We start from the raw sequence: 59,337 nt of genomic DNA on the forward strand, positions 1-59,337 counted from the left end.
AGAAATCTATGTGGACGTTCAATGACTTGGCAAGAGACAGTCAATGCCCAGCAAGCAGCAGAGAGAACTCCACGAGTAGAGTCAGTGCTCTAGCAGCGGTAGAGAGAGAGAGAAGTACGATAGAACCAGTACCAAGACACCAGGTGTTCGCCTTTAAGCCGAGGTGGACAATCAACGCCGTCATGCTAACAACGGACTGGCCAAGCAAGAGCAAAGGTCAGAGAGGAAGACGCTGAGGCGTGTCCCTCCAGTGGTGCTCTGCTGTCCTTTCTCCCTATACCAACACACACACACACACACACACACACACACACACACACACACACACACACACACACACAAACCAACATTTCGGTTACAGTGAAGTGACGTCTTGATAATCACATTACAGCTGATGAATTTGGTTTGCTGTTTGTGGAATGTTTAGTTTACTTGCAAAAATTTATATATTTTTTTATGGACAATGAGGTCAGACGTAAACATACATCCTGATATCATTTATTTTCTAAAGTTTTCAAACGGAGAAAACCTAACCTCACCTAGATCAGCGTCAGGCCAAAAGAAGATAAGTCGTTCCATATAAATACAGGCTAAAGGAGCAGAAAGACAATTGCCCATGCTCATGCCAAATATTTGCTTGTAGAACTTCCCATTTGCTCTAAACACATTGTCAGTTACGCATAACTCTATCAATTTGAGGAAAGTATCATGTTCAATAGTTAAATCTAACAGTTGTAATTTATCTTTAAGAAATGAAAGTACTGTAGGTCTTTCACAGGTACTCTAGTGAACAGTGAATTTACATCAAAACTTATTAATTCACATGGTTCATTGTGTTTCTTGAGTTTATCAATTAAATCACTGCTATTGTGTATATGTGAATTAGATATTTGGCCTGTAAGAGGGGATAGCATCTTTACCAGCCACTTGGATAATTTGTAAGTAACAGAACCCACAGAACTCCTCTAACCTGTATTTATATGGAGTTTTTTTAGTCTAGATTACTACCCAATATAGTGGACTATATTCCTCCATGGTATAGATATGTAGATGATGTTCTTTGTCTTTGGCCTAGAAACAGTGACCCATTGGAATTTGTAGACAAGCTTAATGATATTGTCCCAAGTATCACATTCAAAATTGAAAGAGAAATAAATGGATCCCTTCCATTCCTTGATATGCTTATCATGAGAAATGACCAAAACTACAAATTTAAGGTATACAGAAAGCCCACACAGGTAGACAGTTTCATACACTTTTTATCGAATCACCTGGAGTCTACCAAAATGTCAGTTTTTCTGCTATGTTCTTAAGATGTCTGCGTATTTGTGACTCTGAATTTATTGACGATGAATTGAAACACATTCGTTCCATTGCACAGAAACTCGGGTACCCTTCTGTGTTTGTTGATCCACGTTTTCATTGTAGATCTACATGATATATATATATATATATATATATATATATATATATATATATATATATATATATATATATATATAGTGATTTACTTTATATATATATATATATATATATATATATATATATATATATATATATATATATATATATATATATTTATGCGTGTGTGTTTACTTTTTTTCTATTTCTTATTCATTCTCTTTCCCTCTCATCTTTTTTTTGTCTCTTTCTCTATCCCTTTCTCCTCTAGTCTATATCTGTTGTTCTCAAATACTGAATTCATAAAACCAGAGTAAAGTCATACACAGCCATACAGACACTATCCCTTAGTAAACATTTTATCAGGTTAAACCCAAGGCGGAGACCCACAACAAACACAGGATAAGCTTAGCCCTCTTTCCTTCCCCTTGGCAACTACGTGTATCCATTCGTTATTATCTCTCCTCCCTCCGGCTATCTGTAAGCCGGATGAGGTAGAAGAGAGAGAGGGTGTGAAGTGAGGTAGGAGGAAGAGACGAGGTTTCAAGAATGAATCTTTCTCCAGGTTAGACGTATGCACAAATTAGAAATATATAGAATTAACTCATCACAGGAATTAGGGTGTGTGTGTGTGTGTTTTGTATATGGTATTAATACTATAAAATCCCTTCACTGATCTACGTATAAAATCATGTGTCTGAATACGTGAAACTGATTAACGTCAAATTTTTACATGTTAAACGTGTCTTCCACCCAGTCATGTTTCCTTAAAAATTACCCAAACTCTCAAATCCAATAGTATTTCAACGATTACCTTTTCAATGTGTGAATTAATTATATCATAATCTTGAAAAACTGTGGGAGATTTTGTTTAATAAGTACTGAAAGTTATTTCCTAAATATTTAGTAAATATTATTATTATTATTATTATTATTATTATTATTATTATTATTATTATTATTATTATTATTATAATTATAATTATTAATATTATTATTATTATAATTATAATAATTATTATTATTATTATTATTATATAAATTTATACTGTATTCATTTATGTCTGCATAATCTCTAGTTTACAGTATGTCTACATATATATGTACCCAGAAACTTCTTTCCTCTATACATTTAATGTGTGGCAAAACCTGTTGTGACGAGTAGAGTCCTCTGGGTAAATATGCATTATGTACTGTACAGTGATATTTTACTACACATTTTACGTATTGTGTGAATAAAACAAAAAGGAAGCGAGTTGTACACAAATGAAAGACTATTTTTGCTTCGCTTTTCAAATTTTTCAAAAACATGTAAATTCGGATATGTTCTTAGGTTAATGATGCAAATTATATGTATGAGTTATAAATGCCTTGAGCTGAGGACGACGGCGAGGGAGAGAAAGTGTTATCATTCCTCTATTTTCTTAATGGTCTCGAGAACGTTGGATACAATCACTCAATGGGGAAGTTATCTATGACTCTACACAGGAATTATTATGTATTAACAAAGTGAACAATTGTAAAGCATAACATTTCGGTAAATTATAACTTCCATGTATGTACTAATTTTTACTTCACTCCTTGATAGCTACAGTATATATGTGTAATGTTCGGGTTTATCTTTGCCACCAGATAGCCGAGATAGATAGATAGATAGATAGATTCACGACGGTTTTCAACTTCTGTCTCACAGGTAGCGGCCACAAGGACTGTGACGAGAATGGCACGTGGTTCACTCATCCCGACACCAACAACTTCTGGTCCAACTACACAACCTGCATTGACGTCTCCAACCTCGAGGTACTGATCACCCGTCTCCTTGACTGTTGATAGAGAAGTAGATTAATTAATATTAGTGAATATCATGAACTGTAAAATGAATGTTAAAATTATATACACAAATACGCGTCTATCCAGCGTGTGTCTATAATGGTTTTTAAATTAACAATGATCACCTTCCTTACAGCTTCATCAGGGAGTCAACACTATCTACATCGCCGGGTATTCCATGTCCCTCGTTGCTCTTTGTATCTCCCTCTTCATCTTCTTCTTCTTCAAGTAAGTCATTCTTCCCCTACCTGAGTTGTATTTGCTAACACGTGACGAATATTGTAAAGTATTAGATATTAGAATATTCTCTTCAGTAATAACACGATTCCGGGATAATGCTGTTTGATGTACAGCCGAAATTACATTCTTTGTTTATTACAACTGATGGTCCACCATAATTTCACGTCAGTTCCCTTCATTGAGCGCCGTCGCCACCACCAAGCTCTGGAAGCTCAGGCGTTTTCCTTTCATTAATCTCTCTGGGATTTTGTTACTCGCTGTCTCTTTCTCTCTTCCTTACACTACATACAGCATATCGTCTTTTTCTTACGTTTGTCTCTGAGGTCTGTCTGTCTGTCTGTCTGTCTGTCTGTCTCTTTACAGAAACTTTTGCAATCATATCTTCCAGTTATAGACAAAAATGGTGATTTTCTGAGAAACAACTTGAGAGAAATAAATCAATATGGGCCTCCAAATATTTTAAAACAAGTCTAAGAAAAAAGCATTCTAACATCTGAAACTTAAGAAAATGAAAACAATAACAGTAACATTAGATAAAAAAAAAGCTAACATACAAATCCTTGAAAATCTGGGTTTATTCGAGAGTGAGAGCTACCCCCCCCCCCCTCCCCGCCCCCGCCCATTGTCGTTGTCGGGGAGGTGGTGGCGATGAGGAGGTTGTCGCCGCCCACCCGCTGTATCGGAGGCTGAAATTGGATGTTTTCAGGCGGGGAATTTGCTCTATTTTAGCGCAAAATTGTTGTTTAAAATCAAGTGAATGCAAGAGCTTAAAGGCAGTTGGTAGAGGTGAGGAAGTGGTAAGAGGAAGGAGGGAGAGAAAAAGTAGAGAAGATACTCATATATGTAAATAATAATAATAAACGGTTTATTGAAAAAGTTTGCAGCCCAAAGGTTGAAAATATACATTGGACAAAAATGACTTATTACATACAAAGACATGGGGTAGGTGGGTGGTTTAACAAAAGCTTTCATAACTGAAAGAAGAAGGAACATGAATTGAACATACAAGATATTATAGTATATAGTTGATGGTTCGGGCCTGGGCTGGCCATTGAAACATCAGGTGGTGTGTTGTTCACGTGGTGTAGTAACTCGTCCTCGGGTGTTGATATGAAGGAAGGGGAGGGGAGGGGAGGGGAGGAGCAGCTCACAAATAGGGTATAATGAACTATCTAGGAATGTTAAGAAAAATGTCAGGAAAGCAAAGAGAGAGACTATGAAATCAGAATAGCAAGAGAATCCAAGGCGAATCCGAAGGGATTTTTCCAGGTATAGGACAAAGGTCAAGGACAAAGTTGGGCCCTTAAAGTCAGGGAGGGGAGAAGTGATAAATGGCAGTGAAGAAATAAGCAAAGCATTGAACAGCTACTTCTTATCAGTTTTCACAGAAGAAATTCCCGAGGAAATTCCAGAGGTGGAACTGATATTTAGGGGAAAGGAAGAAGAGAAATTAAAGAATATCACTATCAGAAAAGAGGATGTTCTTAAGAGGATAAATAAACTAAAGAAGACAAAATCCCCAGGGCCGGATGAAAATTTCCCTCGAGTCTTGAAAGAGTATAGGGAACAGATTGCAGACCCCTAGTAAATTTATTAACAAAATCATTAGACACCGGAGTTGTGCCAGACTTGTGGAAACAGGCAAATGTAGTACCCATATTCAAAAAGGGAGACAGAGCATCAGCGTCAAATTACCAGCCGATCGGTTTGACGTCAGTAGTGGGGAAACTTCTTGAATCAATTATAGTGGATAGCATCCGATCGCATTTAGAGAAAAGCAAATTAATTTACGACTCTCAACATGGGTTTACAAAGGGAAAATCTTGTCTAACAAATCCGCTGACGTTTTTTAGGAAAGTCTTCGAGGTGGTAGATAATGACGAAAATTACGATGTTATTTACTTAGACTTTAGCAAAGCATTTGACAGAGTACCGCATCAGAGGTATCGAGGGGAAAGTTTTAAATTGGATAAAATCATGGCTCACCGATAGAACGCAGAGGGTCAGCGTAGATGGTGTTAAATCTGAGTGGGGCTGTGTAACGCGTGGGGTTCCCCAGGGGTCAGTCCTAGGCCCACTCTTGTTCATAATCTACATAAACGATCTAGATACTGGGATCAGCAGTGACATAAGCAAGTTTGCGGATGACACCAAAATAGGGCGGCAGATAAATTCATCACAGGATGCAAATGCACTTCAGGAGGATCTAAATAAACTGCAGGGGTGGTCTGAAAAATGACAAATGAAATCAACACCAGCAAGTGCAGCGTACTTAATATTGGAAGAACAAATACTGTCAATGTATACAGCCTTAACAACATCAACTTAGAGAAGTCGACTTGTGAAAGAGACTTAGGGGTACTTGTAAGTCCGGACCTACGGCCTAGAAAACAGTGTGTTAATGTTCGAAATAAGGCAAACAGAGTATTGGGTTTTATATCTAGAAGTGTAAGTAATAAGAGTGCAGAGGTCTTATTGCAACTATATCTTGCGCTAGTCAGGCCTCACCTCGATTATGCGGTTCCGTTCTGGTGCCCTTATTATAGAATGGATATCAATTCACTAGAGTCGGTGCAGCGAAGAATGACGAAAATGATTCCGGGACTTAGAAACCTTCCATATCAGGATAGGTTAAAGAAACTAAACTTGCATTCCCTAGAAAGACGAAGAGTGTGGGGAGATATGATAGAAGTATTTAAGTGGGTGAAAGAAATCAATAAAGGGGATATAGATAAAGTTCTTATAATATCCGAGCAGGATAGGACTCGGAGCAACTGATTTAAGTTGGATAAGTTTAGGTTTAGGAGGGAGATAGGAAGGAACTGGTTCACAAATAGGGTGGTGGACGAGTGGAACAAGCTTAGCAACTTTGTAGTAAGTGCGGGAACGCTGGAAAGTTTCAAAAGGAGGCTGGATGGATTCATGGATAATAGAGAGTGGTAGTAACTCTCGACAGGAGCTGCCATGCACAGGCCAACCGGCCTATTGCAGACTCCTTTTTTTCTTATGTTACGTGGTGCAGTAATTCGTCCTCGGGTGTTGATATGAAGGACCTCATGTGGTCATGGAGACATTGGGTGGTGTGGTGTTCACGTGGTGCAGTAACTCGTCCTCGGGTGTTGATATGAAGGACCTCACGTGGTCATGGAGACATCGGGTGATGTGGTGTTCACGTGGTGTAGTAACTCGTCTTCGGGTGTTGATATGAAGGACCACACGTGGTCATGGTTCACAGGGGTGCTTATCTCAGTGGTGGGTCACGGCTTTCACTGGTATTGTCTAGTGCTGAATTCACTGACTTAAACACTGTTCATCACTGTTCAACACTGATCCCACTTCTTTCCGAAACGAAATTATCACTTTTGATTATGTTGATATCCCGGTGGTGAGGATGGGTCGGGGAGAGGGAATTCAGGAATGGGCCGACATGCCCAAGGGGGGCCGCTGCTCAGCAAGAGCAGCGCCTGAATAGGTCTCGACCCTGCGGTGGTCAGGCATGTACTGTAGTGTGTGTGTGTGTATGTTACGCTTATACTTACACCTTTTCATATCTGTATGCATGCACATGTACACCTAATACATGTCATATGAAAAAATATTTATATAAAATACACTAATGTTCTCTATTCCCATGTAGTAAGTTAGCAATGGTGTCGCTGTGTCTACTGTATATAAAACATGAAAACCTAATAATCAAGAGTACCTGTGCCATACACCTGTACTTGTACTTGAAATTAGTTCAACAAAAAAATACTTGTATGTATTCTCATTACAGATCCCTGAAGTGCACTCGTGTGACCATTCATAAGAACCTGTTTGTAAGCTTCATTATCAACAACGCCATGTGGTTAGTTTGGTTCGAGTGTGTGGTTGGGAGGGTTGACGTCGTCTTCAGCAACACGGTGAGTCTCTATGTTTTCTAGGTCCTGAAGGTGGTGTGGGAGGAGCATGTTAGGGGCATGGTGGTGTTGGAGGAACTTGTCTGGGATCTGGTGGCATGTCAGGGGCCTGGTGGTGTAGAGGAACATGTCAGGGACATGGTGGTGTGGGGAACATGTCTGGGACCTGGTGATGTGGGGAACATGTCAGGGACATGGTGGTGTGGGGAACATGTCAGGGGCCTGGTGGTGTAGAGGAACATGTCTGGGGCCTGGTGGTGTGGGGAACATGTCTGGGAACATGTCCTGGTGGTGTGGGGAACATGTCAGGGGCCTGGGGGAACATGTCCTTGGTGGTGTGGGATGAAACATGTCAGGGACATGGTGTGGGGAACATGTCTGGGACCTGGTGGGGGGAACATGTCAGGGACATGGTGGTGTGGGGAACATCAGGGACATGGTGGGTGTGGGGAACATGTCAGGGACATGGTGGTGTGGGGAACATGTCAGGGCCTGGTGGGTGTGGGATGAACATGTGGGGGTGTGGGGAACATGTCAGGGACATGGTGGTGTGGGGAACATGTCAGGGGCTTGGTGTGGGATGAACATGTCAGGGCATGGTGGTGTGTGGGGAACATGTTGGGGGGTGTGGGGAAACATGTCAGGGGAGAACATGGCCTGGTGGTGGGAGAACATGTCAGGGGTGGTGTGGGGAACATGTCAGGGGCCTGGTCTGGTGGTGTGGGGAACATCAGGGGCCTGGTGGTGTAGGGGAACATGTCGGGGTGTGGGGAACATGTCAGGGACATGGTGTGGGGAACATGTCAGGGTGGTGTGGGGAACATGTCAGGGACATGGTGGTGTGGGATGAACATGTCAGGGACATGGTGGTGTGGGGAACATGTCTGGGACCTGGTGGTGTGTGGGGAACATGTCAGGGCCTGGTGGTGTGGGATGAACATGTCAGGGACCTGGTGGTGTGGGGAACATGTCAGGGACCTGGTGGTGGGGGTCAGGGGCCTGGTGGTGTGGGATGAACATGTCAGGGACATGGTGGTGTGGGGAACATGTCAGGGCCTGGTGGTGGGATGAACATGTCAGGGACAGGGAACATGTCAGGGGCCTGGTGGTGTGGGATGAACATGTCAGGGACCTGGTGGTGTGGGGAACATGTCAGGGGCCTGGTGGGATGGTCAGGGACATGGTGGTGGGGAACATGTTTGGGACCTGGTGATGTGGGGAACATGTCAGGGACATGGTGGTGTGGGGGAACATGTGGGGGAACATGTCATGTCTGGGACCTGGTGGTGGGGAACATGTCAGGGGCCTGGTGTGTGGGATGAACATGTCAGGGACCTGGTGGTGTGGGGAACATGTCAGGGGCCTGGTGGTGTGGGATGAACATGTCAGGGACATGGTGGTGTGGGGAACATGTTTGGGACCTGGTGATGTGGGGAACATGTCAGGGACATGGTGGTGTGGGGGAACATGTCAGGGGTCTGGTGATATGGGGTAACATGTGAACGGTCTCGTAGTACCCAAGACAATGTCCAACATACATAGTTACCAAGAAGTCAGTCTTCCAATTTGAGAATCATACACCAGTTCATGCCATACACCAGGTCAGGTCCAGCTCACTTAAAAGCTTAGATAATGCAAACAGTCACAACACATCCTTATAGGGGACGAGACCTAGGAAGAGCGGTCGCCATCTCCCGAGATTAGACCTAACCTAATCTAACCTAACTAATATTAGCCTAACCCTACCTTACGGAGTTAGTGTTCAAGAACATTCGTAAGTGAGTGTGACTGTACTGTAGATTCATTTCTTATTCAGTCAGTATAAACATCGACAACACCATATAACTAGAGCTATCACTAGTCTGTACTCACCCCTGAAGATGTGAATTACACGAAAGCGCTTGGGAACTTCGTGTTTTCTTCTTTCCTTGTGGTTATCAGCATATACCTAGATCACGCGCACCTACAGTGATTTACTTGCATATATATATATATATATATATATATATATATATATATATATATATATATATATATATATATATATATATATATATATATATCCACGACAGAATATGTTATAGCCTGTTAACTATAGTTTCTGTCGAAGTTAACTAGGCTGGTACATTTATATTATATTGGGTTAGAGTAGCAAAACCCAATTGTCTGTTTCTTCTTTTATTGAGGAACTGCTGTTGATACAATTCCAGAGTGTAAATCAACCGTAACTCAATCACTGTAGCTATGAGTGTTAAGAGAAGGACTGGGGCCCGCTTTAGGTGGCCAGAAAGGCAGGGGAGTAATGCCTTTACTCAGCATAATTTGACGCGGTTTCCCATGGGCACGCCTTATCACGTGCTCTAAACATGTCACCTCATATCCAGTGGAAAGTTACAGGGGATGAATCAGTATATAAATCAAATGTATTTAACCCATTTATATAATCTTTCTGTTGATGAAACAGGGGCTATTACAAATAACTCAACTTTAAAACCTGGTCATATACAATTCCAGCTGTACCATCTTTGTTTGAGAGGTTGTACATTATCACAGAGGAACACAGCTTTTGATATTTTTCTTTTCTAGTAACAACACTGTTCTGGAATGAGGTGTGGCGGCCGAGCTTACACAGTACTCGCCTCCGAGTCCACTAAGCAGTACAGTATATGGGCTCCGAACAATACATCTGAAGAAGTGAAAGTGGTCGAGTACAGTGCCGGCCACGCTGCCTCTTTGCGTATAGTGAAGGTTTAGGATTCAGTGCTGTATGATTATGGCACCCACTTTGACTCTTCAGTGCTCTTAGGGAAGGTGTACACTAATACAGAGTAGCCCAGCTTTAAGGCTGTACTCGCCGCCTCAACTATATACTTACGATATTCTAGACCCAACTTTAAGACTTTCTTTCCGCCACCCCAACAACTGACGCCGTCGATAATATCGAGCCTTGTGGGCGTGATCACAGAGGATCACGGGTCGGGTAGTGGGCAGCATCGCATTACCACGATGAAAACTGTCCACCAATAAAAGACTCGATTCCCCTTTGTTTTTCGCCTCCATTGTGCAAGGAGGAACTAATGACACTGCCTTATCCAGACATATAATACAAAAATAAGGCGTTGAGTGATTCCTTTCCCAATTTTTCTAATTTTGTGCTGCTTGGGTAAACATTTTCTAATTCATTTGTTGAATATTACAAAATGTCGGTATTTTTCATCTAATTTCTTTTTGTTAATATGTATGGTGTTTGGTGGTGTGACGCAAACCTTAATCTTTATTTGGACTTAAACTTGTTATGGTACTGCTCTTACCAACCGCTTAAAGAATAGTTTTGGTAATGACCATCACACAGTGTTATGGTCACCATATTGTGTTATGGTCACCACACGGTGTTTTGGTCAACACACAATAGTATATATATATATATATATATATATATATATATATATATATATATATATATATATATATATATATATATATATATATATATATATATATATATATATATCAGCGCATGCCAAGAGAGAACTGTCCAGTTCGCAGGGAACATAATATTTTTATGGGTATGAACATACCAGAGTCAACCTCATCAGTAGCAATGTTTTGAACCTTACTTATAACATATGGCATCCCGCAGGTTGGGTGTCAGGTGCTGCACGTTTTCCTCCACTATTTCCTAGTCTCCAACTATTTCTGGATGTTCTGCGAGGGCCTCTACCTGCACACCCTGCTCGTCGTTGCCTTCGTCGCCGAGGACAGGATTATGAAGTGGTTCTACATGCTGGGCTGGGGTGCCCCGGCCGTCTTCACCATTATCTACGGAGCATGTAGAGGCACCGACGATGAACAGAGTGTTTAGTAAGTTTGGAACTTTGTAAAGGAATTCCTCAGTTATGCCGGTGGGTCATGGACTGGAAGACGAATGTGTTGGTGGTGGGACTAGTAGCTGTAGATGTTTAGAGTGTGTGCGCTCGAGTGCAGTAAATGTAGTTTTTGATGTGGTTATATGTGTGAGGGAGCTGCAAAGGTTAAATAAATGGTGTGGTTGATGGTATTTGGTGATGAATGACGGGTTTTTGTTTGGTAAGAATTCGTTGCAGATGTGAATGCGGATAGAAAGAATCACCCATGTTTACTTACCTAATATCTCTCCTCTCTTGTAATCCCGTGTACTCTCAATCTCATCCTAAGTTAGATGTCTCTCGGGTCCAATGTCTCGAATTAGCTCCCTCTTAATTCTCACACCTGATATTTTTCAGACAAGCCTCTCTTATCTCAAACTAGAGGCCGTTTACATCTGTTAATACATAATAGATACCATAGTGGATATCTTGCAGACCCTGTGTTCCATGCTAAACGCCTCAAATCTCATAAGATGCCTCTCATATCCTCGTGTCTTAAGTCAATGCCTCTTATACGTCCAAATACAGATGGTTTTCGTAATACTCCGAACACCTCTAATGCTACTACCTCTGATTCCAGCTGTTGGATGGAAGACGGGAACTACAACTACATCCTGAACGTACCTGTGGTGTTGTCTATGCTCCTCAATCTCTTCTTCCTCGTCAACATCGTCAGGGTTCTCGTCACCAAACTGCGAGCCGTCAACACCGCCCCTGATACGCACTCCACCCGCAAGGTGAGTCTTTCCATATTTACTGCCCCCATTGTTAATGTTCCTACGCCCACTGTACCTTCTGTTAGTGTTCCTACGCCTACTGCGCCCATTACACTAGGCATGTTAGTGGCCTTACATCAAATCCATTCACAAGATGGAAGTACCAACAACGCCAAACCCTATTCTTTCAATAGGGTCAACATTCCTCTAAGATAGCCAGTCCACCCAAAGGATAAGTGTTTCTCCACACAGTACACCACAAGAAGGGTGCCCCCCCCCCTTATCCATTAGTTAGGTCAACAACTGACACCTGCGATATTTGAAAGACAGATAAGGTGGGCACAGCGTTTCTCAAGAGGGTAGATCATTTCTTATTCAGGTAAAACGTGGGAAATTAAATTATTACCTCCTCTAAGGTGAGGCGACAGCCGTGACAAATAATGACATTTAAACTCATAATGAGACGTAGGTGTCAAACTAGAATTATAGATTGTAATTTTAAAGCATAAAGATGTTCATCATTCAGTGTTTTTGGAAGTTTGGTTCGAGCAAATTGTGTTTATCTATTTCTCTGTTTGATTATAAATTAAATCCTCCTTCTTTTACTCTATATAAAATAAAAATTCGACAGAAATAGAAAGATAAAGAAACACAAAAAGGTGATGAAAGAGAAACAGAGTTAGAGAGACCAACAGAGAAACAGATTCTGGTAAACATAAACAGTAAAGAGAAGACTCAACAAGATGTGGCGAACAGTAGACAAGCGGAGACAATGAAGATGTTCCCCGGGGGCGACACGACCCTCCCACAAACCAAATTACTCAAGACTACCCAATACCTATAATGAGGGAGAAGGAGGAAGAAGAAAACGCTATAATGGAGGAGGAGGAGGAGGAGGAGGAGGAGGAGGAATAAGAAGAATCAAACACTATGAATGGAGGGGGGGGGGAAGAGCTGTAGTAAGATGTTTAGGCTGGAGAGGCAGAGAAGGAAGATGGGGGGAAGGAGGAGGAGAGGGAAGAAGATGCTATGAAGGATGAGTAGGGGGAAGATGTTTAAGGAATGGAGGAAGAAGATGCTGGGGAGGACGAGAAGACGATGGGAAGGGGATGGAGGAAAACGAAAAAAAAAGAACTTAGGAAACAGGAAGATGAGGTGGAGAAGGAGGATGCAGGTGTTGACAAAGAGAGGGAACAGGAGGATGGCAATGTAGAAGGGAGAAGGGAGATGAATAAGGTGTTGGAGTAAAGGAGGGGAAAGACAGCGAAGATACCAAGAATGAGGGAAAGGAGAAGGAGAAGGCGGAAGTTGAAAAATAGTAAATTAAAGAGGAAGAAGAAGAAAGGGAAGGAAATGGTGAGGAACATGAGGATAGGAATTGAAGGAGAAGAAAAGGAAGAGGGGGAGGGGAAATAAAAGGAGGAGGACACTGAAGTCGGAAATGACTAACACGAAAGGAAGTGGATGAGGAGGAACACAATGGAGAAGGGAGGAGGTAAAAGCGACGAATTAGAAAGAGGAAGACGCTGGAAAGAAATTTGAGAAGATTGAGGAAGTGGAAATGAAGAAGGAAGCTAAAAAAAATGAGGAGGAAGAGAGAAGAGGAGGTGGATTTCGTTTATGAACTTCAATTGGCAAGATTGGAGTACAATTTTGTTTAATCTTAGTAGTTTAGTTATGTCTCAACACTAAGGATGCCGCCAATGTTTCTATCCACTCAAGACAGGTTCATATACACACACATAGGAAATAAAGTATTTATGGAGCAGTTACAAGATCAATAATATTGTAAGTCAGGAGGGAGGTGTGATGTCTGCTACTGTTGCATTCAGGAAAATCATGTTCAGGAGTATATTTCAAAGAGATATCACAAAAGCTTGCATGTATTCTGACTGTTCCGGTATGATAATAGCTTCACCAACTTGCTAGATGTGCATGTATCCTCGCCTCATGATCATGACCATAATTATATAATGCAATATAATTCTGCTGTTGAGTTGGCCATATCGGTCCCTTTCGAGATGAGAAAGCTCACTTAGTTCTCAATGACTTACAGGCGGTCCGCGCGACACTTATCCTCATTCCGCTGCTGGGCCTTCACTACATCCTCATCCCCTTCAGGCCCCCCAAGGGTTCACCAGCCGAGGGCTTCTACCTCGTCGTCTCCGCCATCGCCGCCTCCCTCCAGGTGAGACAAGACATTCAGTTTGTAGAGTAAATTACCCTGAAACTAAGGTCATGTGAATGTCTATTTTGAATTGGTTTATTGGCTCACTGACGTAGTTATTCACTATTCATTACAGTTTTCAGCACATATTTTATTATGGTGATCTGAAGGTAACTGTAATAGCCTTTCATGTGTGTATGCGTGCGCGCTGGCATGTTTGTGTGTGTGTGTATGTGTGTGTTACAACACAATCAGGTGATATAAATGTATTGAAGAAAACCACTCTTCTTGGAGCCTTGTTTATTTAAGGTCCATTACATGTCTCAGTTAGTTTGTAGCAGCTGTGTGGTGAGAAGGGTGAGTGATTTACCGAAACATGTATGCAGACGAGTATTTTTTTCTTCAGTACATTTATATCATCTGAGTGTGTTTTAACACACACACACACACATATCCATATATATATATTTAATGTAGATCAACAATGGAAACGGGAAAAAGATACATCTTGATAAAAAACCACACGGGAAAAGGAAAACATTGGAGCACCAGTGTTTCCCTTTACGTGTGTTTTTTATAAAAAATATATATATATATATATATATATATATATATATATATATATATACATATATATATATATATATATATATATATATATATATATATATATATATATATATATATATATATATATATATATATATATATATATACTGTATACAGGTATATATATACATATACAGTGTATATATATATACATATATGTATATATATGCCAAATATCTACGTGGATACAGACACAGGGATCAGATCTCAACCCTTCTCGATCTCCTTCAGGGTCTGGGTGTTTCGCTGCTCTTCTGCTTCTTCAATGGAGAGGTAAAGTGGTTCCTGAAGAATGTCACCCTCCGTGTACAGCATCCCCAGCCTTCGTAGTCACACTCACCTGCTTGCTTGCGCTTGCAACTTAATTCTTCTTGCTCGTCAAATTTTGGTTTTGGCCCCGCCTGCGTTGTTTGTGTGCATATTGACTCAATAATCCTTCCAGAGAATGTTGTTCGACAGTCATTCTCGTGAAGGAAAAATGTTTTGCTATTCGTGTTTATATATTGTTGTCCGATTCAGACTTTATAATATTGGAATTACACATAATTAATATGTTCTTATAACTACTACTAACTGAAAGGCAAGATAGCTTGAAGTAGATTTCCTTCTGAAAGTAATTAACCCTTCACTTGTACTGTAGTACAGTAGTATTAATTGTTTACTATATCCTTACTAAATTTTTATTGCTATTATTAAAAAATATATTAGTATAATTATTTCATAATTCTTACAATATTCATACACTTAAAAATAATTTTTGGTTTAATATAATTTGGTCATATTTTAAATTGAATTGAAAAGCTACCTCTTTATAAGCCTCTTTCTATCATTAACTTTATAAATTTACACAACTTGCCTCACCCTCACCTTCAAAGCTTTTGGTGGCCTCCCTCGACAAACAGTACACAAGTTAATCTCCTTTAAAACACCGAATCTTAATAACACGAAGTAAAATATTCCATATACTTTCACATACACACACACACACACACACACACATATATATATATATATATATATATATATATATATATATATATATATATATATATATATATATATATATATATATATATATATATATATATATATATATATATATATATATATATATATATATATATATATATATATATATATTAGGGTGTGACCGTTGCCCTCCAAAAATAAAAAAATGGTCCTACAATGCTGTTCAAAGTTTTAGTGTTGTGTATTTATCTAGGAAACACCCCTGTAAATTTTCTTGGAGATCGGTGCATGTTTGAGCTAGCACCGTCGGCTTTACAAAATAACAAGGAATATTATTATCTAATGAACAAATTTAGTGGAATTTCTTTTATTAGACTTATAAGATATACTAACACCAAGCAAATGATCGATCATATCAATCTTAATACCCCTAAAACAATATTATAGATTAGTACGAAATACAATAATCCCAATAATTGCAGTTCTGGGTTCAAGACCCATTTCTCTCAACTGACGTACAATGAAAAAAAGAAATACTACTACTACTACCCTGCAATGCCTGGAGTGTTTGAGGAGCGCCAGCAGGAGATGGCTGACTTCTTCCGTTAATCTCTAGCCCAACCATTTACACGTGGCGACTACAAGGAGCTGGTAGAGCTTTGTCTGCTGCTTGTAACTAAAGGATCCGAGCCAGTGAACTTCACGATGGTCTACCCCGGCGCACTTCACAAAACAAGGTGGATGGCTAAACCGCTCTATACCCTCAAGATTGTTCTTTTGTCAGGCCAGATCAAAGAGCAGTTCCCAAAGCCGAGGTTGTGACTAAAAGTCAAATCAGCAAGTCAGAACGGTTTGGTGTGTTCACACTCGCTGTTTATGTCCCATGGTGGATTGTTTGCCCCGTTCCAGCAAGTGCGCCACTGAATGACTTGAATTTGGTCAAAACCTTGGCTGAATTTGTCCCATATGACGCGACAATAGTTGACAAAGCACGTGTGGCACTCGGTAGACACACTTGGTACCTAACTGAGGAGTTGGTAACATCCTCTCTATAGTGCTAATGCCTTGAAATCCTTTGCATTTTGATAGTCCATATATTTAGCACTATTTTAGATAATAAAAGGTCTGCTTACCTTTTGTGAACATATTTGTTTTTGAATTTTCTATGAACCAATCAGCTATTAGTATAGAAGAGGGGCGTGACTTACGGGTCAGGTTGGCATGGAAAGAATATAGTTCTATATTGTGTCGAGAAGAGGCTTAAGAGAATCAACTGTACTGTATTGCACCGTATGTCGAACTCTCTTATGGTGTACAGGCTAATGCTTCTTAATAATCATTAGTTGTTTTTAATATTCTTTTACTGAATTCTACCTAAATCTAATTTCTATTTTTATTTGTTATGTTCTATGTATCTATCTATAAAAACGGGCCTTCTTTATACTGTTATGGTGACCGGTTACCACATAATTTCAGTAAAGGCAATTATTTCTACTTTTAATACTTTTATCTCCTACTTTTTTAAATCTAAAATTTCCACTTCCATGGTCACTTTCTCTTTTAAATGTCTCCTTTATAATGTTTCTGTCTATATAACCCTTTCCTCTGTCTCTTTCCAGGTGATAGCTAAATTACAGACGGGTGCGGTCACCCTTATCTAGCGCCCATTACCTTAACGGGCGTTGCATTCTAAGGGAGAGCCAAGAGTCCATTAGCACTCACATGTATGTCCTTCTTGTATTACCCAGTAAAAACGAATGTATAAACTAAAATCGTATTTGTTTTCATATGTTAGAAAGGTAAAATATTTTTATGTAAAATTAGGAAATATTTGAATTCCTAGAAAGCGTAAAACTTTCTCTTAAGTTACCTTTAAGCTAAAATCTTAGCAACCATACTTTGTTTTTCCTGTCTAACCCCTGTGAAGCTTGTCCTGCTCTCTCTTGAATCTGTTGACTTACTCCGCTGAGCTAACACTGTGGGACAACTGAGGGCGGCCCTGGGTGCTCCTGTTGCTCCCGACGCTGTAATGCTAGAGACAACAAGCGCACGTTACATGTAGATGTGATTTCTCATATTCACTCTTATTATGAAACTATCTCATTCTACTGTAGGTACGACTAGCTAACTGATAATACTATACCTCAGCTGTATGTATCCCTGTCAATACAAGTATATCCAGCACACACCATGCATTGAAGGGACGTATTTGTTGACTTTCATGCCACACAATGGGGGCAGTAGATATGGAAAGACTCACCTTGTGGGTGGAGTGCGTGTCAGGGGCGGTGTTGACGGCTCTCAGTTTGGTGACGAGAAAGTTATTAGGTCTTTCATCCCGTAAGTCATTATTGGACTTGGGTTATACACAGGTTGCAGCCGTCTCACTAGTTTTGCCCCGTGTATTAACTTAAAGACTTTATGCATAGAATGATTCATTTTATACATATATGGTAAAAATAATCACTACACAGACACACACCGTCCTCTCAGCCGTTTGTGTCGTCACCTGTAGAGAAAGTTAACTGAAAAGCCTAAGCAAAAAATTGATACGATACTAATCTCTGGTCACATTATTTGGGCAGAATATGGTGGGTTATTGGACCACTTTTATCTGAAACGTGTATTATGAATTTTGAAAGTGACATCGAAAGAAACCATGATGGTACCAGACGATACATTAATAACCCTACAATGCACGTTAGAAAATGTGAAAGAATAATTTCCTTTATCAATATATGACATTATTATTATTATTATTATTATTATTATTATTATTATTATTATTATTATTATTATTATTATTATTATTATTATTATTATTATTATTATTATTATTATTATTATTATTATTATTTACTTCCTATTATTTAAGTTCGTTTATGCCGACTGTGTATTTACATAACTTCTATTTTTGCTTAGCGTCATAATCCCTGTATTAATAAACCATAATCACTGCATTACTGTACCATAATCACTGTTTCTCTGTACCATAATCCCTGCATTACTGTACCGTAACCTAAGATTTTGTAGTTTACTGTAGAACTGTGTTGCTTCTGAAGTATTGAGTTTAGGACACTGTATGCAGCTGTATGTTATGGAGATTGTTAAATTTTACTTTAATTTTCTACAATTTTAAATTATTTTAGGAGAATAATTAGTGATATTGCAAGACACTAGTTTTATTCTACTGGCACCGAAATTTCATTCATAATTAAAATGTAATGTATTACTGCTTACACACGCTTATATATATAAATATATATATATATATATATATATATATATATATATATATATATATATATATATATATATATATATATATATATATATATATATATATTACTATGTACTATATTTTACTTAATTCCCTTAATGCGTTTGTGTGGCTTGCTGTACAGTTTGTTACCTGTTGCTTTGGTTGACTCTCTCTCTCTCTCTCTCTCTCTCTCTCTCTCTCTCTCTCTCTCTCTCTCTCTCTCTCTCATCTTCCACTCTCCTTCTTTCCAAATGTTACAATATTATCCCTGCAATAAGAAAAAAATTTACTTTTTACTTTCTCGTTGATAAAATGTTCGGTTAATCGCCTATTAATTATAAGATATATACATTTTCCCACTATAGTCTCACTCTAGATTTCCGGCAGGTTCTTGGTATCTTCAAGAAAAAGTGGAGTCAGCACAAACTGATGCGCGGAGGATCTCACCCTTACGTTGGCACCACTTTCTCGGTAAGGGGGGATCGTCAACCCGAGGAACTCGTCAACCTCCCTGAGACGCCCAGACTCACACACCTTAACACAGACGCACTTATACACCAGGACACAGGAAGAATCATATACCAGGACACAGAGAGAATCATACAGCAAGGCACAGAAAGATTCATAAATCACGACACAGACAGAATCACACATCAGGGCACGGACAGACTTATATACCAAGGCACAGACAGATTCATATACCAAGACATAGACAGACATACACAGCAAGACATAGACAGACTCACAAATCACGACACAGACAGACTCACACACCAAGGCACAGACAGACATATACACCAAGGCACAGACAAACTCATATACCAAGACATAGACAGACTCACAAATCATGACACAGACAGAAAGACACAGCAAGTTATAGAAAGATAGAATCACACATCACAGCAAATATATGAGACCAAAACATACGTGAGGCAGACGTGCTTATAACCCATAAGTCTTGAAGTTACAGATGGTTGGAAGAGGGTTCGCTGGTGTACACACAGAAGAAACAAGAGAAGGACGACATGGAGATTGGATCTACAAAGTGGTGATTAGGTTTATTAGAACATTCTTATCACGGTTCAGTCTCAGAAGAAAAAATTACAAAACACAAATGTAGATTAAATTAGAGGATAATTTATAAACAAGACTGGACTATCAGGTATGTGAAAGACTAGAGAAAGGGTAATTTCTCATGTACAGATGGAAGAAGTGATTCAAGACAAGATGATGTAAACAAGGCAACACTCGTAGTTAAAGCTACATTATGGAGACACCTTACGAGCTCCATCTAGATAAGAAGACTCACCTTCTTGATTTAGTGTTCGGACTGACGTACTGTTTCCTAGTCCCTAGTGTGTGTGTGTGTGTGTAAGTTATGGGTGGGCTAGGGTGGTCAGGTGAGTGCATGGCTACCACTGCCTTGTGGTTATATTCCTCAGCAGCCCCTGCAGTTAACAGTTTACGGCAACACATGCTTACAGAGCTCTAATAAGACCCAAGCAATGAAATAGGAGTAACAGGAAACCTACACAGGAACCGAGAAACTACACCGACGGATGGAAGCAATGCTAGATGGACAGGTTGATAAGATGAAACCTAACAAACTGGGCTATCGGTAATCCATTGCAACTCTTCTTCTCCCCAGTTGTTGAAAATACCTGCACCATCGGATCAGGAAAACGGGGAGCCAAGATGTGTGGTTGCAGTCGGTTTTTCTGAATATCCCCCAAGACTCAGATTATCTCTCAGGGTGCCCCTAATTTCAAAATAATCTTCCACAAATCTTATTTTTTTAGGTAATTGAAAAGGATTAGTAACAAATTCGGATAGGGAATTTCCCATTGTTAAGTGAAATTATGTGCCTTTCTTAAATTAGTACACAACTCTCAAGTATCTATCTATATCTATATCTTCTAACTAAAACTATATACATAGTAGAAAAAAAAGATGCCACTTAACGGTAATACCCTCTCCAATGTTAAACCGCTCCCCATACCTTGACTCCCACCTGTCCATCATAACGGACTTTCATGAAGAGATCCAACATCGGATTCAATGTGTGTATCAAGGCTTTGGCAGACTGCACATCCGTGTCTTCATCTGTAGGGAGCTGAAATTACCTACAAAGCTGCACGTGTATCGAGCAGTGATCTCCCCTACCCTGCTGTGTGGCAGCGAGACATGGAACACATACAGGAGGCACCTCAAGGCACTTGAAAACTTTCACCAACGTTGTCTACGTTCCATCCTCCGAGTTCGTTGGGAAGACAAGAGAACAAATGCCATTATTTTTGCTTACACCAGTTGTAGGTACAGTACATCGAGGCTACCATTATCCATGAAGATCTATGTTGGACTGGCCATGTTACCCGCATGGACGACAGTAGACTGCCAAAGCAGCTACTTTACAGTCACCTAATGAATGGTAAAGGTAACGTTGGCGGACAACGGTAGAGGTATAAAGATAGTGTGAAGACAAACCTAAAAAAAAAAAATACCAAATGAGTAGCGACGGAGACAGGCAGATATGACTGCCAGGAGTCCCTAGTCACAACTCGGCACATGGATGGCGCAGATGATATAGTCGTTTATGCACTGTGGTCAAGGCAATAGTGCGACTGCGTCACCCTTTTCAGGAGCCATTCTGACCTTGTTCGTTCATGGAATGCCAGGACTTTTTTTGGATTTTAGCACAAGTGAGTGTCTTCAGAGACGAACAGTCCTTGTGACAAAAGAGCTGTCAAGATGCAACACTAATATAGTAGCCAAAAGTGAGTCCAGGTTCCCATACGAGGGAAGACTCACAGAACAGGGATCACACTATACCTTCTTCTGGAATGGTAAGCCCTCTACGGAGAGAAATCGCATATACGGAGTTGGCTTCACCATTCCCCAATCTATTGTGCACAGGCTAGCCTAAATGCCTTTTGGGGTCAACGAACACCTCATGGCATTCTAAATCCGGCCGAATGACTTACTTCACGTTTACTTTCATCAGTGCATACGCCCCAATACTAGATGCAGATGATATTAATAAATCTTTTACGTCGACCTTGACAGACTGCTAACCTCTATCCCCAGAGAAGATAAAGTTGTGCTCTTATGTTACTTCAATTCCAGAGTTGGCAAAGATGGTAACTTATGGCAGGGGACCATAGGGAGAAACGGAGTAGGCAACACCCACGATCCAAACATTGGCATCTCATTGACTACATCATTGTCAGAGAAAGAGATCTCCGAGATGTCCTCATCACCAGAGCTATACGTGGCTTAGACTACTGTGACACAGCTCACCTGCTCGTTATTACCAAACTTTTCTTTTCTCGTCGCCCCAAAACTGTGAAGGCAACAAGCCACTAGAAACGGGTTTAACACCAAGCGATTTGAGGATCAGGAGTGTGGAACACACCTTCAGAGAGTAGATCGACGAGGTGCTGATGAACAATCCGACAACTAATAACACGAATCCGAGCAGGAAATCAAGGTTCTCCTCTCTCTGACAAATGCGCTGCCCTCATTGAGTGGAGAAAAACAACTATCAGTCTCTGTCGAAAGCTGTTATTTTCCGCCAGCAGAAAGCAATGGTTCAGTGGAAATTTAGAGAAATGAAAAACGAATAGTAGACTAAAAAAATCACGTGAAACGCCAAAGTTTGTGGGTCGACACTAAAGGCGTGAATTTTTCAACTCCACCAAAGCAATTTATGACCCAACTACAAACGGCGAGGCCCTCCTCTGCTCATTCGACGGTAACCAAGACAGCATCTGTCAGCGGTGGAAAGAGCACTACCATTCCCTGCTCAACCGAAACACCGATGTGGATGTTCTGACTACCTAGCAGGTCCCTCAGCACCCGAAGCTGGTCCACCTCGACAACCCTCCATCCCTGACGAGGAAGCCACTGACATCAATCAGATGAATCCCGGGAGAGGTCTATAAAGCAGGAGGACCCCTACTGACCAGCTGTTTACATTCTCTTCTGGAGAATATATGGGAAGATGATGAAATCCTTCAAGACCTCAAAGACCAAGGAAGACAAATCAGACTGTGACAACTGCAGCAGGACGCTGCCATTTCCTATAAACGACTACGTTCGACAGTAGACTGCTAAAGCAGTTAGTCTACTGTCATCTAAAGAATTTCACTCGTCATGCGGGCGGGCAACACAAAAGATATAAGGATAGCTTTAAGACGAACATGACAAAGTTCCAAATCGACTCATGCAACCCCATAATGTTTGGGGAAGCACCGCGCAAGAAGGAAAACAAGCGCCAGCACCTGAAAGACAAGGCCGCCGCCACTTCCTCATACCTGTACCCCTTCACGTGTGTAACATCTGTGGACCGCTCTGTTGATCCCGAATCGGCCTCTCCAGCCGCCTCAGAGCTCACAGCGAAGAGGTCCCATAATAAATTCATCTCAAAGTACAATCACTGGATGATCGTCATACTCAACTCATAATGACCACAAAGTCGTAGTAGTAGTAAATTGTGTGTGTGTATTTGTGTGTGAGTGTGTGTGCGTGTGTGTGTGTGTGTGTGTGTTTGTGTGTGTGTGTGTGTGTGTGTGTGTGTGTGTGTAGCTACCAACAGTCACACTCACCTCACAATGACTCCTTCCATTTGTATATTTACTTTGAGAACTTAATTTTCCAGTATATCTAAACAACCAAGTATATGTTTCAAACCAGTAAATAAAGCAAAGACCTGTAGAGCTTGAGTTTTGTACCAGTCTGAAAGAGGCACTACATCTTATACTCAAGTTACCTGTAATGAATCACAGGTAACTTTCTCTTGAAGCATATTAGTATGGTAAAGAAAAAGTGTTTTTATATAGAGTGCATCATTAGTTTGTTACACCCCACCACATTGTGTAAACCTGCACTTCCTATTGAGAAAGAGTATTGGCGGGATGATTTCAGCCAGCCTTCCATAGCAGATGATTGACATGATGAAGATAAATTTACTGTACAGTGTGCTGGTAGACATTACACTGCATATACTCAATAGTACGATACCTCGCATCAGTCCCCTACACCCATGTGTGAAGTTTGTCTCTTTGTTTCAGAAAACATAAGTACATATGTATTGCATTTTTTCTGATGAAATAATATAAAAAGTTTATATCTATAATACATCACAACAAATCTCAGGTGTTATCTACTGATAGACACTGATTAAGGTGAAAACAATTATTATATTCTTGAAGTGTTTCGACATCTCCCTCACACCGTTAATTTTGTATAGAAAACAAATTGTTCCCCAAGATGTTAAGAATACCGTCCATCGGAGTCGAGGTTCATTTATGATTCAATATTATAAAAGGTATAATTCTTGTCCAGTGTCCATTCAATATGTATGCGATTCAGATTATATATATATATATATATATATATATATATATATATATATATATATATATATATATATATATATATATATATATATATATATATATATATATATATGCAGATAAAACAATGTACGGGTAGTCTCAGCCAATATACAGTACTTCAGGTACCACAACACCTCACAACGCCACATGTTAAGTCACTCATTAGGAAATTCAACAGGTTGTAAACCTCATAGAGAAATACTTATTATTTTGATAATTGATGTATGATTATATTACACTCTTGTAAAATAATTATGCTAGTATAAGACAAACTCATCCCCTCCATTGGTATTATATATACTTGTATATACGACGTATATACAGTATATATATATATATATATATATATATATATATATATATATATATATATATATATATATATATATATATATATATATATATATATATATATATATATATATATATATATATATATACTGTATATACATTACATATAAAGTTTAATGATAATAACACGTAGTACTTTAATGATGGTATCCTGACAGTTTTAAATAATTAAATCAAACGGCTAAGAACTTTTTGAAGCTGTTATAGAAATATGTGTTTAATAATAATAATAATAATAATGGATCATGAACTTAAAATAATTCTTTCTACCGTCAGATGTCCTTAGCCAGAAAATCTTTATAACCTTTAGTTTCCAGGTAATTTACATCATAGGTTCTTTATGTATCAAGTCGATTTAATAATTAATTACTCTATTAATTTTTTGTCTAATACATAAGAAAACTACATCATTATTGTGTAGTGTAAGGTTGTATTGTAGACACTGATATTTGTATTATTATTGAACTATAAACGTACTCACTAATAATATTCATGCTAATAACTAGTGGACACAAGAATATAACAACATGTAGCTCCTGGAGGATGAACATAGTATAGTTGACCCATCCCTTGAGTCTTGATGGACAATGATCTGTTAGTCACTAGCTGCAGAATGAACGTCGCTTATATAAATACTGTATATAACTACACTGTGTCTGCCTGTATGTATGTCATTTAATATTTCTAAGCGTAACTATTTATTGAATTCCTTCTCTCCACGTGTCTGCTTGTCTACTGGTCTAAAGCGTTTTTCTTTCTCTCAATTTTTCTCTTTCACTAACTCACTTAATCGCTCACTGACTCACTCACTCACTCTCCGTATGTATGGTTTTGTGTATGCAGGCAAGGGTGGATGTGAGTGTGTTTATACCCTATGAACAAACATGGAAGGATTTGTGTTTGGTAATGCGTGAATACGTTTTCTAACATATGCTAGCGTCTAATTATCTGCCTCTTTAAATGAATGTGGACGTGTATGTTGTCTCAGCTTTCTCCTTCTATAAACCTCTCTGTGTATGTAAATGTATCTGAATCTATGCTAATTGTCTCTACCAAAACCCCCTTTTTCTGTATGTGTGTATGTGCTAACCTCCCCATCTTTGAAATATATTTATGTGTGTGTATGTGTGTGTGTGTGTGTTCGTCTGTTTGTTTTTGATAATTATCCTTCTTCCCCCTGTGACCTTCTTACTGTGCGTGATCCTTGGCTAACACTCGTCTCTTCCAGCTGTCTCATGCTCCACCCGACTTGGTTCTATGGTGTTCAGCTCATTCTCGTTTTCTGATGTTGAACCCCACCCCTGCTGTTCACGCCCTCCCTACTTCATGTTGGGTAACCTATCCCTCTTCTCCTGTATTACTTAGCTATTTGGTCTATTCTTTCTCCTATCGTTATTTCCCTGTTCATATCCCTGTAGTAATTTCTTAGCTTTTGGTCTTATTTATTCATATTTTTTGTTGTACCTATTCTTTCCCTTTGCTGTTCTCCCCATTTTCTTCTCTCATTACTTTCCTTTTTACTTCTTGCTTTCATGTTCTGTTGTAGAATCTCCCTATCATCTCTTTCCACAATTATACTTAACTCTCCTCCTATGTCTCTTACTGTACGTCTTTCATATCATAGTCCCTTTATCCCTATTCATTCTTTTTTAGTTATCATCTCTTATATCCTGTTCTTTATTCTTGTCACTTGATTATCACTTTGATATGTCCTCGTTCATCACTGCAGTATATGTTTACGTTATCTGATAATTTCTAGTCCGATTTTTCATTGATGTATCGTAGCTTCCCTGAGTTGTTATTTGTCTTCACATATCTGATATTTATTGCGTTTTTTCATGATTACCATTACTCGTTGAATTCGTGTGTTTGATGCCTTTATTATTATGGATGTTATTGTCGAAGATCTTTAAATAACATCACAGTCCTGCGTGCTACTGTATTGATATATTTCTTCTCATTTTCTGTTACTCAAATTATTTACGTTTTCTATGACTCAATCTACCCCTAACTGGTCTTGAATGCTCGACTAAATCTCACTTGTTTTTCCTTTTTTTTCTTCTAATTTTTCTGAATATTTTTTACGTTTTCTTCTACACCTTAAGTCTATCTCCATTCACTTCCCCTTGACTCAATGACCATTCACGCTGTCCAACTCTTTCAACTCTTACAATTGTACAACTTAACCCATCTTGGTTTTTGACAAGTGAGTCCCTCCCCCTGTTTTTTACTGCTCAACCCATCCTTCATTTTCTACTGCATGCCACATTCTAGATGGACACGCTAAACGGACAACCTAGTATATGTCCAACTGCTTCACATGATTAAGGTAGGACTGTAGATTTTACTCTGTGTCAAGAATGGAAGTTATTTGCTCAACATGTAATTGCAAGATATGATACGAATACATGGGTATTGTGTTTTAAGTAGAGAGAGTAATTGGCTAAAGTGCCTCTGATTTACTGGACTTGAATATCATAAAGCATATAATTTACTGTTTTATTTTGATCTCATAGATGGTGTTTTATCCGTGCAATAAGTGTCATCTTTTTGAGCTTCATGTGAGCAAACATCTTCCCAGTCTCAAACATTTGTGCACATTTTTCTGTGTAAAGCAAACACTTGTTTAAGATTCTGATGCATGTTGTGCACAGGTCTCAAACACGAAGCAGCCTTACCAATCAGGCGTGGTCAAAATATCACTTAGCAATGCTCAACACGGCAAGCCTAGCTTAATTATATTATCACTCAGTTGTAATTATGCAATATCACTAACCTGGTGTAGTCAAAATATCACATATAGTGATGTCTAATATCACAAGTTTGACGTGATCAAAAACATCACTTAGTTCTGTCCAACATTACCCTCTAAACATCACTTACCCTATACCACCACATCGCTAGTCTATCTTGGTTAAAATATGACATAGCCCTATCTAGCAACACCACACTGACGTGATATCACACATCATTTATTTACAGCCAACACCAACTGTCTGGATTGGTAAAAAGAAAAAAATATATATATCTACAACTGACCAGCGCAATGTCACACTAGCCCCGATCGAACTCTCACAAATCCTTACCGTGACAACTATTGTATTTTACATTGCAGTTGTGTAGTTTGGGATACACAAAAATAGCCACATTATCTTCTATTAAAGATGGTTAAACTTACATTGATTCATCTCCATTTTACTATTTAATCAAGGAGAACTCACATTTATAATAATTATTATTATTATTATTATTATTATTATTATTATTATTATTATTATTATTATTCAGTGTTAAAGGTTTTCAGCACGTATAACAATCAGATGTTGTGTTGCTTTGGTCATTTGCCTGCACAGTGACACCACCTTCTGAAGTTCTTGACCAATATGTATTGTTTATTCGATGTAATATATATATATAATGTGTGTGTGTGCACGGTCTGCACGTACTGCATTCAGTTCTGCATTGTGACTGTATGTTTGCTGTTAATGTAAGTACTACACCCTCCCCGCGCCAGCCAGTCTTACGTTACCCTCCCTCACCCTCCCAGTTTTACTCCTTACACATATACTGTAGGTATGACCAATGAAGCATTATACTTCAATATACTGTTCTCATTGTAAGTGGAATTATGATGCCTAAAGCGATTACATATAATAAAAAATAAATAACTTGTTAACAATATAGCATCATTTCACAAGGCTTCATTACCCACCTAACTTAAAACTTTAACCTTATTTTGATTATGTGTCAGTTGATTTTTAGAAGGATCTCCTGGTGAGCTACAGTAAGGTAATCTGGTCCTTGTTCTTTTTAAAATTTTCAGTACATGAAATCGAGTATGGCTGATGGGAACACGACAGTCACCAACTACGGCACAACCATTGAAGGGGACGACGTGTAGACGGGGACCTCAGGTATACGTGGACCAGATCACGACGAGTCAAGACAGTCAAGACACCAAACACGTGTTGCCAGAAGGGATATATCGATGAACAAAAATTAGGATTGAAATATCGTAATGCGTATTTTAATCCAAAAGGGATTTTCTCAATGAAGTGAAATCACCAAAATCTTAATTATTATTTTTCCCTTTAGCATAATTTCGCACAAAAATGCCTCAATGTTTATCAGGCCAAAATGGGAGTATTTTCCTTAGATATAAATCAGTGCAAAGACTTTTCAAATTTCATCGAACCAAAGGCTCTGCCATTAACCTAAGTTGAGATATCTGATTGTTTATTAATACAAAAAGATTTTTCCCTCTGACATACAGTATATACACCCTAACTAGTATCACTGTTTATTGATTCAAAGGGAATTTTAATCTTTAATATCAACAAACTCCGAAATATTTCAACGTTTATCATTCTAATTGGGATTATATCCACGGGGGAATGTTGACCACTCAATGATATTTTCAATCCCAAAGTCGGTAAACTTGCATAAGAAACTGAAAATTACTGAAAACTAGAATACCGTTAATGTAATTACGTTAAATTCCTGCAGTGTGTCGGGGAGGTCTCACTGTAAGCTTTTGTGTATAAAACCACGTGTCCTCTCTACCATTTCCGTGTTGTCTGTGGAAGTCAGGATCCACCGAACTGCCATCATCCACACTTATAGTGGGAAATTAGTTTCACTTTGTATATATATTTCCTATCCTGTCATCAACACCTGCAAGTTTATTTAATTGTATCTCTCCATTTATCTGTCTCTCTGTGTCTATTTCTCTTTCTGTCGTTTCTCTGTTCATCGTTATATGTCTTTACATATCTGCTGATCTAGTAATCTCTCTTCACCTGTTTATACACCTGCAACTCTAGTTCTCTACCTAATCATCTCTCTATTTACCCACTCTGTTAATTACTTATCTATATGCACATAGAGAGATAGAAACATAAATAGACAGATCATTTAGAGTAGAAATGGAGATACCAATAACAGTATACATATGCGTAAAACCTGCGCTACAGCAGCAGATACGAGAGCCAACTAATCACAAGGAGACGAGATAGAGGGTGATAGGGGACAAGAGCCTCGACACGCACACACATTCCCAGCCTCGTTATTTCCCGCGGGGCGAATGTAACTCGTCTACAACAATGTTCCGTAGAACGTGGAGAACAAAGCAAAATTTTGATGTTAATGTTTTTTTTCATCGATAAAATAATAAGTAATAATAAGAATGAAGGGGGAGAGAGACGATTATTCTTTGGCTGAGGATGCGATGGTAAATTTTCAAAGTAAATGATAGAAAAAACAAAGAATTCACCGAGGTGATATGGCAAGATAGAGCTTTAAAAATACATGAATGACACAAAAATAGATATTAATGAACGTACTTTAGGATGGTACATGTGGGTTAATCTAACTACTGAATTAATTTTCAGTTCCTTACCGTTCACCAGATACTATAATACACCACCTCGACGTTACCATAGGTCTATAATACACCACCTCGACGTTACCATAGGTCTATAATACACCACCTCGACGTTACCATAGGTCTATAATACACCACCTCGACGTTACCATAGGTCTATAATACACCACCTCGACGTTACCATAGGTCTATAATACACCACCTCGACGTTACCATAGGTCTATGTAGACATACCGTGTCTTAACAAATTCTTCGTCACAAGGATGGGGTTATGTATGCCTCGATTACTTTCGATGTTTAACGAGCGTAGGGAGGATATTTAGATGATGTTTATTACTGGTGGATGAACTAATGACTTCAAATGTCTGAAGATAGCAGGAATTTTGTCGAGTTTGTTATCTCTGGCTATCCTACGTGACCAAAGATGAACCTTTCGTCTGGGTTTCCTCGGCTGGCCTCTGTTGTGTACTTACCAACCATCATCTGCGTCTATCTGTTTGTAGTTTGTTAACTTTTTGGCACAGATATATATCCCATCATATCATATCATGACATAAGAGAGGTACTTTTTGGTCTTCATTTTAACTGGTAGGCGTATTGTACAGTCGACCGATGCCTCCGTTACTGTTTCTACTATAACAAGTCGTTGGGAGACTCGGTCAAGACCAAACCTTTGGTAAGAACAGCTAGCTAGTGTGTTTAAGCCCAAGACAACAAAAATAGCATCGACGGTGTTGACTGAGTCTCCCTTACAACGACAGGTATTGTTCTCACCGTCGGTATAATAATGTTCTTACTCATTATGGTGACGCCACATCACCTGGGAGGCTCTAGAGCTTTGTAGCGTGTATCATGCGTATCTTAGAACTGCTTATCATTTAAACTTGAATATTGCAATTAAAGTTTATGAATCAATTCTTTTTCATAAATACGCCTCTACACTGCGAGCCCAGTGACGCCACTGATGGAAGTTCAGCACACAGAACACATGCAACTCACAGTCTCTGGAAATAACTCTCTAAATATCATTTGCTAATGGATTTAAGCCGTGAGTTATTTATTACCAACGCACATTAATAACTAAATCATATATTCCAGATTTGTGGAGTGACTACAGGTCACTCATAATTGTAAGGCAGTGTTGGTAGATAACTGGCGAAAGTTCGGCTGATATAACTTAGTTAAACGTGTCATAACAGAGTGGATAGGGACGCCTGGCGCTAGTTCTTAGGCGATACGATCCTTAGAGGCGCAATTGGACTCCACATACAGTAACAGACTCTCTCAGTCCTTGAAGAGGAGATTTAAATTAAAGCATAGGGATTTTTTTCTGGGACTCAGACTAACAAGACCAATCCCCTCATCCCACTGACTATACACCTTGGAGACGATGGACAGTGTGACAGGGGATTACACTTGCGTGAGAAAATATTATCGAGTTTGTTCAGTAATGGCACTCTGACCCATAACATGGGTCCTACTTGGTGCCCGTAGACTAAGGTGTAGTAAGACTTGATGTCACTAGCCAATCCGTAATAAATTTTATGTGAATTTTAGGTGTACGGATAAATAGTATTACTGTGAATGAAATATAAAGCATATATGAACGTCTTTTAGTATATTTGCCAAAACAAGTATATAACACGATATTTAACCGTAATCCTCATGACTACTTCTCCACATCTACTACCACAATATTATCAACAAAACAAAAGCATTTAATCTGCCAGATACATGATATTTTTGTACACTAAATCTATTCTTGACTTAGATGTAGGAAAAAAAGTAGAGCTAAATTCTTAATATACCTCGGGCAATTGATGTAGAGAAACCAATAGTTGCTTTTATAAACATTATTTTTCTATGTGTAAATACAAGTCAAATGTATAGACTGTAAACTCTGCCCTAAGAGACAGTTATTTTTCTCTTTCCTGTTTCTTCCAGTAGCATGTATGTGCATCCATCGCCTTCACAACCATTGTCATTTCAAAAAATTCATCAAAGACAGTGCAATATGTACGAGTAACTCTCACTTTAGCTTCCTCTCGTAGGGGGTAAACCTGCATTATGTAGGCCAGTTGATGAAGGAGGATAACCTCTTCGTTACAGGATATTCTGTCGCTGTGGGGTAACTCAAGGGACCCCTTAGTGAGAGGAGGAAGACGCCCCCCTTCGTTGCAGGATATTCTAGGTTGCTAAATCATCATTTTTCTCCTACTATCCCTATATGACCTTGACAACTAGGTTCCCAATATCATATTCATCTGTAAAAAATAAACTGAATTATCAAAACAAATAGTATAAGGTTAATTTTAGGGCCATAGTCTAACGGTATATCATTATTATGTTGTTGTAGAATCGTGTCATGTACCCGCACATGTATCTGAGTGTATTCATGCAAGACTTGTGAAATTTGGATGTGTGTGTTTACATCTGTCTTGCTACGGTTCTTGCTAACAAAGGTAAATCCCCTTATTCAGTGATGGATGAAGTCGTTAAAGGGATTCATGTGTGTGTGTGGTTTATATCTTATTTACGATTCTTTTTTTTACTTCATTTAGAATAAAATGATGAATTTATGTTGATGAATCCCCAAGTTGTGTAATTTGTGTGGCAAGTATTGATAAGTTAGGTTATTACTAACAGAGGAATTTACTAAGAATGGGAAGATGGTCGACGCCCAGTACAAATAATGGAATACATATAGTAAACAAGAGGCGATGAGAAATTCCTTCCCTCTCGACTGTGTTCTTGTCTTAAAATATTTCATTGCTTTCTTCATATACTCTAATAGGAATCTTATCCTTCCTCTATAAGAAAGATGTTTAGAGTAGATTCTCACCCGGTTAACTATATAGTGACGTTAGTGAAGATGATGCCACTAATATAGGCTAAGATACATACTAAACTGAGCATGAAATCAACAGGTTACAGATCTGATTAATTCCGAGGAACAAGGTGCAATGAAACCCAGAAGGGAAGACTTCAGAGTGACACTGATGTATCACTTTTTATTACAGGTGATATTTACCTAGAACTAATATTATTGACAGTTCAACCAATGTATGGTAGAATGTTAGTCACTTAAAGGAATTTTCATAGGGCCCAGCGATCAATTTATTATTCCAAGAGAAGAATCGCTCCTAATAGGTAAAATTATTGGTTTTCAAGAATCAGAATTAATCATTGCTATTTTTCCACTGTGTTCTTTCGTTGTTTGTTCACTTATGAGTTCTCACATCAGCATCTGGTTCTTCCTTACCACGGAGCTTCGTATGATAATCTCCCTGGTGCTTTCTTTTTTCCTCCTGTTCTACTTTGTGACATTAATGTGTTATGGCATTTAATTGTATGTGTTACAAATATGAATGTATGGTGGATATACTGTTTTATTCTCCTTCTGTAAATCTGCTATATGCCACCGACCATTTATACACGTCACGGAACATCCATACACGTCCCAGAACATCCATACACGTCAAGGACCATCTATTACACGCCACGGAATATTCATACATGTTACGGAACACCAATACACTACACGAACCACCTTTTCTTACAATGAAATTATAAATCACATAGAAAAGATGAAATTACTAGCCAATAATCAATATATTTCTTATATACTGTACCTACTGCTAAGTATTTTGGTTAAGGAGTTAGTGTTGACGCAAGGATACCTCTAGTTATGGTCACAGATATGGGAGGATATATTCTAAAATTATTACTAACTAGATGGTGGAATATAAATCTACCTAGTATTTGACTACACACACACACGGCTTTACAGTACGTCTGGCCTGCCCCTCGCTCATTCAACAATCAAGAGAACGGTACCTGCTACGGGGGATCATCTACCTGAGTCACACCTGCTCTAGAGCGTCCCCCGGCAGGCCCACAGTAGATAAGGCTTGTTGGGGAAATGGTTAATTGGTTATATTTGGTGAGATAGAGAAACCGGTTGAAAAAGTCGGGGAACTGGTTAAGAGAAAAAACAAGGCTGCTTCATATAGATAGAGAAGCCAGTCGTGAGAAACGGTCAATGGTAAAAGGTGACTGTGAATACACATTTAATAACCCACAATTACACACTCCACGACACAGGTGGGTAACGGAGCCTAACGACTAACGGGAACGTGCTTATTTGAGGTAACCTACACACATATGAACGCGGCGGTCGTGTGGATAGGGCGTTCGCCTCTTGTACCGGGTGTCGGTAGTTCAAATTACAGGCTCTCCCTGTTCATCCAGATGTAAATGGGTACCTAAGTTTACAACTTGGAGATGTGAATGCGGTTGAGAGCATACTGCCATGCTGCCCCCTTGTAGTGTGCCCAATGGTTTAGTATACACTCATACAGTGTACTGTATCTGAAGGGCAGTAATGCCTATAGGAGTCAATTTCACTTTTCACACACCGATACCGTGTTTGTTACCTCTCTTTGCATATGTACTCTTTCGGTCCCTATCTCCACCCCCCTCCCTTTCTCCTCCACTCTCCACCATTGTTTGTGTCTCCTCTTTCCCCCCACACCACCAGCCCTCTCTTCTTGCCTTTAATATCCTACATTATACCTTCCTTTTTCGTCTGTTCCTCTTAGCACACACTACCTATAGACACTCCGTCTTAAAACTCCACTCTTTACCTTCTGGAGTAACCGCCAGATAAGCATTTTAATTCGCTTCTCGTTAATATTTATCCTATCCTATTCTTCCTTCTCAGTCTCTCTCCTTATATTTCTTTTCCCATCATGCCATTGCCACTTTGCATCTTATACTAGCGCTTTCTTTCCTTTATATCAGTCTGAGACAGAATCATTCTTCCTCCCCCATTATCCCACTTTTATTTCATCCCTTTCATCTTAGCCACTTTCCTTCTCATTCTTGGCCGTTCTAATTCCTTTCTGACCATCCAATATTCTTCTCTTCCCGTCTTCTTAAGTACTCTCCCACCTTTTGTTTCCTCTCTCTCTCTCTCTCTCTCTCTCTCTCTCACCGTTCTCCGCTCCCTCACCTACATTTTACCCGTTTTCTCACTGTTAACCCCCTCCCGATTCACTACTCCCTCCCTCCACATCCACTAACCCACCCCAGCCAACACAGCCCTTCTCCCCAGTTCCCACCGCACACCGCTAGTTCATATCATCGGAGTCAGTCTACTTGTTGCTGAGGTGAAGTGAGTGGTACGTTAGTGGTGGAGAAAATCAGTGGTACGGTTGTGGTTGTGGTGGCGAAGGAAAATCAGTGGTACAGTGGTGGTGGTGGTGGTGGTGGTGAACAAAAAATAGTGTTACAGTGATGGTGGTGAAGGACGATCAGTGGTACAATGGTGGTGGTAATGAAGGAAAATCAGTGGTACAGTGGTGGTAATGGTGGTGATGATGAAGGTAGATTAGTAGTACAGTGGTGGTTGTGGTGGCGGTGAAAGACGATTAGTGGTACAGTGGTGGTGGTGGTGAAGGAAGGTCAGTGGTAGAGTGGTGGTGGAGAAGGAAGATCAGTGGTACAGTGGTGGTGGTGAAGGAAGATCAGTGGTACAGTGGTGGTGGTGAAGGACGATCAGTGGTACAGTGGTGGTGGTGGTGAAGGAGGATCAGTGGTACAGTGGTGGTGGTGAAGGACGATCAGTGGTACAGAGGTGGTGGTGGTGGTAGTAAAGGAGAATCAGTGGTGCAGTGTGGGTGTTGAAGGAGGATGTGAGGCAAAGTGGGTGTTGTGTAGGATGGTTACTGGCACAGTTGTGGTGAAGAAGATCAATGGTATGGTACCTGTGGTGGTGTAGATGATAGTGTAGTGGATGAAGTATTGATGTTAGTGTATGGGTTATAGTATAGCTGATAGGTTAGTCACGGAGATAGGCCATGAGCAGCCCCTCAGAAACAAACCCAGGCAACGCTAGGTTCCCCAGCTAGTATTTAATCATAACTGTTTGCTTTGTAAGAATTTGATGAAGGTCTCTCTCATCTCTGCTCCTGTGTAGTGACGATATAATGAAGATCATTCTACCGTCATTACTGTTGCTGTTGGGATATTTTCTCCTCGAGGGCGAGGGCCGTCTCCTGCGTTACTCAGTTCACTACCAACATCTGCCATCACACAACAACTCACTGCCAGCCCTACCTACGTCAGACACAGGTATTTCACTATTAAGAAAGATTTAAGGAAGAGATGACTGGTGATAGGGGTTGACCTACTACAACCTGTCAGTAACTTGTGAGCCTACTGCTCTGAGAGTATAATAAGGCTATATATCTATTAATAAAATTAATTATAAGATTAATTCTCATTGCTGTGTTACTGTTATAGTGAGCTGGTGTGGACCTGACAATCTCCCAGTTGTTCTCATTGGTTGGTTGTTTATTTAATGATTGCATGCATGACCTACAGAGTATGTATAACTGAGTGTTAATTAAGAAATTGTATGTGTCGTCACCTGAGCACATATACTTTTATATATAGCATATGAAGATATGTCTGTGTACAACTTAACTGTTTCTTCTCCATCCTCTCATCCAGGGCGCGGCCGCCACCACCACCACCTTGTGAGGCGAGACAGTAAGGGGTCAAGCTGCCCTCCCTCGGTTGGGTTCTCCACCTTTGGCTTTCTCTCCTTCCTTCTCATCTCCTTCAACACCGTCGTCAACATCATCAACGTCATTAACAACAATAATAATAATAACAACAATAATAACAATAATAATAATGACAATAACAATAATAACAACAACAATCAGAATGGGGCTATGGCCAGAGGATTCTCACAACTTAATCTAGGTGACGACATCTGGGATTTCAACAACTTTAAGCATCTTATGGGAAAAGACGATGGCGATGATGCTAACGATGAAAGCTGCGTCTGCGAGGATAATGAAGAAGTGGAAGAAGGTAAGAGTTCAATCACTTTACTATTTCTTAGAAGAAGAGAAAGGCGATGGAAAAATAGAAGAGAAAGACGCAGAAAATATCTTATTAATTCAAGTATCTCGTTTATAAAGAGGAGGAGGAATAGAAGGCGAAGGAAAAGGGTGAAGAACAGAAGAGCTGTGTGTACAAAGCAATATGTGATGAAATCACAGAATTAATTTGGGATTAGTGTGGCTTTTTCAAGTCAGTTTTGATGAATTTCACCTTATTTCTATTAACCACCTTAATATAATCACGTAGATTTCATTAGCAAAACTCTGGTTTTCCCATCAAAATTAAAGTTTATTTTATTGCAACAACATTCATGAATTCACAAATGCACATGTCTAAGTATCATTTATTTTATCTATTACAAATTAAAGATCTCTGTAGATTTTAACAAATTATATTTTGTAAGTAAGGATATATGAATTAATCAATAGATTATATCCCCTGAATTCATGAAGATCTTAGATATATTTTGAAAAGAAGTTTATTTACATTACCCGTTTTTCTCCAAGATCTTATGTTGGAGATTCTGAGACAAGTTATTGAAGAACGTTAAAGTCTATTAAAGATCCACAGGAAATCATAGGAGATATTTATGTCATGTGAATAATCGGTTTTCACCTATCTCGATTCCAGAGTCGGTGTTGGAAATCCTAGGAGGAAGTGGGCGAGATATGGGTGTGTGGGGGAGGACGGTGCTGACCCACTATCCAGAGTGCGTCGCCAGGCTGGCTTGTGAGGGTGTCAGTCTCCTTCCCACTACAGCTGCGCCGTATGTTCTTCCTGTTGTTCAGCTACTTCTACGACTATAACTTTTTTTTTAAATGGCCTCCAGCCACCCCCAATAGCCACACCTTCGCCGCCATTTTATTACTTTAAAATTAAATATCCTAATACATAAGTATCTACCCTAGCTGTGTTGAGTTAGTTGAGCCGCAGATCCATGTGGCATTCAGTGACTGTTGCCTCATAGTCAATATCTGCAACTGTTGTCGGCTTTGGGGCCGATGCTCTCGTTCCATTGAGGCAGAGAGAGAAGGACAGTCGACATCTCATCCAGGCTGTAACATAACTTCTGGGCTGCTGCTTCTGTTCAGAAAGCACCTCCGCAAGTCTGGTGTAGAAGCATCTTGCACTTGGTCCCATCCCACCAGAGGTTGTGAACACTAGAGGAGTGAAGCTGCCTTGATCAATGTTCTGAATTCTCTCCCCGTATGCCCTTATCTTGTCGTTCTCGTTCCTCCTGTGTGCAGCATCGAGAGCTAAGTTACGGTGACATGCGGCATGGGATAAAAAATCCTGATGTCTAAGAAGGCTCGCTGTCCCTACGTCGAGAATCCTCGAGCACTAACATCAACACGGGCTTCGTTGGATGTGTTTGAATTCCTATGTTGGAAATTCTCATCGTCCAATGGAAGGAGTGTCGGTTCTACCCTGACATCATGACAGATTTCCTTCAACATATTTGCTGTGAGATCCCTTACTTCGTCATGCCTCACGCATATGAATCCCCCTTTCTTGCACACCATCGATGTCATAGGAAGAGACAAACGCTCATTGGGAGGGCTAGCCTTCTACTGGCCTACCGTACCTTAGAGCAATGCTACTACTACTACTACTACTATTACAACATCTTTTTTTTTTAAACGTGGCCTCCAGCCACCCCCAATAGCCACACCTTCACCGCCATTTTATTACCTTAATATTAAATATCCTAATACATAAGTAACTATCCTAGCTGTGTTGAATTAGTTGAGCCACAGATCTATGCGGCATTCAGTGACTGTAGCCTCATAGTCAATATCTGCAGCAGTTGTCGGCTTTGGGGCCGAAGCTCTCGTTCCCCTGAGGCAGAGCAAAGCCGACCGAAGGGGAGAGGACAGTCGACATCTCATCCAGGCTAACAACAATTTCTGTCTACTTTCTTTTTTCTGCTTCATTCATTTTTACCTCTCATCCTTTTAAATTTCTGCTTACTTCTACCCTTTTCAGAGAGAGAGAGAGAGAGAGAGAGAGAGAGAGAGAGAGAGAGAGAGAGAGAGAGAGAGAGAGAGAGAAGGATGTAAGAAAATAATGAGACAGAGGAAGCGAGACACCGAGACAAAATTAGGAAAATAGAGAAGCTAATAGAGAAAGAGATACATGAAGAAAGAATGAGAAAAAAGAAGAAAAATAAGCGAAATGAATTGAAAAACAAAAATGACAGCAACATAAAAATAAAGAAAAACAAATAGAATATTCTATCCTGCTAAACTCTTAGGTGACACGAGCCTATAATCTTTAACCTATCTTAACTAAAACGAGGTCGGTAAAGCAAAGTTTGTTTGGCTGGTTCCCGTTTGCTTTTAAAATCTGGTAAGAAAATATAAATAACTAATGAATTTGCTAAATAATATTAACATACGTGTCTTAGCAATAATTTTCGTGGTATTTTTGTAGCAGCGAATATACTGTTACAGTAAGATATATTTTTTCCGTCAGGTTGTTGCTGTTATCACCTGTGAGGACGAGCGAGGTCGGGATCCTCCTGACGACGGCCGAGAGAAGAGCCTGTGGGCTGCAGTACCCTCTCTGCCCGCTATTTCTCGATGACAAGACTTCCTCTTTGTGATATTCAGGATATTTTTCTGTATTGCTTTTGGATTATTTTTAATACTTTGTTATGAGTGATAAAAAAATCATTATGTTTCACCTATTCATTTGTGTACCTGACCATATGGCCATCCTTTCATACCTACGTGTGTAGGGTGTGCATAAGCTAACTGTTCTCAACACTAGTACTTGAGCAATTATGAAACTTATTGTTCAGATACAGTACTTCTTGATAAGTACTTCAAAAGGGTTATGATTTGGTAGAGTACAATATAATATAATAAAATTACTTTATACCATTTTTTTGGGAAAATTTTAGTTTTCGAGTTAATTTGACTATAAAGTTACAAAAAGATATTACAATTTGGAAGGGCTATAAGTTTACTGTATAAGAGGGCGGATTTCTTATTAGGCTTTTCTTATTAATTTATCCCACGGTTGTTAACATTTATACAGTGGGCAGATTCATTTATAATTATTATTTTCTTTTATAGGGGAATTTCTCTTTTCTTGTTTGCTTTAATTTACTTTCTGTCTTAGTTTCACCCTTGTGTTCTCTCAATTTCTTACTTTATTACTTGTATATGTTAGCTATGTCTTAGTTATTTTATTTCATATAGTTACTCCATAATCTAAGACCTGTGGTAGAATAGCGAGGTTTAGGACAGCGTATTCGACTGTAATTTGTTGGTGTATGATCCACTATCTGTTTCTAAAATGTGTTTACCTATTTACAAATAAACTTTATTTGTCTTAAATTATTATTTTTTATGATTTCCGCTAACACTGGATACAAGGATGAACTTTGGCTCTACCCTATGCAATTCCCTAGATACATTTCCACTTACTATCTGGTCGCCCCTCGCTTAAAGAACTCACAACACTGCAAATTTAGATAAGAAATAAGAACTAAGAATGGGTTCCTAATGCTCGGGATTAGTCTTGTCATTCTCCTCTGGATTCTTTGTTGGATGCTGGTGGCTGTGGGTAGTAAGAGTGGTCACTACAAGGTGTGGGTCGCCATGGTCGCCGGCTGGAGCGAGGGCCGCCAGGCAGGAGTGGAGGAGGAGGTGTTGCTTGAAGACTGGCTGTAGGTAGAAAGAGGTAGGTCACCACGAGGTGAGATCTTATATAGCGAAGGTAGGCGTGGCTTAATAGTTGACCTCCATTATGTAAGGCGGCGCTGGTTTACCTAGACCACGAGGCATACACTGGGGAATTCGCGGGGTCGGCTGCTCAGAGACAAAAGCGTTTGTAGGGGAGGAATCCACTACAATACTCCCCCTTCCCTCCAGGCGGTGTAGGAGACTTGTTGTCTGCAGGGTTGCATGGCACATGTGAGGCAGAACGGGCGGTGCATGCTACATGTGAGACATAACGGCGAGGGCGTGGATGAGCCGGCCGCTAGGGGAGACAACTGTCTAGACACACGAGATCTGTGGAAGAAGAGAGGGAGAAAAAGGGTGTGTGGGGGCGATGAATGTTGTGCTTCCCTCGCGGCAGGTACAGAGTCCTCAGATGCGCCTGCTGGGGTCGGTAGGACGTGGTGCTTGGGGCAGGAAGAGGAGCTGGTGTCTGCTTAGAGAAGCAGTGCTGCTCTAGGGTGTCTAACCTGCGGTGTAGAGACAGTAGCTGTAGAGCCGATGAGAGCTGCCTCTGTGTGGATAAGCCAGTTTTCCATGTTGCTTGAAGACTGAGAGAGTGATCGGTTTCTCCTCCATACTGTGTGTTAGTGTGATATAACAGTTACTTGTGAAACTGTCAAATATGTAACAACCTTCCTGGGTTGTCACCACTTGTAACAATCACTTGAGAAGCTATTTCGGATGGAGTTCCACTGTGTATTACCGTAGGTTCATCACTGTACAGTAGAATATCCCCTCTTCCCAACAAATAGCCATCCTCCAAGTCGGCCATCCCCCGTCTCCACCCACGTGACTTATTGTGCAGAAAGGACCCTGCCATGCACAGATGATTACTTTTAACGGCGACTGAACAAGTTGACACTGTTCATCTATGCAAATAGAAGTTGCCACTGTTTACATCAACCAAGATGAAACAAACGCAGTTTAAAACATCCACGTAGAATCTGACATTGTCAACAAAATACAAGATGCAGATACCTTGGTGATTCGATTTAACTACCATTGTTTGCACTGCTTGCACTCTCTATGCAATACATGATCCAATGTGAACTTGGCTATTATTCCGGAAACAACGACGTACGAGTTTCAATTGTATGCCGGTGTTTGACAAATTATTACCCTCTAAGTGAGTACAATGACCAGATTAATTTAGGATAGGTTCTCTTAGTTATATTTTTAGGTACACATTTTCCCCTCTTCGAATCCTTGCCAACCTTTGATGGGATCAGGATTGACAGGATGGGAAGGGTCATAAGTCAATAATTATGCATTTTCTCAAATTTAAATATCACCACTATAATCAAAATGAAAGGCTACATTATTTCTTCATCATGCCTAAATCGTATGTCCTTTTTTTTAGGAATAATTACCGTGAACATGTATAGTGAATTACTAAATATATATGTCCATCGATCTATCCATTTCTTTATATACCTATATGAAGTGACATCCAATAGGGGTAGCTACTTGAAGTGTTGTCACTAAATCCGAAAATTCACATGATATTCCTGGGGTTTTCTATTATAATTCATATTACAGAACACGAGGAGCATGCAGGGTAACTAAACTATCAGGTGACATATGAAACGTCACATGATTTTCCGCCAAAATGACCTCAGGTGTCGAAGGCCAGAAAAGCAAATCAACGAACGTCACATGACATTAAAATAGTATGCTTGTAGTACATGGGTAAAGGTAATGGTACTGATGGAACCATGATCTTTAATTAACCTAGAAAAATAAAATGTTGCGACAAATCGTAATCAAGTGAACTCCGTAATCATAACCAATTGAACTGGCTAATATCCCAAAACATAGGCTGTTTTCACATTAAAACCAATTTGAGTTCCATGACAACAGGATAGTTCCTCATGAAGAAATGATTAAGTCCTATGCAAATATAACGTATTTTCATGAAATCCTGATATATTATTATGAAAAAATTATCATGTTACAGGATTTATTCGTGTGAAAATATTTTTTTTTTGTGAACGTAATATCGTTTGTTTATATACCTGTATACAATATATTATATTAGCAAATTGTCAAATAAGGAATCGTGCACAATGCCTAGGAAAGTTATAATACACCCAAGCAATCAGTGTTCAGATGCCATATCGGTTCAGCTTTTGTCAACAGTGAGTGACATCAGAGATTCAGCATTCTGTTTACTTGTCACTGTAGCAAGAACAGACTAGTTCTGGCGAAAGTGGAGGAAGGATAAAGAGAGGAAGGTTACAATGTGTTCCCTTGGTATATTTTGTCAAAACTTTCTTTTGTTTTCATCAATATTAATGACAAGTCTATAAAAATAGCTATTTGGAGAAGTAACAAGAGTTTATGATTTAAGTGAGAGACCTAATAAAAATATTTCACTAAATATTTTAGTTTCCGACTCGCCAGAACAGACAGCAGTATAAGAACTATTGAATAATATTTTCTTGTCCTAGACGTTTGCGTGTTTTGGTAATGGACTGAGTGGCTCTTGAACAGAAGCCTTTTGTCATGCCGCATTCTAAACTATTTTATTCTAAGCTATTTTTTCTATTTTGCACTTTACAAGTCTTATATTCTTAATATTACGAAAATGGAAGTTAGAAGATTTACCTTTTACTATCACACAGAGACACTCCACCCAGATACGTCATGGGACAGTGACCGAAGAGTCAAATTTCTGTATGTGTTGCATCTCCTCGTAGACATGGTTTGATCGTCTCACCAGAAAATACTAATCGTTAGTTCTCAGAGGTGTGTTGTGGGTGTTAGGGTAAAGTCTATGTCCCGGGTGTCTGGGTGTGGTCTAGGTCCCGGGTGTCAGGATGTGGTCTAGGTCCTAGGTGTGGTCTAGATCCTGAGTCAGGATGTGGTCTAGGTCCTTGGTGTCAGGATGTGGTCTAGGTCCTAGGTATTAGGGTAAGGTCTATGTCCTGGGTGTCATGGTGAGGTCTAGGTCCTAGGTATCAGGGTGCGGTCTAGATCCTGAGTCAGGATGTGGTCTAGGTCGTAGGTGTCAGGGTATGGTCTAGATCCTGAGTCAGGGTGTGGTCTAGGTCCTGGGTGTCAGAGTGTGGACTTAATATTGGTTGTCAAGGTGTGGTCTAGGTCCTAGGTGTCAGGGTGTGGTCTAGGTCCTGGGTGTCAGAGTGTGGACTTAATATTGGTTGTCAGGGTGTGGTCTAGATCCTGAGTCAGGGTGTGGTCTAGGTCCTGGGTGTCAGTGCATTAATTAATCCTTGGTGTCAGAATTTGGTCTAGGTCCCGATTGTCAAAATGAGGTCTAGGTCTTGGGTGTCAGGGTGTGGTATATTTATTTTTTTATATATTTATTTATAGATTTCTTTTTTTCAATTATTTACTTAAATTTATTTATATATTTATCTTTATTGGAATCTGACTGACCATAAACGATCATGAAAATCATAAAAAAATACATATAAATGAAAAGTTTCATACAAAACCTAACCAAACCTAACCTAACCTAGCTTCGTATTTTCATATTTTACAACTCCGAGACTGTGAAATATTGACACTATGGTCATGAGGCCATTTACCCCTATGCACAATACGTCTCAGGAATAGACACCCAGAATTTTGAAATATACAATATATCTGAAATATCCTGCCTGAATATATATATATATATATATATATATATATATATATATATATATATATATATATATATATATATATATATATATATATATATATATATATATATATATCGTGGGTGAGCGCTCACTTAGAGCCTGGCCTATAAGGGGGAGGGGCTTTAGTTATAGATTTGTCGACGTCAGGCCAATTGCAAGATTCGTAGCTTGGTGAGTGGGGTGTGATGTTACGGCTAGTATACGTGTGGCTGGCCAAACAGTCACCGCCTAAAATTTGACTGACCATTATCTATCCTCACCAGCTACAGTCGACAGACTAGCCTCTACCCTCACTACCTCGAGCTAACAGACCAACCTCTACCCTCATCAGCTGTAAGATAGATCCACCAGTAACAGATCACAGGTAGGAATTACTAAATGTCTCAGTTCATTCACATCGTCTTGCAGTAACATCCTCCAGAAGACGTTGGTGAAACAGTTTTTGGTGATGATCTGTTCCGACTTCCTTTATAACTACTACTACTACTACTACTACTACGTCGCCTCCAGCCTCCCCCAATAGCCACACCTTCGCCGCCATTTATTTACCTTAATATTAAATATCCTAATACATAATAAGCTATCCTATCTGTGTTAAATTAGTTGAGCCGCAGATCTATGCGGCATTCAGTGACTGTAGCCTCATAGTCAATATCTGCAGCAGTTGTCGGAGTAGGGGCAGAAGCTCTCGTTCCCCTGAGGCAGAGCAAAGCCGACCGAAGGAGAGAGAAGGACAGTCAACATCTCATCCAGGCTATAACATAACTTCTGGGCTGCTGCTTCTGTTCGGAGATCAACTCTGCGAGTCTGGCGTAGAAACATCTTGCACTTGGGCCCATCCCACCAGAGGTTTGAACACTAGAGGAGTGAAGCTGCCTTGATCAACGTTTTGAATTCTCTCCCCATATGCCCTTCTCTTGTCGTTCTCGTTCCTCCTATGTGCAGCATCGAGAGCTAGGTTACGGTGACAAGTGGCCATGGGATAAAAAATCCTGATGTCGAAGAAAGCTCGCTGTCCTCGCGTCCAGAATCCTCGAGCACTGACGTCCACACGGGCTTCGTTAGATGTGTTTGAAGTCCTGTGTTGGAAGATCTCACCATCCAGTGGAAGGAGGGTCGGTTCTACCATGACGTCCCGGCAGATTTCCTTCAACATATTTGCTGTGAGATCCCTTACCTCGTCATGCCTCATGCATATGAAGCCCCCCTTCTTGCAGACCATGGCGTGATCGCCGTCATAGGAAGAGCCACACACGCATTGGGAGGGCAAACCATCTACTGGCCAACCGTACCTTAGAGCAATGGCATCTGTAAATTCTTGTTTGTTAAGGCTGAAACCATTTGCCCTTATCGGTAACGTAGTTAACCAGTTCGAGGCGCCCACCTCCTGCGCTATAGCTACTTTTTTTGTCAAATTTTCTGGAACCTGCAGCAATAGTTGCTGCAACATGTCATTTTGGCAGTGCTGCCGATCTGTTGTAATGGCCCTGCGGATCTTATTTACTTCGCTGGTGTCCACTTCCCCTGTTGCATTCTGGGCTATTATGTGGTCAGTGAGGGCTGCCGTGAGCTTAAGTGAATTTTGATGTTCAGTGTCAGCAATCTCCTCTGGATTAGTTAGTCCCATCCCTCCCAGTCTTGGTGGTAGTGCAAGAAGTGTTCTTTCTGCTGGGGTTAAGTCAGGGTGTTTCACTAGTTTGGGAATGAACTTGACACTGATAGCTTCTTCCAGAGGGTGGAGGAGGGGTCCGATCTCAGGGATGGTATGCATCAGGTAGTTCCAGCGATGCTTGACTCCATTGAATGCTCATGGTAGGCATGCTGATGCGGCATGCTGTAGCCTCATAGTCGATATCTGCAGCTGACTACTACAGTACATCCATGACATAACTCACTACTACTACCTCAACTACTACTACTACAACTACTACTACTTTTTATTTATTTATTTATTTTTTTATTTTTTTTATTTTTTTATTATTGGCCTCCAGCCTCCCCCAATAGCCATACCTTCGCCACCATTTTATTACCTTAATATTAGATATCCTAATACACAAGTAGCTCTCCTATCTGTGTTGAGTTAGTTGAGCCGCAGATCCATGCGGCATTCAGTGACTGTAGCCTCATATTCAATATCTGCAAGTCTTGTTGGATTTAGGGTCGATGCTCTCGTTCCCCTGAGGCAGAGCAAAGCCGACCTAAGGAGAGAGGAGAACAGTCGAGAAAAAGCGAGTCACATCGACCCAAAATTGCCAGACGTATCCTGAAATTTTCCGTTGGAATACTAATATTTGTTGTTTTTGTAATCTAGAGTAAATTTTTCATTAGTAATTAAGGCACGCTGATTGCGAAATTGGCAAAGGTTTTGTCACACAGCTTGTGAAAAATCTGAGATTTTGACCGTGATTTTCATGCATTTTTGGCAATTTTTTATATATAGGACTCCACTTCAAGTCTCCCTCTCCCCAGTCGTTGCAACACTTGCACCACTGGATCAGGAAAAGGGAGAGCCAAGATGTGTGGTTGCTGCCTGCGCTCCTGCCTCAACACATAAATCAACTCATGCGAAGCCATCATCCAGCTCATCATACTTCTCATCATCATTAAAACCCCTATACCCCAAAAAGTCCGACAGCAACGGACGAGTAGCAATGGGGCAGGCAGAGATGATTGTCAGGAGTCTCTAGTCACAACTCTGCACATGGGCGGCATAGATTAGATGGTCGTTTATGCACTGGGATCTTAGCAGCAGCGCAATCCTGTTCAGTTTGTGCGACTGACCACTCCTTTCGAAGCGCCACTCTGCTCACCCCAACATCGGATCAGATGTTTACTTGTGCATCTCAAGCCTTTGGCAGACTCCGTATCTGTGTGTTCAGCTGTAGGGAGCTGAAATTATCTACGAAGTTGCACGCATATAGAGCAGTGGCCCTCCCCATCCTGCTATATGGCAGCGAGATATGGGTCACATACAGGAGGCACCTCAAGGCACTTGAAAACTGTCACGAATGTAGTCTACATTCCATCCTCCGAGTTCGCTGGGAAGACAAAAGAACAAATGCCAGTATTCTAGCTGACACCAACTGTAGGAGCATTGAGGCTACCATTATCCATGAACATTATGCTGGACTGGCTATGTTACCTGCATGGGTGACAGTAGAATGCCAACACAGGTAATTTATGGTCACCTAACGAATAGTAAAAGTAACGCTGGAGGGCAGCTGAAAAAGTATAAGGAAATTTTAAGATAAACCTGAAAAAGTTCCAAATCGACCCCTTCACGTGGGAGACTATTACTCCATGCTGTAACGCTTATAAGAGCACCACACAAGAAGGTATCAATACTTTAGAGTTAATCCGACTGCATACCGAGGCAGACAAGTGCCAGCGCCGGAAAGACGCTGCCGCCGCCCCTCCCCACTAGATGTAACCCTCCACACGTGCAACATCTGTGAACGACCCTGTCTGTCTCGTATGGCCTCTTCATTCACTTTAGAACTCATTAATGAAGGTGACATTCTTAATAATTCATATCAAGGTATCAGAGCTGGATGGTCGTCATACTCGTTCCTGAGTGACAGCAAAGTAGTAGTATGTATATTTATATTTATATCTAATATTGTAGATGATAATCTTCAAATTAACTATAAATATACATAGTTATAACAAATACCTATAAAAAGTTGAAATTCATATAAATGCTTAACGTTCTAAAAAAATTGTTTAAACTATTGACACCTTGACAGAAGCAGTATTAGATACGTAATCAGCATGCCAAAATTATTAAAGAAACATATAAAAATTTGCATAACTGTTTTGCATAGTGAAATAATTTACATTAAGTACCAAGAATGAAAATTTGAAATATTTTTAGACCTCCCAAGGATAAAAGCACAAGGATTTATCAAATTATTTTTATTTCATATAACAAAATGTAGCTTTTATCAAACTAAGTTGAAAGTGAAAATAAGAATATCGTGTAGAATCAACCCTGTCTCTTATCTTACTTTAAAGACCAGAAACGATTTTTACTAAATTCTTAAATCTTTATAGTCTTTCTATTTGCAATAGTTTGTTGGCACTAATGTTTTTATTTCCCTGTGTTTTACTTAAAGAGTAGAAGCAAGAATTTAAGACATCCTGAGGTGGTTTGCGTGTATGACTAATGTACTGACAGTGCCTGAACAAAATGCATTTGCAATAAATATTTTTTTTTATATCAACATTATTTGGGTTATAAATATTTTAAATCTTAAATTCAGCACAACTTTAAAGACAATTTACGTCTTGTGTCTCTGTATGTTGGTCCGTCCAACACAGAGTGAAAATTGATTTAATGAGGTGAATTTGGGAGTCACATGGAGGGTAGGGTTGACGGCTGACAGTGGTGATGGCAGACTGACAGTTCAGATGGACGGCTGACATTGGGCCAAGGTTATGGAAGTCAGCCATGGGCCACAGAGATCATGTGGTCAGCGTTTTAACCCGTGATTGATTTGTGGTATTTTAAAAGGTTTCGGATCAAACAAAGAGTTTCGTTGTTCTTGTGACTTGAAGAAAGATTTTATTTGACTTGGTTTAATATGTACATTATCATGCAAGCATAAGCTGATTCTGCGTACGGTATACAAGTATAAGTTAACACTACTGGATACAAAAAAGCTGGCACTCTGAAGTAGCCTATACAAAAAACTGATATCAGTGTCTCCCAGGTTTGTGGCACACTGAAGGGCCAAACCAGGCAATGTAAATGATTTCCATTCAGTATTCAATGTGATGAGTCCACAAAAAGGAGCCATGTTATTGTATTTGGTTAATGACAAATAATTAGTCACATGTTAAGAAAATAACCATGAGGTAACTTAATTTCCAACAAAATTTGGCTCATTGAAAATTGCTTACATTAGCAACATTACACGGCATTTTCACAATAATATTCAAGTGTAATTAAGCATAACTTTGATGTTCTAAAACATATGAACTTATTTGATATTATTGACCAATAATTTAAGGATGATGTCAAAATAGACCACCCAATGATTATTCAATGCTCGTGTATTAAATTCTCATTTGTGTATATTTTAATATTTAAACCAAAAGCATTTACCGTCTCATTGAAGGGAGCCAAAGTATACTGTTAACTTAAACCTTTCTTTTTTTTTTAAATGAGGGGTGGAACCCTCTCTAGGTCCTGACAGCACGACGCCATAGGCAACAAGCCACAAAGAGACTTTCCTAAAATCACAGCACACCTACCCTGTTTGCACTGAACAGAATAATAGAGCTGCTGGAATGAGTTGGTAATGGAGCTACTTCTTTGCAATTTGCAAGTAGGTTAAAGCTTGGGTGATGTAGTCTTATATACCTTTGTATGGTGTTATATTCCGAGCCTATTAGTGGAGTTTATTAAAATAAGGAGGTGACCGGTTAGGAAAAAAACATTTTATTTTTTGTTACCTTGTGACATGAGAAGACCGAACAGAGAAGTGGGTGACAAAAATATTTAGGGTGCAGGCGTAACTGTCCCCTTCTCCTGAGGCTACTCTGGGTGAGGCTGTCTTCAATATACCGGCAAAACCTGACAAAGTTTAGAAGATCTAAATAAAAACTGACACTGTCTATAAAATACAATGAGGAACAGAAACTTGGAAGACTCGAATTATTGTTGGTACCTGTTTCCACTGCCTGACTAGTGATTTAACTGAATATATATCTATCAGTCTACCTACATTGATAAGAAACAGTGATGATGCACTTTATATTATTATATTCTGAAAATATATATTTTTATAACTCATAGTACAGCACGAGGAAACTCAAGGCTGACTCATCTATCTCACAAATGACTCAGCTATTATGATATCCATGTAGTATGTTTGTGATATATTGACAAATTATGTGTAACTTATAAGTAATATTATTAATAAGTTATAAGAATCTGAAAAGTTAAAATGAGATAATATATCACTTTATATTCCCATGAAAACAAGATTAATTCCACGAAAATAATATTAATATGAATAAAATGTAAAGGGCGATGTAAATCATGAATCTTACGACAATGTTTAAAATTCTTTCACTCCATGTTTTCTCGTTAACTAGTCGGTGTTCAGATAACAGGAAGGGCCAACTTGTGTCATCGATGAGTGACACTGTCGGTTCAGCAATCTGTGTACTGTAGAAACAACAGGGTAACATTACTGAAAGTGTAGGAAGGATAAACAGATGGTTACAATATGTTCATCTGGTATATCTTTTTAAAACTTTCATGCGTTCTTTTTCTTTCAATATTAATGAAGAATCTATAAAAATCAATATTTGAAGAAGTAAAAATAACGTTAATGATTTAAGTAAACCAAATATGAGTATTTCATTAAAATACTTTAGTTTTATGACTCACCAGAGAAGACAACAGTATAAAACATAATGAATAATATATATTTTTCCTAGAAGTTCGCGTGTTTTGATAATGGTCTGAGAGGATCTGAACAGAAGCTCCTCATCATGCTGCATTGCGATTTCTTTAATTGTAGTTTTACAAATAAAACACGCATGAAGTACAACTCTTAAATTCTCAATTTAACAATAATGGCAGTTAGTATACTTATCTTTTGCCTCCACACAGAGATAGTCCACCCAGATAAGTTAAGGAACAGCGAACGAAGGGTCAAATTTCTGTATCTGTTGCACCTCCTCGTAGACAGGCTTGATCGTCCCACCAGATAATACCAATCGTTAGCTCTCAGAAGTGTGTTGAGGGTGTCAGGGTGTGGTCTAGGTCCTGGTTGCAAGGGTGAGGTCTAGGTCCTGGGGGTAAGGGTGTGGTCTAGGTCCTGGATGTAAGGGTGAGGTCTAGGTCCTGGGGGTAAGGGTGTGGTCTAGGTTCAGCGATGGGGATTGTTACCAAAATATACCGTTACTTGATGATCGGAAACAGTGAAAGCGAAATAGTACCTTGATACTTTATTGCAGATGATGGATTACGTTCTACTTCCTCTGATCCTAGCACCCAAAGACCCATTTCTCCTTAACAGCAGACTATTTTACTATAATAATTTTAACGTTTGTTATACATCCCTCGCAGATTGAGAAAATCGAAGCATAAACATTGCGTGACTCTAGAATGACGTCACATATCTACAGTTGGCTCCACTACTTCCTTTGAACGTGATTCTTTAGTCATTCTGTGTGTCGAGGGTTTAGATGTTAGCGCCCTCTGGTTGGACATTTATTCTGAGCAGCAATCAGATCCTGTTTACTAATATCAAAACCAGCCAGAATTGGTGTAACTGAATATCTTAAACCTAATGTTCCCTCTACTTTTAACAAAGCATCGCTTGAAATACTCCTAGTCTCGGTCTGACCTGAATTATCTCAAAATTGTGAAATCTTCTCGTCCACTAAGTTAACTGACGGAACCTCACCTCCAGGATCCATACCAAGATGTTATATGTAGTGATGATGGCCTAGCGAATGAGCCGCCCTGAAGGCGGCGATTCCGCTAGTATATACTGTATATACAATCAAGACCTCACGAGCCAGGATTCGCACCCTCGACCTCTGCATGTGACCAGGGATCGGTACCACCGCGCCACAAGGACAACAAAAGCAATCCTAGACTTTGTTATATTTCACACAAATCCTGTTCTATCGTGCTACCATCAGCGCCGTGAATCTCCACTTGGGATTGACCGTGCCAACTATGTCGGAAAGTAGCATTTTACCGAATCCAGCTAGGAAACGCTAGGTTACTTGCATATATATATATATATATATATATATATATATATATATATATATATATATATATATATATATATATATATAATTTTTAGTTCAGCATTACTTTCTTTAGTCTATGTTTTTTAATTGAAGCTGACTATAAATTACCTGTTCACATGTGTCCACTGCAGGCAACACTGCAGATTCTTCTCCTATTATTAATAATAAGAACTAAATATCTGTTTTGAGAAGAAGCAAATAAATACAATATGAGTAAACTAATATTCATTTTAAGTAAAGAGTGACATAAATTGTTCTCAGATGAAGATGACGGTGAGGTGGGTGAGGCTGTGTGTGGTGGCAGCGTCACTGTTGATGTATGCCGCTTCAGTGACGGAGGTGCCGTCCATCACCTCTTATAAGGTAACCCACTCATCTCTCTCTAAATGTAATATGCATTATAGAATTATTTTGAACACCATTAACCAAGTTCTAGTTAGATGTTAAGCCAACAAGGGATAAGTGTGCATATATTAGGTATATTGGGAACAATTTCTTCTAGAAGCCTATTTCAATCTGTGAGTCAGTTTCGACTATCGTTTAGGGAGTTGACAGATGTAGTAACTTACATGTAGAAAAAAATTCACAAGCTGGACCCTTACTGTGGGTATTAAATTCTCACCCTTGTTTTCTCTACAGGTTGTCCCGAAGTTTCCTAAGGAGCTCAATACGTGTGGCCTCGGAAAAGTGACATTGGGAGTGACCAGCACCTACCTCTGTGCCATGGAATGTCTCCACCACCCAGAGTGCCTCCTTTACTGCCTCAGTGGTCAGTGTTGCTTCAAAAACTCACTGTTTACGCTCCCTCAAATTATGATACTGTACGTAGTGCTTGTTTGGTTTTTATTAGTCCAGGAATTTTCTTATATTTAAAAAGAATAGAAAATTGCATCGGAATGAGAAAACTTCACGTCACTCAACTTGGGTAAAACAAATCGCGACATGAAACATTTTTTTCGTGCTAGAATTGTTTTGCTGACGAAGTAATAATATTTGCATCATGAAAGGATTTGGAAAACAAGAATAGAAGAAAGAAAGCTAAATGGAAAAGACATTGACCATATTGATTTTCAAAACCTTATAAATTTCCAATTTCCATCATAAAGAGGTCACCTTTATGATGTGTTTCGATACAGAGCGTGTTTTTAACCCGCCCCTCCCACAACAAATTCTTCAACCTGTTTAATGAGGAAAATTACCTTAAAAGTTCAAACTTACTATTTATTTACCCAAAAATATAACCAAGGTTGATGACGGAATTTTATACAAACTACAGTATATATAACAAAAGAAATCCGAAAACTCAAGTTATAATAAATGAACATTAAATCATAACCGTCACACTATAATATAAAATCACTAAATCCTAAACATCACCATATAAAAAATACTACATCCTAAACATCACCATATAATAACTCTGGGGTCTGGAGCAATAAGAGTACACTATCACTAGATACTTATGGTTTAGGAGACAGGAGACCAGATGTCGACTTTACGGCCTATTTTCAGTAACTGGCTCTGGAGCACACCAGATTTTTCACCTCCCGACCAGGACCAATCATAGGGCTCCACATGCTATGGTACTAAGACCGGGCAGTTATACACCTTTACATATTGAGCTCAAGGCGTTTTTACATTATTTCTTATCCATGTTTCTTTCAGGACCTTCTGAGGTCCTCTAACAGTATGTCCATACACTAAAGAGAAAGAACTAAATCCTAACGATCCCTGGGGACAGGAACAGATAGCATACAACAAAAACTGTACTCCCTCATCCCCAGTCCTTACTTTGTTTTTATACAATACTTTTTTAACATCGACTTGAACGTCTGATGGAAGCACTCCAAGGCCCCTTGACTCTCTGGGTGGTAAGCTGTGGAAAGATACTGCTTAATTCCCAACTCCTGCATCACTTGTTTCAATGCCTTAGAAGTAAAATTCGCCCCTTGATCAGATTGAACACCGCGAGGCACACTGTACTAGGTGAAAAACCTGGTTAATGCAGCAACAACAACTTGGGCAGTAATTCTTCTTTGCGGGAATACCTCAGGATATCTTGTAGCAGAGCACATACCTGTTAATAAAAGTGATTCTCTCTTTTCGTTCTTGCCAAAGGGCCAACTACATCAATCATTAGTTTACTGAAGGGCTCATCTATAATTGGAATGGGTTTCAAGGGTGCTGGCTTAATCAACTGGTTAGGTTTTTCAGCGCACATGGCAAGTCTTACAGTAATGAGAAACATCCTTCCTTAGCCCAGGCCAAAAGAAGTTAGGGATAATTTTCTTATAAGTCTTGTTAACCCCCAGATGCCTTCCAACAAAATCATGTGCTAAGGTCAAGATATCCTCTTGGTATCAAGACGGAACTACAATTTGATGGACTTCTTCCCAAGTTTTATCTCCAGAAACATCAACAGTTCTGAACTTAAGCATAAGAACTCCATCATCAACATAGTAACAAACAGGGGTTTGATGTGAATCTTTCACATTCAATGCTCTTAGTACCAACGTCGTAAATTTTGGCTCATCTTGTTGAGCTTCGACCAACATATCCCTGTCCACTGGTACATTTTCCTTCACCAAAGGATCTTCTCCGAGATCGGGATTAGTGACATCAGGCGGCACAACCTCTTCATGCTACTCCTCATAGCTATTCTCGAACAATCCTCTTAAGTCCACACCATCTTCTAACAGGCTGCAAGTTTTGGAACTATCAGTACCCTCAACTTCAACCAAATTACCAGTCACTCTCTGCATACTCGTTTGACTCCTAGTCACAGCGCAGGAAGGAAACAAATCCGGAATTCATCTTTAATTCCTCAGTGTCTCTAACAAACACAGGCTTCTCCGTCACAATAGGTTCTGGTACAATCTTGTCATTTCCCATCACGAACAACACTCCTTTCACACGTAGAGTATCCTTCACCCCTACAGTGACAAACTCGCTCACAACGTCAGTCTTCATGGATAACCTACACAGAGAAATCGGCTGCTCATGGTTAAACTCCCTGCAAGAGAATACTCTCCCCTGTCAAAACTTTCAGAAAAGGAACACTACTCCTCAGTACCAAACTACAGGCAGATGCAGTATCCCTCAGCATAAGCACAGGAGTACTCTCACAGTCATCTCCAATACCAACTGATCCTTGAAACACAAAATGTTCAAACAAATCTGTTAACTTTTTCTCACTGCTATTTCTGGGGTTACCTACCACAGGACTACAAGTCATCACATTTTGCTTCACTTTATCCTTCTTTAATGATAACCTGGGACAATGATGTCTAATATGACCAACCTGTCGATAATAGTAACACACTGGTCCTTCCTCACCAGAGACTCCAGAAGACCTAGACATGGACGCTGCACCAAATCCAGTCATTTCCACAGGGCCACATGGAGCAGGGCCTGACACACCGACCCTACCAGACTTACCACCCTTACACTGAGTCACCCCTCTACTCGGTACAGTATGAGCCTGGGACCTGCGAAAAAACCTCGATGAGTTAAAGAGTAATTTTCAGATAAGGCAGCAGCCTGAGTCAAACACTCTACAACTCTCTCCTCCAAGTATACCCTAATATGCAATGTTACTGCCCTCTTAAACTGCTCCAGTAATATTAATTCTACTAATGTCTCATAAGACACAGCTCGGGCAGCCTTAAATCATCTCAGATCAAACTTCCTAACCTTATGTGCTAGTTCAATATAGCTTTCATTATCTTGTTTCCTCATATTTCTATACTGCGGTCTACAGTATAAGTTCAGAAGTCAGTTGGTAAGTTTTAAGTATAGTTTCCTTAATTATCTTATAGTCTTAATTTGTGCCACCTCTAGTGCTATAAAGGCTAACATACCTTTTCCACTCAACACGGACTGTAGTAATACAGGCCAATACTCGTTAGGTCACTCTAACGACTTAGCAGTCTTTTCAAATTGTAAGAAATATTCTTCAGGATCACCTTCATCAAACCTAGGAACTAACCTTGACTGTTTAGACACATCAAACAATGGGGTCATAATTTCATTATTCGAATGTCATCTTGCTCTATGCTGGGCTTTCTTTTCTTCTAATTCAAGCTGAAATTTTTGTTAGAATAATTTTGCTTCCTTTTCTCTCTATCCGCTTCCAACTTTTCCCTCTCTAACTCCAGTTCCATTATCCTAACAGCATGATTCTTAGAATCATCCTCTAACTCACACAATGATAAAGCGAACTCATCAAGTACCTCTGTGTTTACAAGATGACGTAAAACAGCATTTTTCACTTCAGACTTTCTCCATTGATGTTTAATTTGGGTCCTATACTCACGAGCCAATTTAATCCAATCCTCTTTCCTCAGATGCACCTGCCTCAGGTACTCCACACTAGGATTACCAGAAAATGTTTCTAGCTCAAATTCCATCATTACACAGAGAATGAAACCAATCAGTTAAACTTCAGCAAAACTCACTATTCACAATTCTAAACCGATTTTGAATAAAAATCGCGAAAATTTGTCAACAGCTCCCAGACAGGCCCCCACATGTTACGATACAAAGCGAGTTTTTAACCAGCCCCTCCCATAACAAATTCTTCAACTAGTTTAATAGGGAAACTACCATAAAAGTTCAAACTAACTATTTATTTACAAAGGTATAACTAAAGCCGATGACGGAATTTTATACAAAATATATACAACAAAAGAAATCAGAAACCTCAAGTAATAATAACTGAACATTAAATCCTAACCATCACACTATAATATATGATCACTAAATCCTAAACATTACCATACAAAAATTAATACTACATCCTAATCATCACCATATAAAATATGATAACTCTGGGGTCTGGAGTAATAGGAGTACACTAACACTCGATACTTATGGTTTAGGAGACAGGAGACCAGATGTTGACTTCACCGCCTATACTCAGTCACTGATTCTGGAGCATACTTGATTTTCCACCTCCAGAACAGGACCAATCACAGGGCTCCACATACTATAGTACCAGGGGCCAATTGCAAGATCAGCTGTGGTGTACACCACGCTGTGGTATCATGGCTGTCGTAAGACAATGGAATAAAAATTGTGTGATTTTTCAAGAAGCGCCATGGTGGTAAAAAAACACATTAAAGAGTACGCTTACTGACTGTGGAAAACCCCTACGGTGGCGTAGCATCTTACCAAAGCGGTGGGGGGTAAACCATAAGTATTATCATTCTTGTTGTTATCTTCCACATTAAATTATTACTAATATTACATTATATTACAGGTATGGAATGTCGGCTCTACAAGGCCCAGGTAACGAGACACTGGCTTGGGGAGGATGGAGGTTTGCAGTTTGACAAATGTTACGCTACCTGGCAACATCCCATGGACCTTACCCCCTACATCACCAAGGTCACATCGTCCAGTTTTTACAGTTCAAAATCAGCCATCCGAGCTGCAAGTAATGCCATAAATGGTTACTTCTGCCAGCATAGAGATGATTGTTTCCTGTCAGGTAAAGAAACCAATAGTTGGTGGAGGACAGACCTGGGGGCACCACAAGATGTCAAAGAAATCTGGATACAAGCTAGGAGAGACACAAACTTGAACGACACCTTACAAAATGTGGAGATGCGTCTAGGTGGCTCTCCCAACTATACGGACAACCCGGTGTTTGCCACGTTCACTGACCCGTATCAAGTCGGAATGTTGGCCAAAATCACCAGGAAATCTGCAATGACTGGCCAGTACCTACAGATGCAATCTATGGCACATTCGTATTTCGGCATATGTGACCTTCAAATCATTGGAAACTAAATATAAGAAATAAAAAACTTTGCCCCAATAAGGGATATTATTGACTTGTCTTGGGGCCTTAGTTAATTAAACAAGTTTCTATGGTAGGCAAATCCTCTCAGTCAGTGCCATTAAAAGATTAAGTATGTTTAATTCATAGTGAAGCTTTTTGAACGATTCAGTTTTATTAATTAAGCAAAAAACAGAATAAATCTTATAAAAATAAAGGGTAGAAAATGTAAGGGTGAGTTTTGTATAAAATTATATTAACATAATATCCACCCAGTTGGATTGTAACCACTCTTAGCGACCTAGACCCGGCTGAACCAGCGACGAAGGATCTCTGTGCAAGGCCAGTAGAACGACTGACTGAGTAGGTAAATTTGGGGAAATTAGGCAGCCTCGTTTATACCCAACCCCAATCGCTCTTATATCTGTCCAGCCTATATTTGAAGCTACCCAGCATTTTCGAGTTGATGATATTTGGTAATTTGTTCCACTCATCCACCACTCTATTTCCAAACCAGTGTTTATCTATTTTGGGCTTAAATCTAAATTTGTCTTTTTAAAGCCATTGCTGCCAGTTTGCTCCTGGTTGGATAGTTTAAGTACTTTGGTTATATCACTTTTGTTTAACTCTGACTTCCATTTATACATCTCGATCATATCTGCCCTCATTCTACGTCTCTCAAGGGAGTGCAAATTTAGATGCTAAAATATAATCTGTCATTGCACTCACGGTTCCTAATGCCTGGGATTAGTCTTGTCAATCCTCTTCTTATTATTATTTAATTTATTTATTACACCCTAGGGGGTCGACAGCCCCTGTCACAAGACTTGTGATATGGAGACATTGATGTGAGTTGAGGAGAATGAGATTTAGCACCCACCAAAGCGCTGGACAGTCAAGGCAATGGTGTTGAAGGGTGTTAGCGTTGGGACAGTTCCAGAGTTTACAAGAAGAGAAGTGCGAAACATCTCCCGCCTCAGATACTTGCTAGATAGGTCTGTATCCTAACCTAATGCTAGCCGAAACCTTGAAACTTGTAGGTATGTGGCACCACTGTACGCTGGTACTCAGAACGCCCAGTGCTGACTAAGGAAGTTCTTTGTGTCACTGCTTGTTGCCAGACAGGGGTGTTGCCAACTTTCCATGAGATAGAAAGTCTTCAATAACTCAGAATCGGTTATTGGGAATAATTCTGCACCGTCTTTGGGCAACAGAATGAGTCACTCAACTACGGGATATATCACTACACTTGGAACTCTTATGTAACAAGTCAGTTTCTTTGTTTTTCTTGTTTCGGAAAACACTGATGACGTGTTATGTAGAATGTGTATTCACACCAGAATTTC

General features: G+C 39.5%; 3 protein-coding genes across 8 annotated transcripts; all 3 read left to right on the forward strand.

Moving 5' to 3' along the window:
- Nucleotides 1-3,094: 3,094 nt before the first annotated feature.
- LOC121853747 (calcitonin gene-related peptide type 1 receptor-like) lies at nt 3,095-33,508 on the forward strand (the record flags this gene model as incomplete). 5 transcript variants are annotated; one of them, XR_006086405.1, is given in 10 exon segments in its annotated part: nt 3,095-3,201; nt 3,368-3,459; nt 7,247-7,373; nt 11,011-11,231; nt 11,856-12,012; nt 14,048-14,179; nt 14,999-15,040; nt 19,386-19,469; nt 28,569-30,314; nt 30,347-33,508. XR_006086405.1 is itself a non-coding variant. In XM_042348088.1 (10 exon segments), coding segments are annotated over 9 exon segments (1,016 nt in total), but the record flags the coding sequence as incomplete, so codon positions are not given.
- A 1,121-nt stretch (nt 33,509-34,629) lies between these two features.
- On the forward strand, nt 34,630-40,310 carry LOC121853748 (myb-like protein AA). 2 transcript variants are annotated; one of them, XM_042348091.1, is made up of 5 exons: nt 34,630-35,311; nt 36,109-36,263; nt 36,645-37,013; nt 37,677-37,812; nt 39,522-40,310. In XM_042348091.1, the coding sequence occupies exons 2-5, from the start codon at nt 36,119-36,121 to the stop codon at nt 39,649-39,651; spliced, it is 780 nt and encodes a 259-aa protein (XP_042204025.1). In that variant the 5' UTR covers nt 34,630-35,311; nt 36,109-36,118; the 3' UTR covers nt 39,652-40,310. The 2 variants fall into 2 exon arrangements, with proteins under 2 accessions (XP_042204025.1, XP_042204026.1); XM_042348092.1 differs by having other exon boundaries at nt 34,630-35,304.
- Nucleotides 40,311-52,460: 12,150 nt separating this feature from the next.
- On the forward strand, nt 52,461-58,481 carry LOC121853873. The gene is made up of 3 exons (XM_042348250.1): nt 52,461-52,572; nt 52,849-52,978; nt 57,470-58,481. Exons 1-3 carry the CDS (start codon nt 52,471-52,473, stop codon nt 58,000-58,002), a joined length of 765 nt encoding a protein of 254 aa, XP_042204184.1. The 5' UTR covers nt 52,461-52,470; the 3' UTR covers nt 58,003-58,481.
- Nucleotides 58,482-59,337: the final 856 nt, after the last annotated feature.

The sequence above is a fragment of the Homarus americanus genome, unplaced genomic scaffold, assembly GCF_018991925.1.
Source record: "Homarus americanus isolate GMGI-L3 unplaced genomic scaffold, GMGI_Hamer_2.0 scaffold18703, whole genome shotgun sequence".
Classification (NCBI taxonomy): Eukaryota; Metazoa; Arthropoda; class Malacostraca; order Decapoda; family Nephropidae; genus Homarus; species Homarus americanus.

What these genes read in the sequence shown, in the direction of transcription:
- LOC121853873 (XM_042348250.1), top strand. Translation starts at nt 52,471, where the DNA reads ATGAAGATGACGGTGAGGTGGGTGAGGCTGTGTGTGGTGGCAGCGTCA. An exon ending in CGTCCATCACCTCTTATAAG is followed by an intron (nt 52,573 to 52,848) that starts GTAACCCACTCA and finishes TTTTCTCTACAG; the next exon opens with GTTGTCCCGAAGTTTCCTAA. An exon ending in CCTCCTTTACTGCCTCAGTG is followed by an intron (nt 52,979 to 57,469) that starts GTCAGTGTTGCT and finishes ATTATATTACAG; the next exon opens with GTATGGAATGTCGGCTCTAC.
- LOC121853748 (XM_042348091.1), top strand. Translation starts at nt 36,119, where the DNA reads ATGAAGATCATTCTACCGTCATTACTGTTGCTGTTGGGATATTTTCTC. An exon ending in CCTACCTACGTCAGACACAG is followed by an intron (nt 36,264 to 36,644) that starts GTATTTCACTAT and finishes CCTCTCATCCAG; the next exon opens with GGCGCGGCCGCCACCACCAC. An exon ending in CTTCCCACTACAGCTGCGCC is followed by an intron (nt 37,813 to 39,521) that starts GTATGTTCTTCC and finishes TTTTTCCGTCAG; the next exon opens with GTTGTTGCTGTTATCACCTG.